Source organism: Ruditapes philippinarum, unplaced genomic scaffold (assembly GCF_026571515.1).
Source record: "Ruditapes philippinarum isolate M1 unplaced genomic scaffold, ASM2657151v2 ctg9378_1_1_1_1, whole genome shotgun sequence".
In the NCBI taxonomy this organism is placed as follows: Eukaryota; Metazoa; Mollusca; class Bivalvia; order Venerida; family Veneridae; genus Ruditapes; species Ruditapes philippinarum.
The window spans coordinates 1267-73355 of NW_026862335.1; the positions used below are offsets into that span (position 1 = coordinate 1267).

At 32.7% G+C, this 72089-nt stretch overlaps 1 long non-coding RNA gene across 1 annotated transcript; it reads left to right on the forward strand.

Moving 5' to 3' along the window:
• The first annotated feature begins 2974 nt into the window (after positions 1-2974).
• On the forward strand, positions 2975-31211 carry LOC132718712 (uncharacterized). The gene is made up of 3 exons (XR_009624135.1): positions 2975-3115; positions 3396-3472; positions 31109-31211. It is a non-coding gene; the product is annotated as an uncharacterized LOC132718712 (long non-coding RNA).
• The last annotated feature ends 40878 nt before the right edge of the window (positions 31212-72089 follow it).

A 72089-nucleotide genomic window follows, 5' to 3' on the forward strand; every position in this document is an offset into this window, starting at 1 on the left:
TTTAGCAAGATTATATTTGATTCGAAAACAGAGGGGTATGATTTCCCTATTACTGGTTTACATGACTCGGTTTGTCTGGACGGTGTAGTTAACAAACCAAGAGTATTAACATATTAAGTTTTGTAATGTATTCAATATGTAATTATTTTTCTTCCCCATTTCATCTTACAAGTAAAAACACCACATTTTTTATGCGAACAAAAGGTCAGGTTGGGTTTCGGCTGGATCGGTTCTACCTAAGAAACTCTGCAACCTAAGGATTATAGTATCGATCATAAGAGGCATAGAACGGGAAACAATAAAAAAGAATAATTCAAACAGTTCGATAGAAAGCATTTACAAACATATATTGGTTAAAAGTGGTTTAGTTATATGGACATTTATCTTTATCTATATTTGATCTAATGCACGCAATCAATATTTTTTAACTATTTCAAACATTAAAATAATTTATCTGTCATAATACATGTCGAGAAGCAATTGACTGCTAGGTAATGGATCATAGTCAACGCGTTATAAGATTCGCTTCATGTATGCATTCTTCTTCCTTAATGTATTCATGTACCCGTGTGCGCAGTTTTGATGTTAGACAGTAGGATTTTCGTTTTTTATTTCAATATCAGAAAACTTAGATAATGTACATGCTATGTATAGGTTTTACTTACAGAATATACTAATATTTTAAACCCAAAAATACATCTCATCTCGATAATGTAAAAATAAATCTATATATTGTGTGGTATGGTCTGTGTATCTAAGTTGTATTGTATTCATATGTATAGATTAGAATAGAATAAAGAAATTACAAAAAAAAATTTACTTGGACATTTTATAATATTTCTCAGATTTGTTTTAGGTATCCAAACGTATCAAACTCAAATCGAGGTAAGTACACGTAACCTAACTCAAGCGCTAGCATACTGTTAGCTTAAAATGAGTTTATGATATTAATATTATTATTATTATTATTATTATTATTCAGACAAATTACCTTTTGGCAGAAGTGGTATTAATAATTTAAATCACATATTCACATATTGTTGGTTATTCTGTGCTACTGTAATCAAACTAGAAAAGGTTTTAATGCGTTAAAATCGAGTGTAAAAGATGTTGGAAAAAAACCTTTTGAATAGTGAAAAATCATATTTTTACAATGCATTGCAGTTATATGTTTTTTCTAAAAAGCGTTCCTCGCAAACAGTACTAGGTGAGGAAATTAACATGGCAAAATTCGTTTACTGTCCAACAATGTATTTATTTTCTCGTCCTTTTAAATCACTAAATTAAGTCTATATTTCAAGGATTTATCACTAATATACAGTATCAATGTTATCATGGATGTATAAATATATACTGCAAAAACGTTGTTGAATGTTGGTAAACATCCGTATCATCTTACGAATCTTAAAGTTTACTAAAGGTTATATACAAACCCGTCTCACAATTTATTAGGTATTCTCAAATATGCCAAAATATTTTAAAGCGGAGATAGAACTTTGCAATTTTAGATGAAATTTTGTATCAAAGTAATTTCTTTATTATGACGTTTGATATCGTGATGATGTACACCTCATTTAATTCAAACATTTAAATATAAAATAAGGTTGGGATACAAGTGGGAAGGATAGGGGAAGAAGGAATATCTTATTTATCAGGAAGATAGAGAAGTACAAGTAATATATAAAATGATTGTGATTTAGATAATACGTTTAATAAATTGAGTATTTTTTCAAGTAGAAAAAATATGAAAAGTAAAACTGGAGTCAGTTACAAATTTGCCAGGTATGAAAGAAAGAGACTTAAAAGAATATCTGAAAATCGGTAACAATTTTCATGTACTTGCGGTATCTAAACTCATAAGGATATGTATGAGTTAATACTTAACTTAAATAACAACTATCAGTATCTATAGTGTGGCAATTTTGACCTGAGACATTTGATTTGTCAATGACCTTTTGTCGCTTATTATCGGACCCGGTAATAAATTGTATATATTTTACAGTATAGCATAATGTGTAACATGTCTAATTCATGTATAACTTAAATTTAATATCACAACAATTGCCATAATAGCCTAAGTGACAATTATTAAAGACTTTCAGTTTCAATCTGAATATATAATAGGTTTGAAACTAAGAATGATTTCAAAGTTATAAGATTTAAAGAAACACACAGGGAAAAAGTCAAATGATTTTTTTTTCCAATAATGTTGATTTTAATTAAAAGGTAATAGTGAAACAATTAAAATGATAGTTTATTAAGGATTCAAGTTTGTATCTTCATGATAGCAATGCTATCCTGTTTGCCATCAGGCCAACTGGTCGTAATATTGCAAATGAAAGTATCGAGAACTTTACTATCACTAATAGTAATTGGTAAATCGTAAAGAATTACGTAAACCAATCAAAACCTCCCGAAGATAAATCAGTGCCAGGTCAATATTGCCAGACAATACAAACTTTTTGTTTGCATGTTTATACCGTATTCGTACCTTGGAGACTTTGATGTCATTATCTGAAGATTAACGGTAAGGGTTGAAAGTTGCGATGTACAGTAAGTGACCACATGTGCAGTTTGTCAACAGGTGGCATTATTTTTATTATTCAATGCTTTTAAATTGGTCAATACACTCTAAGAATTCAAGCCTATGAGAACAATAAATCAAAGGACTATGCTAATGAGACTAATTGTGTGAAAGACTGTAAACTAATTGAATAGATAACATAAGACTACCATAAAGTATTTCTTACAATTGTTTTAAAATGAAATGTTTAATATTCTTTATTTTAGATGATAAAGATATTTGACACTGTGTATCTTGTGATTCTTCAGGAAAATAAATAAAAAATATCATGCACCCAAAATAAAAAAAGACCCATCTAAGGGTCACTTTAAGTAAGCTTACGCAGGCCTACTGTTTAAATTTGTATCCTTTCAACTTCCTTCAAACATTATGAGCTGTACAGATAATAGTAATAAAACGAAAAACGGTTATTACATTACAATATTGCACACATACATCTATATATTTTTAGTTATGCTCTGATTAGTATGTGTCGATCGGCAATAGGGTCGTGCTGATTTAACTGGATACTCTCGTCTAGTATATTCAAAGGTAAATTTTGTGTTATTTTCAATTTTAGACTTACTTTTCTAATTGATTTCGGGTGCCAGTTGATTTAAAGTTAATGACGGTCGTTATCAAATCTCCTAAAAGTCCTAATTGTTTTTGTTTTATTACTCGTGAAGTACATTAGAAAGCACTTTGAATATTTTAGCTTGAATTGGGGAAAATTGAAAGTAATGATAAGTATATTTTTAAGATATATATACGTGGATGTTTGTCTGCTTAATGTCGAAATAAGTTAACATGGACGTTTGCTTGTATTTTCCAGTACCGTTTCCGAACTGGCTCAATCAAACTTAGCCTACAACATTTTTTCAATTTTGTTGTTTTGGACGTTCTTACAAGGTAATATTTTTCACTTTTTGAACATGATAAATATGCTGTTAAATAAACAATGAATTCATGTCTAAATGCTATAAAGTGTTTCCATTTTTGTCACATTGCTGTAAATACATAGAATCGACATTTCCAACGGTATACCTTGATCCTTTATTAAAATACAAGATATTTACTTGCCCAAAGAGTATTCTGAATGATATGCGATGCAGACAGTTCATTTTTTTGATGTTCTTAATACAACTAGTCCTATAAGACACACTTATATGTTTATGCAAAACTCACTTTACGCTTTTTTACGTAGTTTAATCTTAGATAACATCAAAAGCTGTTGTTTAAACCAATTAATTGTGATATAAATTAAAGCTTACAGTTAGTTGGAAATTGAGTACCGCTCAAGCCGGTGCTAGGGGCGTGAGGGATGTTACAGTTTATCATAATCCCTCATGGACAGCCTCAATCAAACTGGTATGTAATGTCATGTAATTTTGTTGTGATTTATGCTTTCGAGGGGTTACACGATTCCAGATTTTTTTACGCCCGTTTAAACCCCCCCCCCCTGACGGGCGGACAATCGGGCAGCGTCAAATTTTGTCCGGAGCATATCTCATACATGTACTGAAACTTCATAGAAATGTTCACCACTATGAAAACCTGTTTCATCGCGTATGAGCTAGGTCTCTAGGTTAATGGTCAAGCTCACACTTAGAGGTCATTGAAAAACGCAAAACTTCTACATGCGTAAAGGGATTGCAATATAACTTTGCAAAAATGATCACCATTGTAGGCAAAGTGTTGTATGCAATATTGAGGTCCCTGTGGACAAGGTCAATGTCACACATAGGGTTCAAACATCAGATAAAAATATTAAAATGTGTATTCTGACCATTTAGCCATCATTCATTGAGAGATTGAAACATAAATTGTCATTTTTCATGACTGCGTGTGTTAAACGTGTAATTAAGGTTAATATGTGCAATGTCAGGGTCACTTAAGATGATAAAATATAGGAATTTTAATTAAACTTTTATAGAAATGTTTACAATATGTGAAGCAGTGGTGTGTGTGCATGGACAAAGTGTCTAGGTTAAAGGTTAAGGTCTGACTTAGAGATCATTGAAAAATGCTTGCTCGGAGCAAAACGTCTACATTCATCAGGGGATTTAATGTAACTTGGCATAAATGTTCACCATTGTGAGACTAACTATTGCACGTATAATTCAAGTATTGCACGCATAATGCTACCAATGTCAATGTCACATAGGTCAAAGATTCCATAAAACAGAAGATGTATACAGGGATCATTTAGTCATCATTTATTGAGGGATTGTAACACAAATGATAAATTATTATTACTACAAGTGTGACATATGTAATTTCAAGTTTGTTATTTGTATGGTCAAGGTCACTAGCGAGAATTAAATATTCAGATATTGTCAGGATATTGCCCAGAGCATATCTCCTATATGCATATCTATAATACCCACATCTCTGTCAAAAGCTTTTGTGACGGACGTATTTTGCGACAATGTTGCCCCTAGTGTTTGTACGTGAAAGTCACATCTTACTTAATGTTCTCCTTTTTAATGATTTTGTTTGACATTAACATATTTGAAAAAACGGTTGCTAATGTTTGATATCCTTTCTTGTTTTCACAAGCGAAAAGGAACTACACATAATTCACTTTGATTCGTTATCTTTTAAAGACCTAAACTGAATTAGAGGTTTTACATGTATAAGTCTAAATAATGGACTTACAACATGTACGAAGAACACAAAAAGCAAATTTTAAAGACAACGAAAGGACAGTTAAAGTAGACATATGAAATGAAAACACCAGTAAAGGAACACTTCCCTTTAATGAAGGAATTAAGAGCTGCATTAAAAGTTGGCATATCAGAAATTGAAAACAGGATGGGTTAACAAAACTCTTTTTTTTAAATCACGGTCTTTCAATTGTTATGCAATTAGTATATGTGTACGGATATGAATAATGATTAACCGTAACTAAATAATAATTAAAAAATAATCTTTTTTTGTAACGGGCACTAAAAAGGAACTGTTAAAATTGACAACATAAGAACATCATATCCCTAAATGGGCATCTGTTTGCAAACCTAGAAAAAAAACGTATTGTTTAATATGTGTTATGGACATTTTTCTGAAACTTAAACTTTGCTATAAGAGGGCTCTTTTCCAGAAATGATTCTTTTTGATAATTGTTTAAGAAACAAATAATAGAATTGTGGGAATAATCACACGAACAGTTATTTTGTCTGCACAAATTGTTTTTGATATCTTTGGAATGTAACCCTACCACTTTAAACACATATTTTTACTATTTCTTTATTTAAAAGCCTTATTCAAAAATATCCCTTGAATCTAACACAATGAGGGATCGTTTCAAAGTTTGCATTTTTTTAAAAAGTATATCAATTGATTTGCAAATACTAAAATACTTGTCACCTTGTCATATTTATTTTATTGGACTTTGAAAATATCTGGTACCATATTTGCTATCAAATTTGGCATTTAGTCAATAAATATCTACAATAATTATATAATTAAAATCAAACATTTTCTTCTTTCCCATGAAGGATCTTAGAAATACATAAATAATGTTAAGGTATTAGCACCCTAATGCATTACCTCCGCTTTGAAGAGTATTCAAATAGGCTAGAATTACTGTTTAACTACATTGAAAATGAGGGTCATGGTTCAATCCCCAGAAGGGTCAACTTTTTTTTTCTTTCCTTTTTTCTTTTAACATTATTTATGTATCTCTCATGTCCCATATGGAAAGAAAAAAGTGTTTAATTTTGAATTTTTAATTTATATAGGTATTTATTGGCTAAGTTATGCTAAATCTAGTACATAAATATGGTACCTGATATTTTCAAAGTGTAATATAATCAAAACTAGACGGTAAAAGTATTTCATATTTTACAAGATCAACCAATATACTTTTTTAAAAAATTTAGCGAAAACTTTGAAAACAGGCACTCATTTGGGTAATTTAAGAATTTTTTGCAATTAGGCTACCTAAGTAGAAAAATGGTCAGACAATGGTGGTAAAATGGGTGGGGTAGGGTAACATTTTTATTACAGATTTCATAAATTTTTAAGTAGAAAACCATAACTTTTGCTTATGTGGATTGTAAGCTGAATGGTACTATTTGTTTCTTACCAAACATGTTCATGGGAAAACATTTTTCATTAGAATGTTATTGCAGATTATTTAAAGGTTTCCTCAAATTTCTAAAAAGGGGCCCTCATAACATCCTAGCTTGAGTTCAGAAAAGTGGCCATAACTTGATTTTCGTACGGTAAACTTTGTTTAAAAGTTTGCATACAGGTGTACTTTAAGGTATACATCTGACCTATGATGTCAATTCTTTAGTTCTGATCGTGCCCATTAGGGTCCTAATACCTTAAATAGAAATAAAAAGAGGGAAAAAAAAAGTTGCATTTCTGGGATTTGAACCCATGCCCCTCAGTTTCAATGCACTTTACAGTAAGCCTTGCCTATTTGAATAATTTTTCGAAAAGCGGAGATTTGCATTAAGGGTATAAAGATTTACTACCTTAATATCCTGTGCTGTTTCGTCAATTAAATCATATCTATTTCTGTACCGGAGCCGCAACTGATAAACTTATTTACAATTTTGTATATCTTATTATATAGATTTCCCCGATTAACCACTTAATTCTATTTAATATCATGTCCTGTTTCGTGCCCGAACTTGACATATCGTTGTTTATTGAAAACTGGAAACCTTTAGGCAAATGAATAACTCAAATATTTCTTTATTGATGACAAAATTAGTAACTAACATTGCATATTTTTTTTCATTTAAATTTGTAAAAGGGCCAGAATATTCGATAAGGCCATCTCTTAAAATAAAAAAGATGATGACATTAAATCAATACGTGAATAATACGTTTCAGATTAAGCATGTTATAATAATTTTGAGAAAGCAAAACGCGACTTGACTGGTCGATATTTTTTTCTGTCCGTCAAATGGTATATTACACATTTTAAAATAGTTCTTTGCATGCATATTTCACTTAAAATTATTTTTGGACATCAAAAATATAAATAGTTTTTTTTGTTAATAATCAGTGTTTGAAGTATCGGTAAGAAATCTGCTTTTTAACAAAAATAACTTCTTGTCGAACTTTATTGGATAAAAAATTGAATCATTTTTCAGAAATAAAGTTGATTTCTTCGTTTCATTTTGATTAATTTATGTTGAAAAGCTACATGCAGCCAATAATTTAAGTTTATTGATTACAGTTACAAGTGAGATTTTCCTAACTCTGCATACTAGACGATATAACTATTTCAGAGTATCGATCTAAGTGATATAAATTTATATATATTTATTTTCCATTCAGACGAAAATACAAATAAAAGACTTCACCGTAACCACTCCATTTACACAAGGTTATCTACTAAATGAGATCAGTTTTAAACCCTTTTTAAACAGTTTGCATTTTGTAGGGACAAGTAATGATAAGCTATATTAAATCTTTAAACAACCTTTTAGAGACTGATAACATGCGATCGCTTAAGACACATATTTGTCATTTCTCTTGTTTAGATATTGTTAAATGTCCGCTTTTTCTCTTTAGAATTGGACTAAATCATGTAAATAAAGGTTAACGTCCGGCACAAGTTAACAGTTTCATCTTTTCCTGTCGTATTAAAAGTGTGAAATACATTTGTCTCCACTTCCGGTATATATTACCTTTTGAATTATGGATTGATATAATTAAATAATAGAAGAAGCTGCGGTAAGTATATATAGTTGGAAATTTTCGAAAGTTGTAGAATGTAAAGCAGAAGAAGTAGTTTACGCTGTAGCTAAAAAATGTATACTTAACATAAGAATATTATGTATTCTATGAACATACAAATATGTTGTTTTTTGCATACTATTTCTAAAGTATACCCGGTACGAAACCTTGGAATAACAGATCAAATTTACTACAGATGATCCAAAAATTCTTGAAATAACGTATTATATTAAACCGTATGAACAAATATAATTTAACAAAAACTATATTACAAGCGTTGTTCGATATGTAAATGTCTATTAAACTACATCCCGATATCCCTTTGCACAATGTCGTGAAATTTTACCCTTGAAAAGATTTATTCAATACTTTTTTAATGAAATACACACGAGCCTTGAGAAAATATTCAAGAAATGAAAACTGAATACTAATAATTTAAATTAAATTAAATTTAAAATACTGACTTGCACAGAGTCCGTCAAATATGATTTTAAATCCGACAGACGCATGACTGTAACAGTGAAATTTGAAAGTGATGGCAGATATACGATTTTTCATATTGCTTAAGCTGTTGGATTTATCGCTATAGTTTTATTCAAATAAGACATCATGAAATATAATCAGACTTTAAAAACGAATTACGGGTATTCTCAATCATCCCTCGCCTCTTGCAAACTTATCTAAAATATATTTATTACTCGGTCATTATCAAACAAGTATATAAAGATCATTTAATTTTTTTTTTCTTGAAAACTTATAATACACGTTGCACTTTTATTACCGACAAAGTAAAAAAAGATTGCAATCTCGATTAATTCCGGTCATGCTCTCTATTTTTTGTTTGTTTCCTTTCTTCAAGAATGGCTGACGCCCCCGCGTGACAACAAGACAAAAAAGCCACACGTACTGTTACAATCACTGTTGAGAAAAGTCTATAAAAAGTTACCGACATATAGTAAATATCTAGACCGCTTTTACAGCTGCCACACATCACTTTACATCTGCTGTTGTTAAGTGTAAACTCTTGACGAAGTGTGACCCCTCGGAAGCATTAATCACAACCAAATTACATGAAAATTGCCGACTTAGTTAGATTGAATCTGGACAAAAGCATAATAAAAAGAGCAACACCCGAAAGACCCTAGCACCGGGTGAAGCGGTACTTGATTTTCAAAACTGAAAATACTAGACAAATATTACAAGACTGAAAGAAGTACGGACAAAATTTTAACAGTTTCCATACAGCACTTGACGCCGGTACCTGCTGTTGTGAAGTCTAAATATTTGGACAAAGTGTTATCCTTTGAAGCATATCTCAGCATAAACATGAAAATTGAAGACGCGGTAATGATTTGGGTCTGTATATGAGGGATTATGAAAAAAACAATCGGTACTAAATTTTGCACTCTAAAAAGAGTTGAAATCAATGATCTTGAAGGCAAGAAGAACAATAACAACACTAAATGAAGTACGGACAACTTGTAAAAGCTGTCACATAGTACTTTGACACCTATTGTTGTAAACTGTAAAATTCTAGACAAAATGTGATCCATCAAAAAAAAAAAAAAAAAAAAAAAAACACAAGAAAATTGAAGACTCGGTTTGAGTCTTTACATGAACACAAAATACCAAATTTATAGCTGTTAAGCCTGCTAGAGAGTAAAACTATTAGAACATTTCAACGCAGAATTGTAACCCTGAAAAAATGTTAAAAGAGTTTATGTTAATTTTTGCAATATATACAGTTTTAAGATAACGTTACCCTTCAATCAGTCTAACATGACTGGCACAAAGTTAACATGTACAATTTGCGTACCAGAATCGCTCCTGATAAGACTTTGATTTTGTTAAAAACAATAAGTACCATCTTCGATATCCGTTTTTGTTTTTCATTTCAATTATTCTCGTACGTTTCGTTACTTGACTACAAAACAAGTTTGCCCAGTTACATTTGAGATGTTTTTAAGCAAAAAAACATGGAAACTTCTGATAAAACCTCTACTGGTAAATTGAAGTTATTTTGTTCAAGAACAATAAAATATGATAACGAATCTACCTATCTATGCAACTAGATTTGTATTTTGTTTAAGTATGCCACTTGTTCGTAAAAAAAAGACTTTTTCTAAAATTCTAATGAACGATATTACTGCTAGATAACGTTATCACAATGTCAATAAAGACCACGATGATTTTAACATTAATAACAAAGTTGTCAAACAGCATGTAGTGTTTACTTTATTTAAAAAGCAAATCTGTAAAAATCGGAAATATTTTCGGATTTTATTTTAAGATCAAAGTTCGAATGATAAAGGTAATATTTCGTCAATTTATATAATTAAAATTATAAACAGACTGATTTTCTTCCTTTAGGTATGCTGTTTCAGAAATATACTTTGTTTTCAATTTCAAGAAGTTCTGTTTAAGAACTATATTTCAACTAAAAACTAATGCAGGAAAGAAAAGTAACATTAAAAGAAGTACATTTTAATCATCCTTTGTAACCAAGGGACGCCTGTTACGTCAACTTCATTTGCAGTTCTTGGAAATGATTTTGTCACAAATAATTGATGCGATGAAATCATATTACTGTGAAAATCGTGTTCGTCCTTAAATTGAAAATAACAGGAAAGGAACTCATGCTATGTTAACGGTATCGACGTAGAGCATTTAGAGATAAAAAAATTATTTTTTACAGGACATACGTGTTTGTTTTCTTTAATAGAGAGAACAAACACGTATGATACTAGGGACCTTGTATGTAGGTTAAACGTGTTTCAACAAAACTGTAACAAAGTATTGTCAATAGCCCATTTTCAACAATACTTAGAATTTAGCTTGTGTTTTTCTTTCTTCTACACTTGAACATCATTGGGTAAAGGCATTATGTCATTGGCTTGTAAAAATAATGGGCGAAACTTTGTTCAGGCCGTTTTCTTCACGGCTGATGAATGTAAAGTTAATGGAATATGCGCTCGTGGGTTCTGGTGATACCTTTCATTAGTTAATTTTGCCAAAAGCAAGGTTTAAAGGAAAGATGTTAAAGCTTCTTGAAAAATATAAATCACCATTTTATCGAAGTTTATACAGCCATGATTATTGTATTTGCCACAAGAGTAAAGGTGCGCTTTCAGAAACTCATGCCGGCTCGCCACGGCGAGCCGGTATTACGTTAGGATTTTACTGAGAAACAACCTAAAACTCCGAAGCCATCCAAAAATTTAATCGAAGCTTGGCTTCCAGCTTTCTACAAAATTTATCTATCAGGGCTAGGATCCAAAATTATTTAGCCAATCCAATTTAATCTTACATAGCGTCAAAAAACCTTCAATTTTCACGCCATTTTTAAAAATCAGCAAGTATTGTTTTGAGCGCAAAGATATAATGATGATAAAATTGTTTGTCTTTATGAATTCTTTTCAAAAAATCATATTTACACTGACTTTTGATTTAGCGATTTCACCAGTTTTCTCTATAGTAAGTTTTCGTTTGGTTAATTAACATAAGTGTACATCTGGTTCTGTGCATTTTTTATTTTTCCTTTTTTCCGGTCATTTTATTCTTTCCGGTATTCAGTGTATGTATTTACTGGCCGGGATCCGGGACGCCCGGGATCCGGGATCGTATAAGATATTGAGGAAAAACCTAATGAATTATATTTGTGTTGATTGTTGTCGTAATGAAAGGCCATTAAACGTTATTTTTTTATTGTATATAATGAACGTTAAATTAATTTAACTTAGGATATAGATATATTTAGAGCTATTTATTAACAAACTTGAAATGCGGAAATCACAATACTTATAATTATATGCCTAATTAATTTGAAAAATCAAAGACTATATTCTTGAATTGGTCAAATCCCGGGATCCCTATATGTTTTAATACGATCCCAGCTTTTCTGAAAACTATAAACTTGAACTGGCCAATCCGTGAGATCTATTACATTTTAATACGATCCGGCTTTTCTGAAAACTATATTCTTGAAACTGGTCAATTCCCGGGATCCCTATATGTTTTAATAGGATCCCGGCTTATCTGAAAAACATTTTCTTAGACTGGTCAATTTCCGGGATCCCTATATTTTTTAATAGGATCCCGGCTTTTCTGGCTGAATTGATTGACAACTTGTGTTTACTTTAGGACTTGTGCCTCTCATTCCAATACTAAATAACATATTACAACTTAATTTTGTATAAAGAGACATCTTTATGAAATCTACATATCTAAAATTTTGTGGTCAAGGTCAACAGGCCATATGGTAAATGTGCATAGACATAGGGCTGTTGTTATGTATGCAACATATTACATGTATATAGTTGTTTGTATCTGACCAGTTGGTTTTTCCAATATTATCATTGTTCTATTTTTAGAACATAAACTACATGTATGTACTAGAAGGTTCTTAACTGTTGTAGAAAACTCATGCATTATATTTAGATAGAAACTTCTGGAATGATCTTTATTGTTGAAGTTGCTAGATTATGATTACTTGAGAACATAATAGACCTTTCTGGAAACTTCTTAGTTAATATATAAGGAGACATTTCATTAATCTTATCTTTAAGTCATCAGTTACCTTTTAAGTCATCAGTGATCTTTAAGTCATCAGTTACCTTTTTAGTCATCAGTAATATTTTAAGTCATCAATATATTTGGAGTATTATTCAACTTGGAAATTAAGTGATTTATTGGAGCTTGGATTATTAATTATTCTTGTGGATTTTATTGTGGGAATTTAAAGTGTTCTAAAGTGTTCTTGGATTTAACTTGGATTTAACTGTGCTATTCAAAAAGGATCATTCCAGGATCAGACTAGACATTTGTAATTTTTATTTGGACTTCAGGTATTTGTAAAGATAATTTGTTATTTTATTTTTCTTTAATAATTTTTCTGTAATAAATTTGTTATTGTTACAAGTTTGTTGCTGGCTTTTCTTTCTCGTTACGCCTGGCTCGTAACAGAAATTGGGGGCTCGTCCGGGATTTGAATATTTCTTTTTGGCTACATTATTGGAAATTATTACCGTTTACTTTACATTTTATTATTACCGTATTTACTCATCTGAGTTGATATCATAGTTGTTCTATTAAGTGTACCTTTCATTTTGAAATTTTTGAAACACATCACTTTCTGAGTTTAAAACCAGCAGCAAGCAGTCATGTCTTTTAATTTAGAAAAGTTTGTAGCTGAACCTTCCCAGGAGGTATTAGATTTGGCTAAGAAAACTGATTTGCTCGATCTTGCAAAAAATTATAATTTATTAGAAATTAAATCTTCAATGCGTAAACAAGAAATTAAAAAACTTCTGATTCATTATTTTGTGGATGAAGATATTTTTGGACAAGATGCACTTTCTCAAATTGTTGAAACAAACCCAGAAATAAAGATAGAAGAGCTTGAACTTCAATTTAAATTTGAACTAGAAAAAATGCAATTAGAAAAAGAAAGGGAAGAAAGGCAGTTACAGATAGAAAAAGAAAGGGAAGAAAGACAGTTAGAAAAAGAAAGGGAAGAAAGGCTGTTAGAAAAAGAAAGGGAAGAAAAAGAAAGGGAAAGGCAGTTTGAAAAAGAAAGAGAAGAGAGAGAATTTCAGTTAAGAATGAGAGAATTAGAAATCAAAGAGAAAGCAAATCAGTTTGAACATAGAATAAATCCAAAATTTGATGTCACTAAAAATATTAGGCTTGTTCCACCTTTCCAAGAAAAAGAAGTTGATAAGTATTTTCTTCATTTTGAAAAGGTTGCTGAAAATTTAAAATGGCCAATAGAGCACTGGACATTACTTTTACAGAGCAGTTTAATTGGTAAAGCTCGTGAAATCTATACACAACTTTCTGTTGAACAAAGCTCTAATTATGATAATGTAAAAGAATTAATTCTGAAAGGTTACGAGTTAGTACCAGAGGCCTACAGGCAAAAATTCAGAAATTCTAAGAAAGAAATTGGTCAAACCCATGTCGAATTTGCAAGAGAAAAAGAACAACTTTTTGATCGGTGGTGTCTATCTAAGAAAATAAATAAAAATCATGAAAAGCTCAGACAGCTCATGTTAGTTGAAGAGTTTAAACGTTGTATTCACTCTGATGTTAAATCTTTCTTAGATGAAAAACAGGTAGAAACTTTAGAAGAAGCTGCCCGTCTAGCTGATGATTATTCTTTAACCCACAAAGTCTCATTTATTAATAAAGGGAAGTCCACACCCTCACATTTTAATTCCAAGTTCAGTTCTGGTAATATATCTGGCTTATCTAGTCAGTCAAATACTCCCAAACCAAAGTCATCTGATGAACATAAAGGTCATAGTCCCTTATCTCGTCCTACATGCAATTATTGCAAGAAAACTGGACATCTTATTTCTGATTGCTTTACCTTACAAAGGAGGCAACAACATCGTGATGAGGCCAAACCCACAGGTCTTACCACTTCAAGGTCTGAACCTCAGTCTTGTATTGATAACAATGCAATTTTAAAGGTCAAAGAACCCAAGTCTGATTCTATAATGGAGATTTATGAACCATTCCTTTCGGAAGGTTCCGTGTCACTTATCGGTGATACTTGCCCACCTACTCCTATTACAATTTTAAGAGACACAGGAGCTTCTCAATCTCTTATTTTAGCAGATACACTGCCTTTTTCTGAGAAGACTTCTTCTGGATCTAGTGTCCTTATTCAGGGTGTAGAGTGTGGTTTTTCTAATGTCCCTCTCCATAATATTCATTTGTCCTCAGATTTGGTAACTGGGCCGGTGGCTGTAGGTATAAGATCTTTCTTACCCTTTAAAGGTGTTCATTTATTGCTAGGTAATGACTTAGCTGGAGATAAGGTAGTGGTTAATCCACTTGTAACTGACACTCCTTGTGTGGATCAGATACCTGACCCCATTGAGCAGGAAATTCCTGACCTTTATCCTTCGTGTGCAGTTACTCGAGCTATGGCTAAGAAGGCCATTCAAGAAGATAATTATTGTTCAGATATTGACTTAGCTGATACTTTTATAGGTCAGTCTTTTGATAATGAAATAAATTTTTCTCTTACTCCTACTCTGCCTGAAACTCAGACAGATTTTCAATATCTGATTTTTCTACACCAAGATCTAAAGATCAAGGTCATGATACGCTGTCAATGTCACAGCTTATCCAGGAACAACAAAATGATCCTGAGATTTCTGTCCTTTTTCAAAAGGCTTTTAGTGAAGATGAAGCTTTACAAGTCCCTGTTTGTTATTATGAAAAGAATGGGATTTTAATGAGAAAATGGCGACCGCCCGATGTCCCTGCTGAAGAGGAGTGGACTGTTAATCACCAAATTGTGGTCCCTAAATCATATCGCCAGGAAATATTAAGCTTGGCTCATGAAACACCCATGGCAGGTCATTTAGGTGTTAATAAAACCTACCATAAAATTCTCAATCATTTTTATTGGCCTGGCCTTTAAGCAGATGTATCTAGGTACTGTAAATCATGTCATACTTGTCAGATGGTTGGCAAACCTAATCAGACAATACCTAAAGCTCATTTACAGCCTATTCCTGCATTTGATGAACCTTTTAGTAGAGTTATTATTGACTGTGTAGGTCCATTACCAAAAACTAAATCAGGTTCTCAGTACTTATTAACTATTATGTGTGCTTCTACGCGCTTCCCTGAAGCTATTCCTTTAAGGAATATTAAAGCCAAAACTATTGTCAAGGCTCTTGTGAAGTTTTTCACATTTGTTGAATTACCTAAGTCAGTACAGTCTGATCAAGGGTCAAACTTTATGTCTGGTATTTTCCAGCAGGTCATGCACGAGTTAGGAATTACTCAATATAGGTCTTCAGCCTATCATCCTGAAAGTCAAGGTGCATTAGAAAGATTTCACCAGACTCTGAAAAATATGATAAGGTCATATTGTTTTGACACTGAGAAAGACTGGGATGAAGGCATCCATTTATTGTTATTTGCTGTAAGAGAATCTGTTCAGGAATCTCTTGGCTTCAGCCCTTTTGAATTAGTATTTGGTCACACTGTATGAGGACCCTTAAAACTTCTAAAAGAGAAATTCCTGTCTGAAGATGACATATCTTTAAATTTGCTTCAATATGTATCAGATTTTCGAAATAGGTTGACTAATGCATGTGAGTTAGCTAGGCTTAATTTAAAATCAACACAAAATAAAATGAAATCAAGGTATGATGAGAATGCTCAGGAAAGAAGTTTTAACCCTGGTGATAGAGTACTTGCTCTTTTACCTATACCTGGAAAACCATTGCAGGCAAGATACTTTGGTCCTTATACTATTGAAAAGAAAGTCAGTGACCTTAATTATATTATTAATACTCCTGGGAGGCGAAAGCAAAAGCAAATGTGTCATATAAATATGTTAAAAGAATATTTTGACAGAGATAGCAAAATTAGTAAACCTATATCTTTTGTAAACTCTGTTCCACAAAATCAATGTTCAATTGAATCTAATAGTTGTGAAAATTTTGAAAAGTCTGATCCTGGTTCAGCAAAGCTTGAAAACTCTGATATTCTGAAAAATCTGGATGAAAAACTTGATCACTTAGAACCGTCAAAACGAGATGAACTGAAACAGCTTATTTATGAATATGAACATTTATTTCCCGATATTCACACACGGACTGATAAAATACATCATGACGTCATTCTTGAAAACTCTGAACCAATAAAACAACATCCATATAGAACGAATCCTATAAAACAAAAGTACCTAAGACAAGAAGTTCAGTATTTATTGGATAATGACTTTATTGAACCAAGTCAAAGCAGTTACAGCTCTCCATGTATTCTTGTACCGAAATCAAATGGAACATATAGAATGTGTACAGATTATCGTAAAGTGAACTCTGTAACAAAAACTGATTCATTTCCTATACCAAGAATTGATGACTGTATTGACAAAATTGGAAAAGCAAAGTATGTAACAAAGTTTGATCTTCTAAAAGGATTCTGGCAAGTTCCACTTACTGATAGAGCTAAAGAAATATCAGCCTTTGTAACACCAGACGGCTTATATCAATATAAAGTCATGCCCTTTGGTATGAAAAACTCACCAGCAACTTTTCAGAGACTTATAAACATGGTAATATCTGGTCTACACGGATGTGACGCATACATTGATGACGCAATCATCTATTCTGATGAATGGGAGGAACATCTCAAAACAATAAGAGCATTCTTCAACCGACTTAGTGATGCTAAATTGACTGTTAATCTTGCAAAAAGTGAATTTTGTCATGCAATTTTAACATTTTTAGGACATGTAGTGGGACAGGGTAAAGTAAAACCAATAGAAGCTAAGGTCAAAGCTATCTCTGAATTTCCTGTGCCAACTTGTAAAAGACAACTGATGCGATTTCTTGGTATGGCAGGGTATTATCGTAAATTTTGTAATAATTTTTCGGTTATTGCAGAACCATTGACAAATTTGTTAAAGAAAAGAAACAAATTCATTTGGAATGACAAGTGTCAAATGGCATTTGACAGCCTGAAAGCCATACTTAAGAGTGCACCAGTTCTCTTGGCACCAGATTTTAATAAAAACTTTAAGTTAGCTGTAGATGCTAGTGACATAGGTGCTGGAAGTGTATTGATCCAAGAAGACAACAATGGTGTTGACCATCCTGTTTGTTACTTTTCTAAAAAGTTTAATGAACATCAGAAAAATTACTCTACTATAGAGAAAGAGTGCCTTGCTCTTATTCTTGCTATTCAGCATTTTGAAGTTTATCTAACTTCTTCAAAGTTGCCTGTTGTTGTCTTTAGTGATCACAATCCCCTCACTTTCTTGCATAAACTTAAAAACAAAAATCAAAGGTTGTTGAGGTGGAGCTTATTTTTGCAAGAATATAGTCTTGACATTAGACACATTAAAGGGAAAGATAATTTGATCCCTGATGCACTTTCACGTGTCTAAAACTGTTATTTGCAGTATTTTAAATTAAACATGTATATGATATGATTGATTTTTTTTGTTGTTGTTTACTATTGTTTGTAATACACATATATATGAATGAATGTATAAAATTGTTTAACATTTCTCCTATGTTATTTGTAAGTTACATTGTTTGGATTTATGTAAAAGAAATATTCATTTCATTCATATTTCTTTTTCTTGAAGAGGGGAAGTGTTATGTATGCAACATATTACATGTATATAGTTGTTTGTATCTGACCAGTTGGTTTTTCCAATATTATCATTGTTCTATTTTTAGAACATAAACTACATGTATGTACTAGAAGGTTCTTAACTGTTGTAGAAAACTCATGCATTATATTTAGATAGAAACTTCTGGAATGATCTTTATTGTTGAAGTTGCTAGATTATGATTACTTGAGAACATAATAGACCTTTCTGGAAACTTCTTAGTTAATATATAAGGAGACATTCTTCATTAATCTTATCTTTAAGTCATCAGTTACCTTTTAAGTCATCAGTGATCTTAAAGTCATCAGTTACCTTTTTAGTCATCAGTAATCTTTTAAGTCATCAATATATTTGGAGTATTATTCAACTTGGAAATTAAGTGATTTATTGGAGCTTGGATTATTAATTATTCTTGTGGATTTTATTGTGGGAATTTAAAGTGTTCTAAAGTGTTCTTGGATTTAACTTGGATTTAACTGTGCTATTCAAAAAGGATCATTCCAGGATCAGACTAGACATTTGTAATTTTTATTTGGACTTCAGGTATTTGTAAAGATAATTTGTTATTTTATTTTTCTTTAATAATTTTTCTGTAATAAATTTGTTATTGTTACAAGTTTGTTGCTGGCTTTTCTTTCTCGTTACGCCTGGCTCGTAACACTGTTTACATGCATCTTCATATATACTCATACTCATCTTGGTTAAACTGAGAGAACTTTATATGTCACTTTCAGTCAATGAGTTTAAGATTTTGAATTTACCGGCCCGAATTCCAGTTTTGAATTTATTCTACTAAATAATTAACAAAATTTTCTTAAATTTACACTGGCCTGAACTTATTTACACTGGCCATCGGGCGCCGGGCCAGTGTTGACTGCACTTTTATTTTGATGTTCGCTGAAGTCTCTTCAGGTAACAGAACTGTCATTTTTACATTTAAACACACCCCTTGAAAAAAATTACGAAGCGAGTCGCTACTAGCTTTTTTAAAAGCTAACCTTGTTATAGTCTACGGTCAAGATTTTTTCCTGTGATAGATTAAAGCAGTTTCTGTACTTAATATCATGAAAAGTATTTCAATATGAACTGCAACCCGGCCTGTCAGTCTACCTAGCAGTTCGTGAATCTCAAAATATCTTATTTAAAACTGAATAACAATTAATAAGATAACTTACAGACATTTTATATGCCTGTTTATAATAAATCGGTGCAACAATAAATTGAAATTGTGGAATTCAATACAAATTCAAATGTGTTCGCACATTTAATTTATCGTACAATTATAACTATCAAACTGACGAAACAACTATCAGTTTCAAACACTAAACATCATCATTCATCTAAAAAGTGCATACATTTCTTCGATCGTTACCGCCGTATTATATTCAACAATATCGGTCGACGCGGAGCTATTGAACTATTTCAAAATATACATTTAGATGATTATATCTATTACATGTAATATTGACAAATGAAAGTACTCTGATTTATCAAAATTTATGTCTGTAAGAGAAATGTATCTGACGTCAGATTTTTGACCTCAAAATACATATGGCTGAAAAGAAAAGTCAAAATGGATGCACTTACCTCATATGCTACAAATCTTGATAAAAAAGTAATAGTTTCTATTTTAATCTGTTGAGTTCTACACAATTATTATGGTGTCTGTGTAAATAAGATTAAGCAGTTCCAGAACATCCGTCCAAATGTATCATCTTTTGTTGTTGCAAGAGATTGAAGAGAATTAAAAATCGTTTTTTTTTGTATTGATAAATGTATATGCATTGACTTTGATCTGTAATTTATCTCAAATAAGGACAATGAACAATGAAAAGATATATAAGAATTGAGATCTGTTATAGTGAATAAAGAATACTTTCAAAAATATCTCGTCAGTATAGTACAAATTCTAACAATGATAAATATATATTTTTTATTTGCCCATTTATAATAAATTACAATTTACGCTCCCTCTATAAATTGAAATTGTGATATTCAAAACAATTTCAATTCAAATGTGTTCGCATGTTTTATTTATCGTACAATACTATCTACTAAACATCAGTTTCAAGCAGAAGACAAGTAGACCAAACGTCATCATTCATCTGAAAAGTGCATACATTCTTTTGAAAAAGAATAATATCATTAATCAAAAAGAAATAAAGATTGGAAAACTCGATTGTAACGGTCTCCTTTATCACCAGGTTATCTATAATCATTTGTTTACCGTGTAGATTTCATAATGACATCGATGTGTTACGCTGTTTTATATTGATAGATAAAACAATCTCATTTTTCTTTGTGTCGACTTCATACTCCATATCCATATGCATCTTCATCAGCTATAAAAAGTACCTTTACCAAAAGTCTAAGCGCGATCAACTAATTACGTAACGATCAAATTCCAAAGCCTTTTGGAAACTGTTAAAATCTAGAAATAGTAATATAAATGAACTCTCTTCATTTATGGATACGGGAGCTTGGTTTGATTAATTTCATGAGTTATTATTTAAAAGTAACCAACCTAATATATATGAAAATAATTGGGACTTTAGAGTTAATACTGATGAGGACAATTTGTATTTAAATTCTGAAATTTCCCCTGATGAAGTCATCAAAAGTATAAATAAATTGAAATGTGGAAAATCACAGGGAAGTGATGACATCGGAGCAGAATTCTATAAAAAAGAAACTTTGTCATTAATCGCACTTGTCCTTTGTAAATTATTTAATAAGATATTTAGTACTGGGGTTTTCCAGACATTTGGAGGGATAGTATAATAGTACCCGTGTACAAGTATGGGCCTAGGATGACCCTTCTAATTATAGAGGAATTTCCTTAATCAATGTAAGATATTTTCTAATATTATATATGATAGGTTATATAATTGGACTGAGAAATTTGATAAAATAGAAGAATCCAAAGCCGGATTTCGAGCCGGTTACTCTACAATTGATAATGTTTTTAAATTACAAAGTATGGTACAGAAATATATTATTAAACCGGGCGGGCGATTTTATGTTCTTTATGTAGATTTTAAAAAAGCATTTGATGGACTTAAACATGTTAATTTATTCAATAATATAAACAGATGTGGCGTTAGGGGGAATTTATTTCGTGTTCTTTTATCAAAGTACTAAAAACTGCGTGGATGTGTACAAGTAAGTACTACCAAAACTACAGAATATTTTAAATGTAACATAGGTACAAGACAAGGGGACGTAACAAGTACAATTATGTTTAACCTGTATATAAATGAGTTATCTCCCTTTCTGCGTAATAAGGGACATCGCGGTATATTCATTACGGATTAAATTCCCGATATTATATGCATTCTTCTCGTTGATGATGTTACAAATTGCGCCGATACTGCGATCGAACTTCAGTCTCAATTAAATTCAATTTCAGAATTTTGTAATAATACCGGTATGACTATAAATGAGAATAAAACTGAGATTATTGTATTTAGAAATGGGGGACCGCTCAGATCATATGAACATGGTTATAAAACGGCAGTTCAGTAAATGTCACATCAACGTACAAATATATGATTCTTTTATTTACACCTAAATTATCTTGGACAAAAGCAAAAACTAAACTTGCTGCTCAAGCTAGGAAATCTATTTATGCTATTAAATCATATCAAAGAAATTTTGGAAAGTTTTTACACTCTGATCAATTTAAATTATTTGACTCTATGGTAAAACCTAAACTTACCTATGGTGCCGAAATTTATGGAAGCGAAATCTCTGAAATTCTTGAACAAGTTTAAATACAATATTGTAAAGATTTTCTAGGTGTAAATTATTCTGTTAATGATAATGTTGCACTGGGAGAATGTGGAAGGATGCCTTTATGTATTGATCATCATGTAAAAATTATCAAATATTGGTGTAAACTTCTTTGTATGCCAGAACATAGATATCCTAGAAATTGTTATTTGATGTTAACTAGACAAGATAATTTTGAAAGAAAAATTGGGCTACTTCAGTAAAAAACTTATTGTATACTTATGGGTTTGGCTTTGTATGGCTAAGTCAAGAAATTGGGGATATCAATCTATTTATTTGTCAATTTAAACAAAGGATTATTGATTGTAAAACACAAAATTGGATGGAAGAAATTCAGAATTCACCCCGATGTGACACCTATAAATTTTTCAAATCTATGTTAAATCCTGAAAAGTATTTATCTATTGATATGCCGTTTTATGTAAAAAGATCATTATCGATATTTAGATGTTCTAGTCATAGAGTATATATAGAAACTGGACGACATTTGGGTATACCAAGATATGGGCGAATTTGCACTGTTTGCAAAATTATAACAATTCGTTCATCGAAGATGAATTTCATGTATTTTTTATTTGTCATAGATTTTCCCAACAAAGACAACGTTATATATCTCCATGGTACAGTCATGATTACACATTCCATATTTTTTGTAATTTGATTAAAACTAAACATGAAGAAAACATTAAGAATATTGCTTTTTTGTTCCTGAAATTATGAAAATTGTTGATAACTAATATCAATACGAAAACATGTTATATATAACAATGTATATTTTAGACAAAGCTAAATATGTATATCTGTTTTCATTATATTGTGTATTTTGGGCCGGAGGCCTTTATTTAGTAAATAAAATGTTGTTGTTGTTGTTCTTGCACTTCATTCATTGAACAACACGGTAAGTGAGTAGAAATGTTTTCTTTCAATTAATTTTAACAAGAAATATTCTTCATCAATAACGAATCATGAAATTTTTAATTTTATCTATTTACAAATAAAATGATTTCAAATAAATTGCACACATGTAATAATTTGATTTTGATAATAATGTTTTCATTAAAGTAAAATGATTCATAACAAACGTCTAGCTTTTCAATTAATAATCTCATGCATTCGAATACATTTAATATGTGTGTACGTGCGCGCGTGCGTGCGTGCGCGCGCGCTCGTGTGTGTGTGTGTGTGTGTGTGTGCGTGTTTGCGTGTGTGTGTGTGTGGTAAATGTGGGTCTACCCGCCGGGAAAGGCACAAAAAGCAGTTCACTGTCGAGTACGGACCCGGACATGTCACTAGTCATGCCCTTAAAGGTTTGCATGCAATTTTTACTGTATGAATGTATGAATTTTGAGCCTAGAGTAGGTCTCTATACGGTGGTCAAGGAGAATCTAAATGTATATTAACAATAATACTCGGGCATTAATATGCATGGGCACATCCATTTTACATAGGGTCAATAAGTTTTGTCATTCTCTTATACTTTATTCACTAAATATTCATAAAAAGTATCTTAAACGACAAGAAAACGTTTTCATTCAAATAATGAGCGTTTCCATAACTTAACAAAAAGTTATAATGATTGTTTATAATTTGAATTATTTAAAGTCTCAAATTAAACGAAACTAAATCTATAAGTTTGTAGATATGTTCTTATTTGTACATCAGTGGTGTTTTATAAAATAATTATGATTATCAGACAAAGTTTAATCATAATTCTCCCTTCGCGCGAGTAGAAAGAACTCACTGATACGTGACTTTTTTGGAAATAAAGTGTTGGCCTAGAAGAAAATTTGGTCAGCTGAATTTGTTTAACAGGAATGTTTCTTTCTATATCAAATATATACATTCGTTATACATTGTTAAGATTTTTAAGAGTTCACTATCTGTTTTGTATCCCATGTTGTAGAACTGCTTTCAGTCAGTAGTAAGTCCGAAGTTGTTATGAATAATAGCCGAGTTGTTCCGATTGGTAAACATACGCACAGGTTAATGGGTAAATAAATGGGCAGGGGACCTAAAATGAACAATTTTGTATTTCAGTGTGGCCAGAAACACAATTCCAAATATTTGAAAATCTGCTTAACAGGCAGATAACCAGTTACACAACAGTATTCAATGATATATGATATAGATTGAAGAAAATAATAGTTTGCATGCATTGCTCCTTAGAAAATCACAGACAAGACGTCAAAAGACAAATTTATAAAGCGGACAACATATCCTTTGGGTGATTATACAATATTCAAGTAGGAATACTGGAACCACCCATGTTTAAATAAAGCGAAATAGAAGACACGTAAAGTACCAAATAACATGTATACACAACGATAATGTCGTTCTGAACGATCGATATTTAAGGATCGAAAATATAACATCATTGATTAAATGTACGGGGAGAGTTTTTACAGCCGCATCACGGCACAAATAACACTGATGTGACATTAAAATAGAGAAAAAAAACACAGAATCCCTGCGAGATTGAAAATGTTGCAGAATCGGTTTGATTGAGCCTTTTCATGGACGGTACTGAAAAGTGCTAGTTACCGCCAACGCCCTGAAACTTCTCGGGGTTTGCCTTCATTTGATATTTTAAGAACCAGTCAAAGTTAAACTATATTTTTCTAGTGTGCTTACTAAGTCTGTTATACAATTGCTTGAGTAAGAAAGAGTATAATCATCTGCATGATTATAAAATTGACTTCTATTTATGAAAAGGAATATGTCATTTATGAAAATATAAAACAAAATCGGTCCAAGTATTGAGCCTTGCAGCACGCCTTTAATTATATTTTGATAATCAATTCATATATATTTCCTATTGTTACACATTGCTGTGGATAACTTTAATTAAGATTTAGCGACTGTTCAGACATACCAAAACATTTCGTTTTAAGTTACAATAAATCATGCGGCAAGCAGTCAAAGGCTTTTGAGAGATCCATTAAAATAGCTGCTAAATACCGGATTTTATCCACGAAATACTTCCAGTCTTCAACAATTTTTAAAATAGCAGTTTTGCATCTAAAAGCATTAAAAAGGGATTAAAACTGTTATCATAATGTGACATTAATTGTTCATAAATGGCTCTCTCAAAAACTTCAGACATTACAGGTAAAAGACTCTCTGTCTGTAATTGCTCTTACTTGCCTAAAATACTATTTTCCTTATGAATGGGTACAACTTGAGCTTTCTTCCTAATATCTTGAAATAATAATTTACTTCTTAACATTTATTTATTATATCTGTTAGTGGTTGGATAATAACAGGAGAGATATTTTTTTAACATTTTATCTGAAATACTGTCATAGACTTCAACCATTTTGGTACTCATCTCCTATTTGTTTTGTTCTTTTGTTTTGTTTTTATTTCGGACAAAATAAACAGAAACAGTTTTAAAAACTAACACATCAGAAATATTAGTTGTTTCCATGGTTTTACTTGCACTTACATGACTAACATTACAAAGTATATTGCTATCTCCTATACTTTTGATATAAAATTCATTCAAAACATTACACATGTCTTCTTGATCAGATAAAAGAACATCATTTTCACATACTTAATTATTAGTTCAAAGTGTTTTGGTGGCAAGTAGTGTCATTGTTTATTAAAAAAGACAGTATCATTTTAAAAAAAAATCAGACTGTTAACATCATTTAGAGCATCTACCCAAAAAAGTGATATTTAATGTTTAACTAGGTTACGTGATTGTCTATAATTTCCCCAGTTAATAGTATTTCTATTTCTTAGGTACTTATTGATTAAACAACCTTTTCTTTTTATATAATTGTAGATTTCCTCAAAGTAGAGTTCATGTCATGGCCAGGCTGTAGTGACTTTTTTCTTTGTTTAATTGGGGCATGTCTGTCAAAAGTTTTGTCAGTAACGATGAAAATGTTTCGGGAATTTTGTCTAAATTTTCTTCTGTATTAATTTTATAAAAGATAGATCTGAACTTCTAAAATTATTTAAAAAGTCATCTTTATTAAAATTCCTAAAACTTCCAGCTTTATAAGTTGGTATAGTCAAATTCAAAGTAAACCAAAATGGAATATTGGCAGTCACTTATGCCTCAGTTGATATTCATAATATCAGAACATTCGTTTTGCATATTGATAAGTATAACATCTAGTAAACTAAGGGCATGATTTGCATGTTAACATGTAAGTGATTTTATCATGTTTGTTAAAAATCAAAACAGTCACAAAAGTTCAGTTATGTTTGTACATTTATCTTTGTTTGCACAGTCATAGTTCAAATCCTCAGGAAATTGTAATTGTGGACGATACAACCCGAAAATTAGCCATTTAGATTTTTCAATACAAATTGATTCTATGAACTTGAATTCCAGCTGTTCCGTCACCTGTTAGGTCAGATCTGAGATAGGCAGCAATACCACCTCCATATGCATTTCTGTCCGCCCTCCACAAATGGTAGTTATCAATCTGAAATTGGGCATCAACAAAACTATCATGAAGTTTTGTTTCGGAAATAATAGAAGATCAACAGAGTTTTTCAGCAATAGCTGTTTTATGTGCTTAGACTATTAATGTTCAAATAAGCAGAGAACTTGTTCGGTTGTGCACTAGGAATTTTATTAAGTCCATTAAAAATGTCGTTTCTATTTGAGTTGGTACTGAGGTTCTCATCATATTCTGAGAAGATAGATAAACCAGATGAGTTGCTGTAGATACTAGTATCCAAAGAAAATGGTTCTCTGAAGTTAAAATTTTCATAATGGCTACAAGCCCTATGAACTGGGCTGTTTGCAACATAAAGACAAACAGAATTTCTAAAGAAAGTCCAACACGACAAAATTGTAAATGTTGCAGGCTCGGTTTGACTGAGCCTGTTAATAGACGTTACTATATAATACAAGTTACCGCCCATGCTCCCTGGCACCGGCTTATGCAGAATTAATCATTTAAACACAAAAATGGTGAAATTTTGAATTTAGAAACATCCGCAGATGTGTTCAAGTCTAATTTATTCTTTGGGGAGATGTTATCTCACTTATTGTGTATCCATTTTTAGCAGTCCTCACATTCTAGAGCTCGATGATTACTTGCGACTGGTCGGCTGCATATACCACAAGGGTAGTTTGTGGGACCCGGTTGAGAGCAATATACCCAGCAATTTGAAGTAGATACAGTTTTTAGCATTCATTTGGTTAAGTTTGATAGGTCATGACTGAGCACGACGTGTGTGTTTGAGATGGAAATATATGATACACTGAGTGTTTATAATGTCCAAATTGGGGGCAATTTTTGAACCATTTATTATCCTTAAGTTTGTTAGACTATTCAGTTGAGGACCATCGTCTATTTTCGGATAGTTACCTTTGTACCAATTGTTAGTAATTTCATGTGTTTTACATGGACAAAGCTGATTTTTTTTAATTTAAAATATTCAGAGGACTGCTGTCATGGCGGCCGCCATAATGAGTAGGCGGTGTCAAAATTTGTTTAATTGAACGTCTGATGACTACACCTTCCGCATGGTAAAGATCAAGCGTTTGTAGAGTCTGACTCAAGTGAAAATTTTCCAAATGCACGTAATACGGTTTAAAACTTAATGTTTTAAACTAAACGTTTCATTTTTCGTTTATTAAAAGTTCTCCAAGTAAAAATTTATGTTGAATATTCCCTTTGTTTGTAGAAATTTATCTGTTTTTTTGGGCGATTTGACCTTTCCGCCCTGCGCATGATATCTGCCAATTTTAAAATACTACAAGTACAAGCATTTCAAAACTACTAGGTCTTGCCGTTCAGCCGGGTATTTAAAAAAAATTGCATCAAATAAACTCCTTCCTTCTGTTTATGTCTTGAAGAGAAATGTTCCGAATACTATCTACCCCGCATGAACCTACGAAAATAAAACAAGAAAATATTTTGATTTGAAAAAATGGCGTTTTAAAGGCCTGTTGGAGTCTTTGTTATCATGTGTTTCTGGTTGTCATAGATAAGGCTGTGAAGGGTTAGAAATTGCTAATCAAAAAATAATATAAGGGATTATCCCTTTCAATATGTGTCGATTATTTTTCAGGAATGGACACTTTTATTGCAATAGGTCTCCATTATTTGTAAAACCTATAGCATACTTGTGTACAATACTTGTCCAATCACCTGTGGTAAAGAAATAAAGACATAAAACTGAAATACAATATTTTCAAGAACTTCTACCATCATCTGATTATTTCCAGTCTGTAAATATACATGTTCCGAAAAAGACATTAATCGGCAAGAAATACAAAATTAATATAGTAATTCATTCATGAAAAACGCGAGGCATTTTTGTTTCGACATATGTTTCGTAAATTGTTGTCGAATAATAAGTGTTTTTCGTCAGGAATCCATTTTCAAGAGTTATGAACATTGTAATGCTGACAACTAAAATTGATTATGGATTTCGAACATACTTAATTATGATGTGTTTCATTTACATATTTCATTTGCTTTCCCAGATAACTCCACAAATGGAACAATGATTATGTTTTAATAATGAGACGGATAATTAAAAGTTTAAAAAAATCTGGATCATTATAATATAAGTGTAAGTGTATTTATGACCTAGACATCCTCCACCCCCCACCCCACAACAAAAGAAATCTAATGAAACATGCTTTTAAATTTATCATCTCTAACAAAATGGAATGTTATTAACTGTTTTTGATTTCAATACGTAATAGATCGAGTTAAATACTTTTATTAGCGTAATTACATAAAAATGCATTGTGCCGTAATTGTAGAAATATCTCCGATATAACTTAAATTATTTTATAAATGGTAAAGAAAAAAAAGTATAAAAATCTCGTTTTGTCGAGAAAATGTCCATTTATCCGGCATATAATCTTCAATGCATCAAAATTACATGTACTTTTAAATATTTTATTTTTTACATTTTTTATTCGTTACATACTCAAGTAATATTAAAATATATAGAGTGTTAAAAAAGGACATTTTACCGCTTTTACGCTTAATGCGTTACCCCAAAAGAATTTCCGTTGCGTCGTATTTAAATCATACCCGATGAATTGTAGGTAACTTTTGTACATGTCTGGGAAAACCAAATTCCATATTTGCATAAAAGGCTCATGTGAGAAAAAATAATTTTTTGCGTACTTGTTAAAGGGTTGGTTATATTGTAATATTGTAATTTATTGTCATTTTAGTTATAATATTGTGATTTGTGTACAAATTTGTTTACATTTTTTGACACCAAATTGTCTGTCGGACAATCAAATGAGAAAAATAAGCATGATTTGTTTTAAATAAATAAAGATATCCCGAAATTCCTTTCATAGAATTTGCTATATTTTAGATATTTAAGGTATAAGGTATAAAATATAAATAAATATTTATTTTGATGTAATATGATGTAAAAAATAACATTCTTTTAATAGGGGCCCTCATTTTATTCTTCACTCGACAAAACAAAGAAAACAATCAGTAAGTATTCCGAAATAAATGAAGCAAGGAACATTTCTTTCATATTTTTTTTCTATTTTCTATTTATATCTTTTAACCTTCTTTAAATGTATCATTTAAAACTTCTTCATCTGCTTGTCTGCCTTTACAATCAAGTTGCAACGCACTTTGGCATCTGCCACTAGTGATTGGGGTGACGGGGCCGGAATTATTACCAATGCTGTAAAACTTATGTTAAAAAGAATCCCGTGTCTGACATTGTCAAAACAACTCTCCTATTACTGTATAAGTGGATATTGATGCGTCACATTTTTTTTGCAAATGTCAAAAAGTGGAATTTTTTGAGTGCGGAAATATTTGCAAAAATATGTTCTTTTTTTAAAATTATTACTCAACTGTTTTTGTGATATTATTTATTAAGCAGATACATGTTAAGAACACGACATTATTGTAATCGTTCTATTTAGGTGTTTAATACTTGAACTTTTTAATAATAATATGGTTTGGGAGAAGTACTATAGGTATAAATAGTTTAGGTTTGAAAAAGGATCTTATCAAAAACATTTCTTGGGTTCATAATTAGTTTGAAAATAATTATATTTGTAATAATGAAAATACCTATTGGTGTTATTACAACAGACAGTACATTATATTGAATTAAAACATTTGTGATTTTAAAGACGTAAGATACTTAAACAAACAAAGCAGTGAGAAACAATAAGTCTTATAATTGACAGTCAAACATTATTGGATGCAGTAAGATGCTGGTAGAAAAGGATTTTGCATAAAATGAAATAATTTTGTGCGCGATATAATATATTTGCGAATAATATTATTGTTGCAAAAATCGGCTAATATTTCACATTCGAAAAATAACCACTTCTAGTGTATTCTTACAAGTTCTCCTTGACCATTTAGAAAAAATGTATTGTTTATTGTTTTCTCATTATTTCTTCAGTAACCGAAATTTAAATAATAAAATCGAATACTATTTAAATATGTTCTTTGTAAAGAGTAACTATCAGTGATTATCTGCCTTGGAAGCGTATTACGATGCGCACAAAAACTACCGAAAACATCTTTAAAGATGTCTTGCTGTGAGCAAAAAAAGAAACAACAAAACCAAAAACAACAAAAAAAAAAACATAAACAAAAACGAATAAAACAAAAATAACATCACTTTGCTAATTTAAAAGTGTGTGTTATGACTTTTATGAAACAAGTGACATTTACCGTATTATGCAGACTTGCAACCCTATGAGTTATTCTTCTTTTCTAGATTGAAAAAGCATCGTTCAGCCCACTGCTTTGAAAGGTAGAAATGAACTTGTTTTTAATTATGTTAAATTTATTGATTGTATTTTCATTACATGTCTGCTTACTCTTACTTCTTTATAATAATGTTGATGTAGTATTTAGTGCCTAATTATATGAAAAGATTGTATGACACAAATTATTTTGCATTGTTTATCCATTTAGGAAATAACCCTGTAACGTTGAAAAAGGCTGCTTTTTGTTTGACAACGGGAAGAAAAAAACACGTTTATTCTAAAGCTTTGAAAACATGCCAGTTGATATTTACAACAAAAACTTTCAAAAACTGGGTTAAAGGGGTGTGTTTGGCTCAGCACCACAAAGATCTGTTTTGTGTCAATATATTATAGACCAGCTCGATAAGGACTTGAAAGACATTCCGGTCTCAGAACTAAAGCAATTTTTCACATGTCTATGTTCAAATAAAATTTTCCAATTAAAAAAGCGCAAGAAAAATTCCGAGAAGATGGGGAATGCAAGCATGAGAAATGCAAAATACTTATTGGAACGTTTTTGTTCACAACCATACAGAGTTTGGCGTTTTAAAGTTCAGAGATGGTTGGCAAATCTTCATGGTGAAAGAGGAATTGACAATCCTGATTAGAAATTTGTTGTAGTGAGGTCGGTGATGGTATAATGGGGAAGTGTGTTTAAATTTAGCGCATGTTTCTTCAGAAAAAAGAGAAGCTGTAAGTTGAACTACAACAAGTATAGAATGTAGTATTGATATATTCTCCATGGCTAACAAAGTATTAGAAATTGTAAAGTACTTTTCTCCAGATGGTCAATGCTGAACCTTGTGAAAGGGTAAGGCCGCAATCGTTTTTCTTATGCATTTGCATTTCTCATTTCTCATAGGGGCTTATTTCTGAACCATGCATCTTGTAACTGAGCACTATGTTCAAATTTTGTTCAATTCATATGGCTGCTTATTTATTAGTGAAAATTGTAATGAAAATTTAAACACAAAAAGATGCACACTTCGCTGCTCTATAAAGTGGAAATCGTCAAAACTGTCTTTTTAAAAGCGGTCTTTGATTCGCGTTTACTGTTTTTATTTTATCTTTTAAATATATTAATAGACAATTATATTATTTAGGATGAACTAGGTCCGCTTGGACAAGTAATCCCAATGAAAAAAACTGGATAACACGTTATAGATCAGACTGGGTAATGTATTTCAGTTCAATATTTTAAAATACGGCTGACGTAGCTAAAATATTTGTGTATGCTAAACAAACTATTCTTTCCAATTCGTAGTACTTCCTTTAAGGGTCAATAGTGTTCATAAGTATATTTGTTGCAATTTATCTTAAAATGAAGAAAATGCTTTTATGGGTACTTTATTCTAAATAATTTTTACTCCAAAGTCTTAGTTAGCTCTTATAATTTCCTCACAATTAGAAAGTGTCAATACGCGTCTTTGAGCCTCATAAAACAAATCATACCCGCTGAATAGTTTTATAACTGGGAGAATTTCAATTAGACACGCAAAAACGATACAAGGTAAAACAAACCAACAGCATTGGGAAACTTAAGGGTTAAACAACACTTGCAAATGTATATTCGGTAGTTCAAAACTCCTGATAGATAATAGTTTTTGTTGTTTAAAATTGGCGAGTCCATACATTCTTTGACAAGTCACAAAATATCTTGCCCATTTTTTTAATACCCTTGAGACTTTATAAACAATCTTCTCAAAGCTTTTAAAAGTATGGAAATATGATTTAGATGACATTATGCTGGTTTGGGAATGAGGTCATCAATGGGATATACGCTATTTCATGAACGGACGAACACAGAACCTTTCAAATAAAAGACAAAAGATCAACACATTGCAGCTAATGTATTCTAAAAATAGTCAGAAACGGTCAAGCATCACCATCCGTGGATGAGTATAGATATAAAGAATAGACTAATCAGAAAATGCAATCGCGAAACCGATACAAAGACATTTAAAAAGCGGGGGGCAGGTAGGAAGGATCAATCAATATCAGTTCTATACTTAGAACGCAAAGCGCAGGCAGGGTAAAAAAAAAATATTTTTTACTTCAAACGCATGTAATTGTGCAGCCTTAATCTTGGAAAATGACGAAATGTATCAACTAAGATTTTTGAAATTTAAAAACATTTAATGTCAACATCGGACAAGAAAATTGGTATTACAAGTAGAAGAATGGCAAAATATGATACACTACTACCATCTAATGATTAGAGGCCAAAGTATAGTATCCATCACAGGGAGAATATCAGAACTTTAAAATTATTACATTGCAAAAAGGCACTCCTAATATATGATACACAAATCTCAAAGAAGTTCTTTAATCAAATATTGAGTAAATCCATCTCTCATCTTTCATTACTAGATAAGCTCAACGGTTAGGCTAATTTCAATGGAAACTAGCAAAACGTCTTTTGATCTTAAGAAGAATGGATCTCACTAGTTATAGGGAACGATTTTTCTCTGCAAAGGAGCATGCAACAAAAGTGGGCTTGACTTATTAATAGAACAGAAAGCTTGTTTTCAATTTTTGTGACAGGCAGGAAACAAATTGTGGCGCATCTGATTTATAAAGAAATCTCAAACAGACAATCAGAACTAATTGAAATCGAAAGATAGTCCGTTGTTACTGGTTATTGGTGGTATTCTGAAGGCATTTGAACGTGTCCGGCGTGCCGTTTGTATCATCATAACTTGTAAATATACTGGCTTGTCTGGTGTTTTCTATATGGTTGTCAGGGATTATGTTCTTGACGCTATCAGCATGTTGTTGCTTTCTGGGTATCCCAGTGTTCAAAGTGGATTTATTTTTGTCTTCAATTGGTTGTGTACTTCAATAACATTTGTCAAGGAATATTAGTCTTTCATTTACGACTCCTTGCTGGGTAGACCTTTTTGCTATCATAATTGAATAGCCTTCAAACTGCTTTATATTTGAATTCTGAACTTTCAAATGTTTCACCCCAATTTTTGCAAAAGACTAGCTTGGGCGATTTTAACTTTACTTACAAAATGTGTTCCCTCTTATTTCTTGGACAGGTGAATAAAGGATTTACGGATCTTTGTTCCTGATGCTCGTGGGAGAATAAACATTAAAGTAAAATATTAGAAGAGAATATATATTCATATTTGTTTGTGGACGGGAATATGCCATGGATATCATATACACTGTCATCATTGGAACATTGAAATTCGATGAATGCTTGGGACGCTTGTTTTTCTTACGCACAGTAACTAAAAATTAATTCGAAGCTGTCGTAGTATCTCTGTTGTTATAACCTTGTGTCTACCCTGACTTTATGCATTACAACATCTTTATTTTTGGCACGGCTTTCATGTTGTATATATGGGAGATTGCCTTGAGTTTTTCAAATCATCCTGCATTCACGTTTTTAGAGAAGTTACTCAAAGGCTATTATTTTGTGTTAATAAACGGGCGGTTTTAGAGGATGCAGGCCAGATTTAAAGTATTTCGATGTGCGCTATCAAGGACTCATTGGCATCCATTTACCTGGGGGCAGAAGAAAGGCTATTTACATTTAAAATGGGGTAAAACAAACCCCCCTCCCAAATTTTTAAACAATGATTTTAACCTTAAAGTACATGTAAACATAGCGTCTTGAAAAGGTTTTTGATTTCTAAACCATTAGTCTATTTTTGCGAGATTTTGCACGTGCATGTTTAAAGGGTTTTTTAATATTACATGACTTTAGGTTTTGAAATACTGGGTTGTAAACTGGTTGAGTTTCATTTGGGTGATTTCTGAGAGGAGGAGTTAATAAAAAGTACGATGGATTATTAGTAATATCTGGTAAAACAGTGGGGATCGCGCGGGATGCAGTAAATCAGCAAAATTACGTTAAAATTTCAGTTCTTGTTTGATTTGTTTCTGTTAATGCGCGTTCAAAAATGAAAAGATTCTTGTTTAGTTAATTAGAATGCCTTTCTAATTCGGGTCAAATAAGACTATACGAGGTGTAATGAAATGGAGGAAGGGTAAAGTAAATGTCTGGAATTATCTTCGGGTCTGGGCGGGCAATTTCCGCTAGCCCTTTGACAACAGAAAATAGGACATACTAAGTCTAGTTGGAAATGCACAAACACGCTGAAGGGAAGGAGTGACATATCGAGCCTTAATGTGTTATATGTGTTTTGCATCTTGAAAGAAAAGTTAAGGAAAGGGTTCGCCCATTGGACCCCGCATTAAATTTGCTAAAACCGACCAGAAAAGGAAAGGGGTTAAAATGTTTCGGCCTTATAAACGAGGTTGAAAGATCGTGACCCTAGAAACACCTAACATAAATTATCACAGGAGGTGAAACGTGCTTTTATTTGAAAACCCCACCTTATACTCATAAACAGAATGTGGGTATGTAAAAACATCGTTCACACCGTTGTTGCTCGGCGTTGCAGGAGCGTTTAAAGACTTTTGATCGCTTAATTCTGACAGTGAGGGAAAATAGGAACGTGTAGCGGTGTGTGAGAGTGGAGTGAAAGTTTCTGCCGTTGCCACTTTATACCCATCGTACTTGAGCCTATGCATTTTTTATATTGTTCAGGGGCTTTAAGTATACGTTCTTTTTCATTTTCGCTTTTTTTAATAACGCAAAGACTACAATCAACGCGAGTCTGCAATTTTCATGTTTTTATTTTCCACTTGGTTTAATGTCCGAAAAATTTAACTTTTTCCAGTTTTGGGAGACTGTATACTGGCTGCAACAACTAGCGGAGGTAATGATCGAGTAACTCTCTCTAAATGTTGTTCTCAATTCAGATATTGACTTATGAATTTTTCTCGTTCATACTATTATTAATAGCAATGGTGTATTAACTGTTGTTCATTTATTTATTGTGCATCTGGATGATTGGGAATCATCGATCATAAACATTCTGATGGGATCTTTCGAAAGACTGTGTTGTTAGTAGAAATGCGTTGCTTTTTAAATAGAAACGATTTCATGTTATTGGAATGTTACTTCGGAAAAACTTAGGGGTTGTGTGACTATAATAATATAGTGATTATAAGCACTTGTCCAATTTTTTAAATTCGGCTATTTTTTCTACATTTTTCCAATCAAAAAAGATCCTAAACCATGCCTCAAACTAATTCATGATTTAATTTTTGCGTATTTTTTGGAATAGTATAAAATGCACAAAATGTTTCGTAGATTACAAGGTAATAAGCATTGACGGGATAGCTTCGTTAAATAACATTGAAGAAATATTGGGTTTTCTAAGTGTATCACAATATTAAATATAATCATCTTTTCGTAAATATGTTCGTATTGTCTGTGCTGCAATGAGAAAGACTTTGCATTTGTATTTTTTTAACATGTTCACTGTTTGAAAGGCAGAGAAAAGCCTATTGCAAGTATCAATTCAATTGCAGTAACAACCATTTTTCTCTTGTCTTAACAAACTTACTATTAACACGATTTGTCTTTGGGATACGTTAACACTATATTCACAACAACTAGGGACGATTTTTAACGGGTCACACATCCCATATACCAGAGAAACAACTGAAAGCTCCTCATATATTTTAAGCGATTGTATTGCCGGTACAAATAGGAAATTGAACGATCTTGTCTGTTCTGTTCAGTCCGAGATTAATATTGGATATATCAAGTGGCTAGAGGGACAAGAGTACATAACTTTCTTTTGATTTCATTAAATCAGTTAGCTTTTTATGTGGTATTTTTCTACTGTGGCTAAAAAAAACAAGAAAAACAAATAGGTAGGCTAGCATAAGTCATGATTTGGGGCAACTATAGTTTTCAATTTTTATTAGTGTATTGCCATTTGGCATTTTAAAATTGTAATGGTTAATCCTAAACCTGCAATTTTGTGGAATACTCATTATTATCATAACGTTATGTTTTCATACTATGTTAATAATTTTCAACGCTGCTTGTTTAAAAAGAATATTTATTTTATTTTTTTCCGCTTTTAGTGGATTCATTTATTTATTGATTTTTTTCCATCATCTTGAAGGTGGACGCCTTTACATGTGTCCTTTTTAACTTTTTTGATTGAGAAAGGGGGACACTTGGTTGTCGAGGGTCAAATCATTGGTGTAAAAATATTTTAAAATAGTTTTACGTCAAAAGCATTTATTTGGATCTGTAGTTTTGTAGTCAAATGATTTCGATCAATAAACTAAAAAAACTTAGGCCTAGGAATTTCAAACTTGGTATTGGGATTGTTTATGCGATCAGCAGATGACCCTTTGATATAAAGGATCAAGGACCAAAGGTCATGTGAACATTGATTTTGCAGGATAACAGTTTCCGATGTAAGCTTGACAACGCAAAGGATGTTGGACCCTCAAATTCCGTTTGTGCATTATCATGGGAAGTAAATGGACCCCCATTTATTGTATGGACAAGCATAGGTCAAAGACATAGGATTATCGGGTAAAAATAGTTCCGATGAGTTACTTTGACAAGGGGACCTGGCCTCAACGAACAAACATTCGGTAAAAGGTGCATTTTTGTCAGGTAAACAGAGACTTCTATTATTTAAGGTGTAATCGGTCAAAGAGGTCAAAGGTCATATTGACCCTTGTATAAATTGTTTTTCAGTCAATGGCAAGACAACCATGGTCCTCTGGCACTCAAGCTGCACAGGATGGCATCTTTGGGTTTTGGGAACCAATAGATGAAACCTATTGAATTTTCAGTGGAGGTCCAAATTTAATTCATTTAAACGTTGCAGGTGAAGAATTAATTAAATCAATACTGCTTAACCCATAGGCTGTTTAACCGTAAAACTTTGTTAGCCGAATTTTGAACTTGTCAAAAGATGACCCTAATTGCATTTTTTGAGTTGATGGGTCAGTGGTCAATATTTACCTTCTGATGAGAAATGTAATTGGGATCAAACCGGTTGAGCAACTCATTGAAGTGCGGCTAGTCTTGGCCAGTCAATGATCCCTCAATAATATTTGTGTCAAGGAGACAAAGGGTTAGATATTTTAAAACTTTAAACGGAGAAACAGTTTATTGACAAAAATTTTGATAACACCATGTTTTGCCTCAAAGCTGCATAGGTGGCACTAAGTCTTGGCCAGTACAGTGACCCCTATTTAAAATTGGGGTCAGGTATCAAAAGTTAAGTTACATGTTTATTGTTGACAAAAATGTTTTTCCTAGCATTACTGGAATATCTATTTAGACCCTTGGCTTTCAACAAACTGTCACAAATTTGCTTTGGTTTTGTTCAGAAGATGAATCTCATTTGGGTTTTTAAGTTCAAGGGGGTCCGAAAGGTCAAGATCAATTGACGCCTTTTAGGCAAAAAAAAAGTTTCTGATCAATATTTCAACAAGGCATTGACCCTTTACTTGCAGCCTCCAGGTCTTTTGGTCTTGCCATGTAAATTAACCCGTATTGATTTAAGAGGCATTGGGACTTTGGTACGGTAAAAAAAAATTTTACGAAAATATCAATCAATTGCTTGGTGGATAAATTTTATTACGCTAAATGCGCTCTGGATAAATATTTCAGAGGTAAAATGATATACAACTATTCCTTATAGATGGGACGAGCAAGTCATTTAATTGGATGGCCTACAATGATGCTTAAACATATGTAGACTATAATAACTTAAGTAGAATTTGCTGTTTTTATGTAATAAATATTGGGCTTCACAAAACTTTAACGTTACAGTTGGACGCAGCTGACTTGTCAGGGCAAGTTAGTTAACCCTTATTGATTTCTATTGTACTATGTCAAACGTCAGTCAGACAATTACCTGGCACATGGCTGATAGGGGGCATACATGTTTTACAAACATATTTGCTAAAATCTGATGTCTTTAGTTTTGTAATAAGACATGCCTAGGAGATCCCTAATATTTTTAGGTGCAAATTAGGGTCATATTGGACACAGGTTAAGACATCAATAGTCATAATAGAATTCAAAATTTGCAATTTTACGTGTTACCTTAATATCTTAAAAATTGCGATTTTTTTTATATTTGGTTGGAATATAGAAATTGAAAAATTTTTCTTCCTTTGGAGAATGAAGTGTTAGGGGTCTGTTTTGTCAAAGTGACAGTGGCTAAGAAATAGATTTTACAAATTTTTCCCATACAACATTCTAGTAATTGACAGATTTTTTTTTATATTTTTGGTAAGGAAAAACTTTAATTTTCAACTTTAAATTGAAGTAAGGGGTAAAGTTGGGTCAGGTAAACAGAGGTATAAGATTGATTTATACACATTTGCCAAAAGCCTTTATTCAATGACTATTGTTTTTCACATATTTTGGTGGGGAGATAACTTGCTGGGAGTAATTCGTGCCCTTGAGATTGAGTTGGTACAAATTTAAGATTTAGGCCACAGTGCTAAAATTAGATTTTTAACACTTTTGCCAATATAGCTTCTTTAATTCAGTAAACAAATGTGTTAATATTAAGGTAAGACGAATAGATTACTTGTATAATGATTTTTTCCTTAGTTTAAGGGTAAGTTATAACTTAATTATAAAACACACAAAATACTGGACCAACTTGGTCAAATGGCTAAACCTTTTTAGCTCACCTGAGCTAGCTCATGAAAATCTGAAAGTTTTTGGATGATTTATCTAGGTCAATGTTATGAATATGGTAAAAAACTAGGTGCATACTGCCTAATATGGATAATCCTTGTTAAAACATGCTAGTGGATTCAGCATTACTGAACATCAGCGCTATCATGAAACTTGGTCAGAAATGCTTTGTCTAGGTAAGTTGGTTGAGTTTGATGGGGTAGTGAGCGATCTTTTGAGCATCAATGGCTTCTTGTTCATTAAGAAAGTTACAGGACAATTGGGCACGCGGCACATTATAATGTTTAAAAGCATGTCTTCTGTTGCTTTTGTTTCTCTTAATAACCTGCGCACTTTTCTTTTTAGTTAATTTTACGCCATTAAAGACATATCCCGATATTCTCTGTTATTGCATTTTTTTCTATTCATTGAGATACTATTGTGTAACTTGAAGATTCGATAAATATTGACATCTAAGAAGTGGGCAAGCATACAATATATGTTGGTTTATGATTAATGTATTATTTTCAATTGAACAAAAAAGGCTTTGTAAACAATATACCTTTTATTTTCTGTTCATCTTACATTTGGTTTTTTAATTTTAAATCCATTCATTGTCTTTTATATGATGGCTTATTACTAGCATTGGGCTTCAAACACTTAGTTGTTAAATTGGATTTCTAGAATAACATCATCAGAAGATTGCAGTATGTTTAGAGGATTTAATGTATAATTAAATAGATGTATACAAAATAACACCGATAATGCGATGCTTCTCACTAGTGGCTTTGAATATATTTATTAAATTAGAGATGGAGGTGGGAACTTCAGAAGGTGACAATTTTACATAAAGAAGTTACGAAGAATCGTATTGAAGTGATTATTAGAGATTATTGTATAGGTGTAGTAATTATTTAACGATGGAGGTAGAGCAATAATCAGTCTTAATATTACACAATTGTTATTTTATTATTTTAGGACCAGGGGTGTCGTTTGACACGTTATTACAAAGTGCGAATACTTTTTTTAAGCGAGGTGAATCTTCGCTACACGGACTAATGCAGATTTATTTAGTGTAAACAAACACGTAAGGTGAGTAGCATTTTATTAAAGATTTTTACTATGGCTCAATCAGTTGAGTAAAATATTTTTTATCATAAGAAATTTATTGAAATCTTTCAAATTCTTATTTCAAATTTGTCAAATTTGAATTAACAACTATTGATAAACTGTGTTTTCGGAAAGCTACATTTTCCTATTAAATTGGGCAGGTAATTATGGTCTTTTTCTTAAGATGGAATCTGCAAGTTTTTTTTTATGACATGTTATTCACTATTCATAGTTGTGACGCACTCTACAGTGTGTAGTGGTTTTAAAGCAAGACATATCTACTTTTGTTAGACCAGTTCACAGAACATATTTATTGGTATTATGTGATCAAGAGACTGTAGCATTATAAATATTTTTCTGGATATCTTAATTTGAGCTATAGTATATCTCTTTAATTATTCTGGAACTAGAAATGCTTGATGGTAACTAATGGTGTCGCATATATATTATATTGAACGATCCCAGGACGCAGCGAACACAAGACATAATCTACTTTCGTTTTCAAAATTCACAGAGGCTTTAACACGTGTGTAGTGGAATCAAACGTGACCTTTACGGTTTACGCCACGACGCGTCTCACCAGGCCAACAATATGCGGCGGCCCCCCTATAAATTCCTCGCTTCAACATGTTGTTTTTTTCAGGTAATTTTCTTTCATTATATATTCTTACAACCCTTTTTTACTTAGACAGCGCCGAGGGGATAGACCTGTTGACAGCCTAACGAAGGAATAAAGAATTGTTGTCGCCTATACCGATTATTTTCCATCCAAACGTGTTATATTCACTAGTAACATTCATAGCTTTTTACAACACATGAACAAAACTAAAATAAAAAAAAAAATAAAAAAAAAAAAAAATAAAAAAAAATAAAAAGAAAATCAAAAGACAAAAAAAAAAGATAATTAACTAAAAATCTAATAAGAAGAAAATATTTCAATGTTGGAAAAAAAAATTAATATATTATAAGAGAAAAAAAAAAAAAAGTAACACTACAGACAGAATGCAGGTGAAAGATAAAAATAAATAACCAAGAATGCTGAAGTGTCATAGAATGTAGAAATGAGCAGAGGTGAATTCCATTTCGACACGATAAATATACGAATTGACTTAAATAAGAGAGTCAGAGGCTCCGCGACGCTAGTTTCGTGAGAGTCGCACTTCGACCATTGTGCAGTGCTTGTTGTTGCGACGAGATTTGAGTACCCGCCCTGTGGAGGGGACCTGGCTGAGAGCCTTAATACGTACGCGAATTCCTGTTTACGTAGATAGATGCACCTCCAAGGTCTCGATCTTCTATAATGGCCGTTGGAGTTGATGTCTATGCAAGATCATTTGGTCGTAAATGCGCCAATTATATATCATGCTGGGTTGACATGTGGATAATAGATAAGTTAACTCAATTGTGGCGCACATGAGGTTCTTAATAGTGTGGCCGTTGACGGTGCTGATATTTTGCGTCGTGTTGGTTAGACAGTTAGGCCACTCGTCATCTATAGCCGTGCAAAATTTGTATTTTTTATGAAACTTTGATTAAAAACGTACGTCGAATTAGCAAAGAGTAAATGTTCATAGAATTTTATTTATCTTGAAAATGTAAATATTAGGCCGCATGTTAAAATGTTGACTGGTCATTTTCTATCTCATTACATCGAGAGAAAAAATGATTTGGGTATATCCCACGCAAAACTTTATTGACACGTCTTTTGCTCCAAACTTTTATTGTTTGATAACTCCCATCGCCAATATTTTATGTGCAGGTAATATCTATGCAGGTTATAGATAGATATTAATGAAAAAAAATCATGATTGATGCATTTTAGCATCAAACTTTCATAGAATTTTGAATAATATTAAAAAATACCGCCAATGTGAGGGTCCTTGATAGAATTTAACGGAACCAGCGAGCCGCCCGGTATGGCACACTCAACGTTGAACAATGTTGTAGTATGGTCAGATTTCACAACGTTGAAAAATAACATTGGAGTTTTATGTTCGAATTTGAAAAAGTGTTAAATAACGTTGAAGGTTCAATAACAACGTTGGCAAGCACTACGTGTGAAGTTTCAACGTGTGCAATTTTCAAACATACTTCTAATTGCCTAATATAAAAGCAAAGTACTCCGGTAACAGAGGTTTAACCACAATAAAAATCAAGACACATTATTATAACTTCAGCCTATTTTATTTCAAGAAATACAAAGTTCAAGTGGTAGCTTAAAGATGTCAACTCAAACCAAATCGACGGATTTTAAGAAAGTCCTTCATTCTTCGTTTTTTGTTTAACAATTAAGCTAACAATTACTGGTTCCAATCTATTCCAACTTAGTACTTCTTCTAAGAGCTCTTTTCTGGCTAAATGTCTTAAGTGGTTTTCCTGATATGATGGTGTTTGAATACTTCTACTGCTTCTGCAATAAAATAAGAAGTTACTAGTAAAAAATGACTTGGTAAATCTCAAAATTATATATATAATTAATCAACTTAGTGATTTGTTTTATCTTAAAATGCTTATCTCTAAGATTCACATAATAAAAAAGCATAGAAATTAAGATACAACTGAACTTTCATATTGACAGTAAATTATGTACAAAAAAGAACACAAACTTTTTAAAAAGAAGCTATTTAAGTCTGACCTATAATTGGTAAGAAAAACTGCTCCCATCAGTTACGTCAGCATTTTCCCAAGAACAGTCCTTTCCATGTTAAATTTATGGTATACAAGCTACAGCTGTAATACTCTAAACTTCAGCCAGGACCATGATCTAGAATATAAAATAGACTTATTATTCGCTATAAATTCACGGCAATTAAACTTAAAATTTAACACTCATCTTTATTATTTAATCTCAAACAGTTTAATCAATATTTGTTTTGATAATGCAATGAATATAATATATTTTTCAAACTAATTCACACTTAATATTACTATCACTAACATATAAAAATAATACAGCTAAATTGACGAATCGTCTTGGGGCGTAAATTATATGGGGCGAACAACACTTCATCTGCTTATAGGTTACAATAATTCAAAAAGGCATGGCTTATAAAATCATAAATTGCCAGGGACATCAATAACTTCGCGTAAGGCCTACCAAACCCAAATAATTCAATTAGGTCGCGTTTTGATACAAAAGTCTTAAATATAAGAAGGAGGTTTTGTATTTCTGTTTTTATTAAACTTAAAATTTTATGGGTACAGCCATGGGTAGTCCATTTGCCCCAGCTTATGCATCTTTGTTCATGGGTAAACTTGAACAAGACTTTTTACAGACACGCCAACTTAAACCTACCCTATGGTTACGGTTCCTGGACGACATATTCATGATCTGGGATCATTCTTTGGATGAATTAAATGATTTTGTCCAGGCCTTTAATGGATTACATAGCTCAATTAAATTCACTTATGACATTTCACTGGATCATGTTTCATTTCTGGATGTCAATGTTACTAAAGACAACAGGAATAATATTTGTACCAATGTCCATGTTAAAAATACCAACATCCACCAATACCTGGATTACTCGTCCAATCATCCCAAAACTTGTAAAAATGGTATTCCATACAGTCAGGCTAAGCGCTATCGTCGTATTGTATCGGACGATGACCAGTTTGCTAAGTCACTGGACAGTCTCCGTGAATTTTTCATTTCTAGAGGTTACCCTGATAAGGTTATTGATGACGCATTCGGTAAAGTACGTGATGTATCTCAAGATGAAGCCCTTGTATACAACAGTAACTCCTCTGATGAAAAGATTGTACCTTTTATTATTGAATATAGTCCGTCTCTTCCCCATATTGGCAGTATCGTAAAAAAAATACTGGGATTTATTTAAGCTATCGCAAAATGCGTCAGTCCAACATTTGCACGAATACAGACCCGTGTTAGCCTATCAGCGTGGTAAAAATCTCAAAGATTTCTTAGTCAGGTCTACATATCCCAAAAATTCCCTGGCCCTGTAAACGCCCATTCTAGCAAATGCTCCAGGCCTAGATGTTCACATTGTACTAGGATAGTAGAAACTGATAAATTTGAAAGTTTTTCTAATTCTTCTATATATCGCCTTAAATTTAATACAGATTGTACATCCAATAATGTTATTTATTTAATATCTTGTAAAAAATGCAACATGCAATATGTTGGCCAAACTAAACAACAAGTGTCCAAAAGAATGAATAGTCACAGATTTGACATAAAGAATTTCAGTGACCCTGTGTATGCCAGTGGTGTTGCAACACATTTCAACACTACAGACCACAGTGTAGAAGACTTCAGCTTTTTACCTATTGACATTGTTGACAATGACATGGACAGACTCGTCCGTGAAACATCTTGGATTCACAGACTTGATACTGTGTTTCCTTCTGGCATGAACACCAGTGTATTGTTCAAATTGTAAATTTTAGTTGGCAATTATAAGTATATAGCAACTGTTTTAAAACTTTCTCCATGCATTTTTAATGTTTTGTCTTATTATTATTTTACACTTTTCTTCATTATTTTTACTTATTTATATCATTTTTTTCATAAAAAATTCATTATTGTATGCAAATTGTCTATTCTTGTACTTTTTGCTGTTTTTATTACCTCCCTTTATTTTTGAAAAAATAATTTTCCCCCTTCTATTTTATGATTTTATTTTACAAATTAGTTTTACAAATTCTCTTATTCATTTATTCTTTTTATTTATTATTATTATTATTGGTGGTGTTATTTATTATTATTATTATTTGTGTTATTGATGATGATGATGATGATTATATGTAATGGATAATGTTGTTGTTATTATATTATTATTATTATCTTTTTTATTATTCTAGATAACTTGCTGGCTAATTAAAGTAATGCTTTCTCGCTAATTCCCAGTGAATGTGTATAATTATATAAAATTATATGATATATTTTGACATATAGGTATGTTGGGTTTTATCATTTTTCTCTGCTTTATATTGTAGAAATATAGTTCTATTATTAATACCGCTGTATCTTTTTGATCCATATCTATTTGTTAATTACTTTACATTCACGTTTTTGCGCAATTTTGTCACGTTGACGTTGGCGTCCTAACGGACGTGACGTCATATATTTTGTACGTTATTCTGATGAAGACAACAGTCGAAACTAGTAAAGATTTTTTTTTAAAAATATGTGTTGTTTTGGTGTATTTTAACTGTTTTTATTAGTAAAATTACAGTTGTCATTTTCATATTTTGCAGATATGGAAGGTTCCATCTCGAATATTGTTTGTGATAAATGTGGGAAACATTTCATTCACGGATAGGTCTCAAATATGGACACATGAACAGTCTACACGACACAGGACCTTATAAATGTTGTGGTAAAACATTTTATAGCCCAGGAAATCGGAAACGTTACGGGTTTTACTGTTGATATTAAGGTAGAACACCCCTAATGGGCACTATAAGGAACTGTAAAATTGACAACATAGGACAGTTATATGTCTTAAATGTCACCTGTATGCAAAATCTAAACAAAATTTACCTTGTGGTTTACGAGTTATGGACATTTTTCTGAACTAAAACTTTGCCATTAGAAGGGCTTTTTTCAGAAATGAGGAAACTCTAAATAATCTATAATATCATCATCCTGAAAAATGTTTTCCTATTGCTGGTTGTTAAGAAACAAATAATGACATTTAGGTAACAAATTAAACAAGCAAAATGATTGTTTTTAAACAAAATGTTTTTAATATGTATAAAAATGTAACCCTACCCCACCCACTTTTAACACTTATTTGACCATTTCCCTTTGTAAAAAGCCTTATTTAGAATATCCCTAAAATGTTCCACAATGAGGGGCTGTTTTTAAAGTTTGCCTAAATTTTCTTTAATGTATATTGGTTGGTCTTGCAAAATATAAAATACTTTTACCGTGTAGTTTTTATTTTATTTAACTTTGAAAATATCTGGTATCATATTTGCTATTAAATTTGGCATTATTTAGTAAATAAATACCTACAATAATTATATAATTAAAATGAAACACTTTTTTCTTCCATTATTGATCTGAGAGATTGATAAATAATGTTAAAAAGAAAGAAAAAAAGTTGCCCCTTCTGGGGTTTGAACCCACGCCCCTCAGTTTCAATACACTTTACAGTTTGATTCTAGCCTATTTGAATACTCTTCAATGTGGAGATAATGCATTAGGGGTGTACTACCTTAAAGCAGCACGCCTCCAGATTCATGTTAAATTTCATGAAAATTTTGATAACGTATTTGACAGTAAAATATTGTGAGGTGAACAAATAAAGTTATTTACATATTGCAATCGGCATTTACAATCCATGCAAATAACCAAAAAGAGTTAAAAATGTGCAAAAAAGCCCTTACTGCGTTAGTAACGCAGTAAAATATGGGGATAAAATACTGCAAAATCAATCTTAAATCGCAAATAACATGTAAACTTTAACATTGATTTTGATTGTTTTTACCTTATTGAAATATAAGTACATTTTTCTCAATTTTCATTTTCTTGAAAAATTTTGGCTCATCTGGAGGCGTGCAGCTTTAAGATGACATTCAAACATAAGTCCTCTAGATTTTATTACCTAGTTTGTAAAATAAAAGACCCATTCTAATATTCTTTAGGTTGTTTTCTTTTATGCTTTAGATTAAAAAAAAACAACATAATAATGTTAAATACAGACACTAATTTGAAAAAAGTTGGTTACATAAAAGACTAAGTGATAAAATGACTTGAATGTCTTTAAAATCTTAATATAACGAATAACAGTAAAATGCCATACCTGTCACGTTTCGATTTGCCACAACATTTACAAGGTCCTGAGCCGAGTAGCCAGTTTATGTGGTCATTAAGACAAATGTTTTCCAACATTATCCACAAACAATATCCGAGCTGGAACCGTCCATATCTGCAAATTATGAAAAATGACAACTGTAATTGTGCTTAAACTGAAATCGACCTCCTTCTTATATTTGAGACTTTTATTTTAATTTCTGCGATTAATTCATCTATATCGAAACTCCATTTAATATATTCACGTGAGTATGTATACTGCTATCCATAGGGGCTTTATTCTATCCAGGACCTTTTGGCGGTATTTTTAATATTATTCAAAATTCTTTGAACGTTTAAGGCTATATGCATCAATCATGATTTTGTTCAATCAATATCTAGGCTATAACCTGCATATATATTTCTTGCCCATAAAATATTGCGTGGGAGTTATCAACAATAAAAGTTTGCGTGGGAGTTACCCAAATCATTTTTCTCTCATGTATTAGAATAGAAAATGACCAGTCAACATTTAACATGCCTAATATTTACATTTTCAAATAAAGAAATTCTATGAACATTTTCTCTTTGCTAACTCGACGTAGTTTAATCAAATTCATAAAAAATACAAATTTTGTGTGAATGTTACCCGAAATATAATTGTTCACATTGAAAATTTCTGTTGAATTTTTGAGTGTTTGTAAAAGCTATGAGCACAGGGGTGGAAAATAATGTATAGGCGGCAACAATTCTTTATTTCGCGTAGGCTGCAACAGGTCTCGTATGTAAGTAAAAAGGATATAATAAAGAATTACCTGAAAAACACATGTGAAGCGAGGTTTTTAGGCCGCCATATTGTCTGTACGCGTAACCGTAAAAGTCACGTGATTCCCTGCCGTGCTTAACTTCATAATTAAAAGTGTTATTGAAAGTTAACTAACAGCAACTGATTTCTTGTCGGTGAATAAAAATCGCTTAAAGCATTAATATAGTTATTTTCGTTTTCTTCTTTGATCTATACGGGTAATCATAAGTGAGATGCATAGCAAGTACCTTTGTGCTACGATATACATATTTAAGTGTACGCTGGGTTTCGGTGCGATAAAATAACTGTACACTGTTAAAAGTTCGATATTATTTCATTATCACATCTGTTGTGCATGATTATACTAAGAGATCTACCATATATATATCAGACCGTTTCAGGATTTCTGGAAAAAAATATCTTCTTCTTTCCTTAAGGATTGACTTACTTCAAATAAAAGTTTCGTATCACCATCTAATAATGTTACTATTTGAACTTAAATTTTAAAAATAAAAAAATCTTCCTGTGATAATTAGAATTTGAAAAAAGTAACCTTTACTCTAAGATCTTAGATAACAACATTTCTTGTCATCTCTCAATTTTTAACAACGTTTATAGCGACTGTATCTTCATTCCAAAAAATTGTCGCCCTCTTCAACAAGAGTCTTGTTTTTGTACTGTATCTTGTGAGTGATTTGTTTTTCCTTTTGATCATGGAATTTGTGTTAAGTTTTTTTCTGTAGTCTTATTTATTACTGAAGAATCTATGCGATTTAATTTTGTAGTTTATTTTCCACTTCAAATATGATAAATAAGATCAACAATGAACGCAACCCCTTACGACCCAGTAACAAGAATCAGTGGCAAAGAGCGAGCCAAAGCGGACCCCCCCCCCCCCCAAAAAAAAAAAAAAAATAAATAAAAAACAAACAGGACAGGGCAGTTTATCTATGATATGTCTGACATTTGATTTTGCTCTTGATATTGATTAGACAATGCTGTATTCCTAGAAATTATTTCGCGCTTATTAGGTTAGCGCTTTTCGCGTTGAATACATTTTCGCGAATTTTTGTATCTGCGAAAAAGTTTCATGTAACAAACCCGCGAACATTTGTAGCTTAGATTATCATCATGTCATTATAAGAAGTACTGTGAAAATTAATTCATAACTTTCACATATTCTTAACTGATACTGTCTTGTCTTGCTATACAGAGTGAACAAATATACAGAGATCTAATTGGGATGTCATTAATATATATTCTCTTTACCCCTTTACCTCAGCGACTTAATATTTGCAAAAGTCAAGGTCACTATGATTTACTATAAAACGCCATCCTTAGGAGAACGCGAAATATTGTTTCCGCGAAAGTATTTTAGGAATACAGTATATTAATCGTAACTGACTTTCAGCTTTCTTTACGTATCTTAAATGTCTATCTTTTTACACATCATTACATTTAACTCATCTTTTTTTTCTTTTCAGTGTCTAAAGATGCCACGATATAAGAAGAAAACTCATTTGAGACTTTATGGAGCCTTCCATGTTCTGCCTTTTGCCCTGTCCTGTTTTTGTTTGGGGTCCGCCTGGTCTCCTTGCCACTGGTTCTTGTTGCATGGTCGTGTTGGGGTTGCGTTCATTGAACGCCGCTTTTCCCTGTTGATCTTGTTTATCATATTTTATAAAAACTGTAATTGTAAAAGAAAACATGTTACATCGTCATCACCATTCAAAGCCAAGAAACGTATCTGTAAATATAATTTACCTGATAAAAGTCTCCAAATATTTGCTCTCTCCAAACAAAAAGGAATGAAAGGAATAAACAAAACGAATATTATCGTTGCTATTGGTTATTTGATAGAATTCCAAGTTTCTGTGCAATAACTTTTCTATTTTTAATATTTAACCTTTGTGAGAAAAGAATATTTAAATTAACTATATCATAGTATATTACATTAATTGACACTGTTGTTTTAATTGACACTGTGATATTTCATCAATATTGAATAAGAAAATACTGTAATGAGGAAGTCTCCGTCGCTCAGAAAAACACACCAAAATTTGTGCCTACAGTTGGTTTATCGGACCAAATATTAGGCGAACAGTAAGAAAACTGGAACTATTGTATATATTTTCGGATAGATATGGAAAACTACTCTTGTATATCGTTTTGTTATCAAAAATAAACATGTTGGGACTTAAACTAATCGTAATCGAATATATCGTTTTAAAACTACTGATACATTATTCGTTTGCATGTGCATATCAGGATATATTTTCAGCTACAAATACCTCAATAACTTCCTAAACAGTATAAAATTTTGTTGTTTTTTGACGATCATGCATAATTATAAGTTCTGATAAGCATGCACAATGCTATTCATCAAGAAATACAAGAAATTACAATAGACAACAAATATTTGGAAAAATACATACTCATACCCATCTTTGTTTTCGTCGGCAATTAGTCCGTATCGCATGGTTTCATCTCACTTAAAGGAATATCGCAGCGCTATACGTTCGACCCCCTGCTTACAGAGTTTCCAAATGTGGTAGGAGTTATTGATGGAACAAAGATAAGAATAAAAGGACCCAGTAAGAATGAAGCAGACTTTGTCAACAGAAAAAGTTATCATTCTATAAATGTACAGGTAAAATAACCAATCAAAATGAAGTGTGTCATGCACCATTCTTTTCTATTCTTTAAATAATTTATACTAACAGCTGATAAACAAATTTCTTTAAAGAAAAATTAGTGAACAAATCTTAATCCTTAATTTAAATCCTCAACTGTAGATATAAATACATGAAATTGTATATAACTTATTATTAGGAAACAGCTGTAACAGTTGATAAATGTATGTCCAGGTTTACATATATCTATTTCAGATGGTGTGTTATGCAAGGTCCAGAGTACCAAATGTTGGCCAGGGAGACAGCCGAATTTTTAGGGAATCAGAATTGTGTAGAAAGTTTTACAATGGTAAAGTATTTATTTGTTTTCTAAAGTAACAATGGTAGCTTTCTATTTTTAAGCATGTCAGCCTTCATAGGTGGTTGTTATGATATTATTACAAAATGCTTGATGAATGTAACATACGAGGGGTTATCCAACAAGAGGGCCATGATGGCCCTGAGGTCGCTCACCTGTATATAGGCCCCCCCCCGAGCGGGCCCAGTTTAAACCCCAAGGCTTTTATTTGAACAAACATGGTAGACACTCGCATTAGAAGATGTTTCATGCTACATATCTTAGCTCTAGCTCTTTGGGTTCTTTAAAGAAGATTTTTTAAAGTTTTTACTATATGCATATAGGGAAAATCAATGACCCCCTGGGGTGGGGCCAATTTTGACCCAGGGGCTTTTATTTAAACAAACATGGTAGACACTCACTAGAAGATGATTCATTCCAAATATCTAAGCTCTAGCTCTTTGGGTTTTTAAAAGAAGATATTTAAAGTTTTTTCCTTCGGTTGCCATGGCAACCAGAGTTCTGCATGGAATTAAATTCTTTGAACAATTTTTAAAGGTGACCACCAAAGGAACATTCCTGTGAATTGGCTCAGTGGTATATGAGGAGGTGTCATTTAAAGTAACAGTTTACGGACGGACGACGGACGGACGTAAAGCGATCACAAAAGCTCACCCTGTCACTTTGTGACAGGTGAGTTAAAAATTCGTGGGCTTTTTAAATATATCTTGAACGTCAACGTGTATTATGATGAAATTTTATCAGCATACTTTGTAGAATATCATCAACACATTTTAAAAGGAAAATATTACTGCGCCAATAAATAATGATTTTATATTGCTTTTAAATAAGCACATACACGGCACACGGTAGAAAAACGTAGATAGTCATCGTATATTTTTTGCTAAAAAACTAATATTTAACGTAGACAAGAGCGATCAGTGATCACATGTGTTGCCTCATGATGGCCAAATTCATGTTTGGACATTTGTGACAGACGGACAGTGCACAACTAGACTTGGTACTGATCATTCCTGTAAAGTTTGGATGAAATTGCACCAGTAGTTTATGAGGAGTAGTCCGGACAAGCTTTTGTGTATCTGGAAACACACAGAAAAAAACACCTTTAAATCAAAGGGCCATAACTCGGCCAAAAATCATTCAACCGGAAAAACGTGCAATATGCGCAAGGACTTGAGCTACAGATCAATCCTGTAAAGTTTCATTGAAATTGCATTAGTGGTATAAGAGAAGTAGTTCGGACAAACTTTAAAAATAAAAATTATTAAAGGGCTATAACTCTGACAAAAATCATTGAACCGGAAAATGTGTTTATGTAAAATTAAATATTGTTGTAATATTTGAAGCTATTAACATGATTTTTTTTGTGTTTATTTGTTTTTAATTCTTCTAAGCAGTGTAAGATTTTCAAATCAATATCTCAAATACATTTTTCACAACAAAGAAAGTGATAACCCCTCGTAAGTATATGAAATAAAATAAACGATAAAATAACGAATTCTTATAATTTAAGGAGAAATTGATGGACTTCTTCTTGGAGACTCGGGATACCCTTGCAAACAGTATTGAATGACACCGTATATGAATCCTCAAACTGCTGCTCAAGAAAGGTATTGTTAAATCAATTGTTAAATCAACTATAATATGAATGACAATATACAATCATATGATTATGATAAACTTACCTTAAAAACCTTTATATCAAATACATGTTCTTCAAAGTTAATTCTTTAATTAATATTTTAAATATCCTAATCAGTTTCAAAGTAGAGAAGAAATAATATTCGAGACATTATATTAAATTATTGTTTAAAAAGACTATTTGGTTGTCTTTTGTCAATTACATAGATTCAATTCATCATTTACAAAAAACAAGGGCTACAATATAGCAGACATTTGGAGTTATGAAGAGGCGTTTCCCTTGTTTAAGTTATGAACTGAGGGTGAAAACTGTCCACACACCACATGTCATCGTTTCTTGTGTTATTCTACATAATTTCGGGATGGAGAGTGGCGACACTTTTAAAATTCTGGAAACAAAGTGATCCCTCGGAAGCATTAGAAGACTTGTTAGTTTGTCTTTTGAATCTCCAGAAAATATTGATATACAAACTGACCAAGCTGGAGCCAGGTATAGGTATGAATTTGCATCTTCATACCTTGCATGAATTTTGATAGTATATTTGCTCTCCTTTTATAGCTAATATGCCTATAAGTATTAAAAACCTTGACAAGTATGATTTTTGGGCAATGATAATCAATAAATCTCTTAAATGTACTGAAAATCCCGTAAGTACATGTACCATAAAATATCAATGATGACCACACCTGTGAAGTTATATGATGTTTTATCACATAAACCGCGGCACAGGAGTGTAATAAAGCCATTTAATAACAAGCAATTATCATAGTATTGCAAGCAATCCATAAGTCCCCTACCGGTTATAACCCCAGCAACATTCTGATGGGCCATTGGCCATTCAATTTTACCAGTGAATGAATGACATGAATGAACTTAAATCTTTTGAGTTCTAAAATATGATAAACAAGATCTTTTACCAGTGAATGAATGACATGAATGAACTTAAATCTTTTGAGTTCTAAAATATGATAAACAAGATCAACAAGGAAAGGCGGCGTTCAATGAACTAAGTTTGTCTATATCACAGTAATGCGTAGTTTCCCTACCTAGTAAGGAAATTATGTTTATACAACCTTGTCATATTATTACGATGTGGAATTTTAAAGTAAATCCTGTAAGGAATGAAGAAGTTGGAGTAAAAAAATACCAATTTCTCGAAAAAAAAATCTAAGTTCAAAGGGGACATAATTCTGGAAAAAGTCTTGCTGAAGTATTTAACCTTCTCAAAAATGTTGAGTGATAATAAGAAATATATATATGAATGATGAAGTAGATACATTTTTTTTTTCATAAAAATTCTAAGTTCAAGGGAGGTAATACTGATAATTTTTGTGCTAGAGTTGTAAACCTTGTCACATATGACGTGGTTGATGACCGGAATCTTATATTTTAAGTTTGAAGTAAACACCTTGAGAAATCAAGAACTTATCGTGAAAGCTGAAAAATTTAAATCAGAAATCTTGAAATTCAGGCTATTTGTTGCCATAGCAACCAGAATTTTCAACATAAGAAGAAAAGAAAAAGACGTGCATAATCTCCAGACTGCCATCTACCCATATTTCAAGTTTCATAAAAATATTTTCAGTACTTCTCGAGTTATCACTGGATTCAGTTTAGGTGTATAATTTGCCATATTTTCAGAGGGCACACGCATTTTTTTACTTGGGGACCATATGCCGCTTTTCATTGAATGGCACTACCGTGTCACATTGAAGGTTCCATGATAACCGCCATATGAACACATCTGCGAATGTTTCAAAATTCTAAATTTTACCAGTTCATGTTAAATGTTGAATTCTGCTTAAGCCGGTGCTAGGGGGCGTGGACGGTAACTTGCACTTTCCAGTACCGTCCATGAACAGGCTCAGAATTTTGCCGTGTTGGGCTTTCTTTAGGGATTCTGTATTTATCTATTTTGCCATAACAACCAGAATTATCAACATAGGAAGAAAAGAAAAAGATGTGCATAATCTCCAGACTGCCATCTACCCATATTTCAAGTTTCATAAAAATATTTTCAGTACTTTTTGAGTTATCACTGGATCCAGTTTATGTGTTAATGTGTTAAATTTGTCATATTTTCAGACTAGCAACCATAATTTCAACAAAGGAAGAAATGAAAAAGACGTGCATAATCTCCATACTGCCATCTATTCATATATCAAGTTTCATAAAAATATTTTCAGTACTTTTTGCGTTATCACGGGAACCAGTTTTGTGGACGGACAGACTGACAGACAGACAGACAGATGGACGGTAAACCTAATAAAGATAAAAACAGAATCCCTAAAGAAAGCCCAATACGGCAAAATTGAAAATGTTGCAGGCTCGGTTTGATTGAGCCTGTTCATGGACGGTACTGGAAAGTGCCAGTTACCGTCCACGCCCCCTAGCACCGGCTTAAGCAGAATTCAACATTTAAACATGAAATAGTAAAATTTTGAATTTAGAAACATCCGCAGATGTGTTCATACGGCGGTTATCATGGAACCTTCAATGTGACACTTCCGTGCCATTCCATGAAAAGCGGCGTATGGTCCCCAAGTAATAACAAGAGCACCGCTAGGCGGAGCATTATATGCCCGAAAGTGGTTTTTTTTTAGTAAAGATGAAGCATTTGTAAGACATGGGACTAAAATAAAGTATTACCTCCTTCAAATAACAATCCTCCTTTGCAGTTTCAATATTGTGGTCCAAATGGAACTTTTAAGTTATGTCCCAGAAACTGTTTTCAATTCTAAGGTAAAAGTGACCTTGACCTTTGACCTTGTGACCCCAAAATCATGAGGGGTCTTTAACCCAATATGGACAATCATACTATGAAGTTTAAACACAGTAGGCCAAATGATACTTAAGTTATATTCCGAAAACTGTTTTCAGTTTTAAGGTAATAGTGGCCTTGACCTTGTGACCCAAAATCAATAGGGGTCTTCTACCCAATATGGACAATCATCCTATGAAGTTTGAATATTGTGGGCTAAATGGAACTAAAGTTATGCTCAAGAAACTGTTTTCAATTTCTAAAGTAATAGTGACCTTGACCTTTCACCTTGTGACCCCAAAATCAATAGGGGTCTTCTACCCAATATGGACAATAATCCTATGAAGTTTGAACACTGTGGCCAAATAGAACTTAAGTTATGCTCCGGAAACTGTTTTCAGTTCTAAGGTAATAGTGACCTTGACCTTGTGAACCCAAAATCAATAGGGGTCTTCTACCCAATATCGTCAATCATCCTATGAAGTTTTGAACACTGTGTGCCCAAATGGAACTTAAGTTATGCTCCGGAAACTGTTTTCAGTTTTAAGGTCATAGTGACCTTGACCTTTGACCTGTGACCCTAAAATCTAAAGGGGTCTTCTACCAAATATGGACAATCATCCTATGAAGTTTGAACACTGTAGGACAAATGGAACTTAAGTTATGCTCCGGAAACTGTTTTCAGTTTTAAGGTCATAGTGACCTTGACCTTTGACCTTGTGACCCCAAAATCAATAGGGGTCTTCTACCAAATATGGACAATCATCCTATGATGTTTGAACACTGTGGGCCAAATGGAACTTAAGTTATGCTCCGGAAACTGTTTTCAGTTTTAAGGTCATAGTGACCTTGACCTTTGACCTTATGACCCCAAAATCAAATAGGGGTCTTCTACCCAATATGGACAATCATCCTATGAAGTTTGAATATTGTGGGCCAAATGGAACTTAAGTTATGCTCCGGAAACCAAATTGCTAACGTTTTCAGTTTTAAGGTCATAGTGACCTTGACCTTTGACCTTATGACCCCAAAATCAATAGAGGTCTTCTACTCAATATGGACAATCATCCTATGAAGTTTGAATATTGTGGGCCAAATGGAACTTAAGTTATGCTCCGGAAACCAAATTGCTAACGGACGGACGGACAGACAGACGGACGGACGCCAGGGGGTATAACATAATATGTCCGAAATTCTTTCGGGCATATAAAAAGCGTGTGCCCTAAACGAGAAAACAATGGGCGGAACTAAATAAAATGGAATTTTGAAAGGGGATCAGAGGTTATGAAGCCTGCGTATCACAGATAAGACGTCAAAAGACAAATTTAAAAAGCAGGCAACATATCCCAAGGGTGATTCATCATTATTCAAGCAGGAATATTGGAACCACCCAACTAGAAAATGCCAAAAAGTTGAAACTAAAAATACCACAAGCACAACAATAATGTCGTGCTGAACGATCTTCAAGGATCGAAAATATAACATCATTGATTAAATGTACGGGGAGACTTTTTACAGCCTCCAAATCTAAAGTCCCCTCCGGTTAAACCGGTAGGGGACTAAAAACGATATTAAACTAGACGATATTACACTAGTGTAATAAATTCTGGAAACGAAGTGATCCCTCGGAAGCATTAATCACAACAAAATAACATAAGAATTGCAGACTCGGTTTGAAATAACATAAGAATTGCAGACTCGGTTTGATTGAGTCTGTACATGAGGGATAATGAATAAGTGCAACATTCCTCACGCTTCCTAGCACCGGCTTGAGCGGTACTCAATTCTCAACACTTTACCGTGTTGGCATCAATGATCCCGAAGGACCAGAAAATATAACAACACTGAAGTGAAGTACGGGGCAACTTTTTACGGCTGCCATACGGTACTTGACACCTGCTGTTGTGAAGTACAAAATTCTGGAAACAAAGTGATCCCTCGGAAGCATTAATCACTACAAAATAACATAAGAATTGCAGACTTGGTTTGATTGAGTCTGTACACGAGGGATAATGAATAAGTGCAACATCCCTCACGCCCCCTAGCACCGGCTTGAGCGGTACTCAATTCTCAACACTTTAGTGTTTCATGGAGTTTCACGGAAGTGTCACATTGAAGGTTCCATGATAACCGCCGTATGAACACATCTGCGGATGTTTCTAAATTCTAAATTTTACCATTTCATGTTTAAATGTTGAATTCTGCTTAAGCCGGTGCTAGGGGGCGTGGACGGTAACTTGCACTTTCCAGTACCGTCCATGAACGACCAACAATTGATATTGGAAAACGTTCAGGATAAAATTATAAATCTGCTTAAAATATAAAAAGACTGCCCCACTCTTTTTATAAACTGAAATCTAATAGATATTTACAGAAAATTTATTTGGATCTGTGCATTATTTATGTGTCCCCTACCGGTTTACCAGGAGACTTTAGGTTTACCCTCCGTCCGTCTGTTTGTCTGTCCGTCCGTCCGTCCACAAAACTGGATCCCGCTATAACTTGAAAAGTACTGAAAATATTTTTATGAAACTTGATATATGGATAGATGGCAGTCTGGAGGTTATGCACGTCTTTTTCTTTTCTTCCTATGTTGAAAATTCTGGTTGCTATGGCAACAAATAGACTGAAAATATGGCAAATTTTACAAATAAACTGGATCCAGTGTTAACGCAAAATGTAATAGAAATATTTTTATGAAACTTACTGGATCCAGTGTTAACGCAAAAAGTAATAGAAATATTTTTATGAAACTTGTAATATGGGTAGATGGCAGTCTGGAGATTATGCACGTTTTTTTTTCGTTTCTTCCTATGTTGAAAATTCTGGTTGCTAAGGCAACAAATAGTCTGAAAATATGGCAAACACATAAACTGAATCCAGTGATAACTCAAAAAGTACTGGAAATATTTTTATGAAACTTGACATATGGGTAGATGGCAGTCTGATTATTATGCATGTTATATCTTTTCTTCCTATTTTGAAAAAATATTGGTTGGCTTGGCAACAAATAGGCTTAAAACATGGCAAATATAACAATAATTGTGATTAGTCTAAAAGAGCTACATTTTTATGAAATTGCATCTTTAATTCAAGAGTTATCTCCTCTTTAAGAATTTTGCTTTTAAAACTGTTATATTTTAATAACAGTGATGTTTCAAAAATTAACTTTAGAGTGTCCTTCAGTCCGTCTATCTGTCTGTCTGTTCATAAAAGCTGTTTTTAAAGAACTTTTCCATCAAATTTACTTAAGATAGAGAAAAAATGAAACATTAGTGAATGGCCAATGGCCCTTCAAAATGTTGATTGGGTTCTAACCGGTAGGGGACTTATGGATTGCTTGCAATACTATGATAATTGCTTGTTGTTTATGGGAAGTAAAGTATCAAATCACCTGTTCACTAACTATATACCCTTGGATGGGCATAAAGTACATTAATTATATGCCCTAAAATTGCTTATAATTTGTTATACCCCTGGCGTCTTTCCGTCCATCCGTCGTGGCATTTTTACTTACAAGATAACAACATGATGATTGTGCTTTGGAAACAGCAACCTGTAATATAATAATGAAGGTTCTTCAGTTATTAATGATTTTTTGAATGAATGTAATACTTTGTCTTACAAATGCTTCATCTTTACTAAAAAACACTTTCGGGCATTATAATGCCAACCGCCTAGCGGTGCTCTTGTTTCTGTGTGTTTCATAGTAAACGTGATATACCAGAGATATTTTTAAAGGGTTTTATGCAAGTTTTGAAAAAAATTCAAAAAAAATAATATTTAATATATAACATAATCAACTAACTAGTCTATGACGACCAATTGCAGCTTAACCTTAACTGGTATTTTTTTTTGTTTGTTCAGATTCGAGCATCAAATATGATAAACAAGATCAACAAGGAAAGGCGGCGTTCAATGAACGCAACCCCCATATGACCAAGCAACAAGAACCCAATGGCAAGGAGCCCAGGCGAACCCCAAACATAAAAAGGACAGGGCAAAGACACGTTAATCATTAAATGATAAATAATCAATATTCTGGAAACAAAGTCTTACATAATTTCATATTTTACATAAAATAACATTTTATTAATAAAAGAGAATGTAAACAGTCTTCGATCAAATAAAACATATTTGTAAGTAGATCTGTAGGTTAACAGTTACTTATAAAATATTATGCAAAAGAAAACAATGCCAGTAATTATCAGACTAACGGAATAAAACTTCGGTGTTGGAATTTAGTGTTGTGCGGTGATCCAGTATTCATGTCAGTAGGACTTTTTTCCTCCATATATTTCCACAAATTTACAGTAGAAACACATCCATCGTAATATATATTTTTTAAGAAGAAAATGTAAGCAAATAGAGAAAGGTGAATCAAAACGGCAAAATTAAAAATGTTGCAGGTTCGGTTTGATTGAGTAACACATAAATGCCACTGAACTCGCATATTACTTGTCCTTAGAATTTGTCGTTAAAATAGTAATTTTTCAAAGACATGTGCCAACAAAGCAGATTTCAACCGTATGCGTTTGGTAACATTATTTGTGTTATTTGAATACTAAAATGCGATAATATTTTCTAACTACTATTGCGAATATATTAAAGTTAACAATGTTATACAACGTTTGTATATTGTACAACAACTCGCTGATTAGCATAAAATAGATAAATACAGAATCCCTAAAGAAAGCCCAACACGACAAAATTGAAAATGTTGCAGGCTCGGTTTGATTGAGCCTGTTCATGGACGGTACTGGAAAGTGCAAGTTACCGTCCACGCCCCCTAGCACCGGCTTAAGCAGAATTCAACATTGAAACATGAAATAGTAAAATTTTGAATTTAGAAACATCCGCAGATGTGTTCATACGGCGGTTATCATGGAACCTTCAATGTGACACTTCCGTGCCATTCCATGAAAAGCGGCGTATGGTCCCCAAGTAATAAAAAGCGTGTGCCCTAAAATAGATAAATACAGAATCCCTAAAGAAAGCCCAACACGACAAAATTGAAAATGTTGGACATACAGACGGTAAATTGTGCAGGAAACGCTTATTGGGAATTGATTATCAGACAAGTGGACAAATATTTGTCTGAAAGTGTGTCCCAAGTGGACCATGAAACAACTAACAGAAGGAAATCCTTTGCTAATGAGATATTAAATCTCACTGTACAGCTGCAATTTTTGAATTGGACGTTGTGGTTAAGAAAGAAATGGAAGTATTATTCCCGTGATATTTGAATGAACACGTAATATTACCTTAGAGCTAAATAAAACAAAAAACACCAAAAAAGGTATGACAATTTACGCCCGAATTACATTTTGTTTGAGTAATTAAACCTAATCCCTTCAATTAAGGAAGAGACCCAATCACAAAACTTGTTTTATCTTAATTACCTGTGTGTTACTATTAGAACCTCCAAGGTAGATTATTCAATCTTTTTATTTGTTTTTCTTTGTTTTACTTATCAGCTACAAATTATTTCCTAAATTTTCAACCATTTATTAGTTTTTCTTTGAATTCCTTATCAGTTACAAATTTATTTACCATTTTTTAGTGATTAACCTGTCCGTGCTCTGTCTTGTGCCCTGTCCTGTTTTTGTTTGGGGTCCGCCTGGGCTCCTTGCCAACTGGTTCTTGTTGATGGGTCCGTAAGGGGGTTGCGTTCATGAAAGCCGCCTTTCCTTGTTGATCTTGTTTATCATATTTTTAACCCTATAGGGTGCATGATTCAATTTTTTTAATAAAAGGTCTTCTACCAGGCAGTGCTATATGCCACATAGAGGCATATTAGTCAGCCACAAATTCTAAGATGTATTTTTTTATAAAAAGAAGTGCCTCATATTGAAACGCCATTTTTTACCTTAGTGTCCTTGATTGATTTAACTTGTAAAATCTGACAATTAAAGCTACCTGCCAAATATCTATACCGTGTTATATCAAGTAACGCCGGAATGAGAAAATCACGCACGATTTGTACAATAAGTAACGCAGAATTGTGCAATAAATGCTGGATACCTAAACAGGATTTCAAACATATAGTAAGTAAACTGGTCCAATATGTTTTTATTCAATCAAACTGAAAAAAGGAATAGCTTCCTACGTCTGCAAAGACATTACTCTATATTCCTATTCAATATTATTCCAACGAAATTACTTACTTTTCAAGAATCATTTGTGAAAACAGGTGGCTATGTCTGCCCCATGCTCTGCTTGTGCCCTGTCCCTGTTTTTGTTTGGGGTCCTGGGCTTCCTTGCCACTGGCTCTTGTTGCTGATCGGGTGGGGGGTTGCGTCATTGAACGCCGCTTTCCCTTGTTGATCTTGTTTATCATATTTTGACCACTGTTTTGAGCGTGACTTTGCGAATTATTTATTATTTAATGATTTGCGTGTCGTTGCCCTGTCCTTTTTGTGTTTGGGGTCCGCCTGGGCTCCTTGCCGTTGGTTCTTGTTGCTGGGTCATATGGGGGTTGCGTTCATTGAACGCCGCCTTTCCTTGTTGATCTTGTTTTTCATATTTTGGTATTTTGTTGACCCTAATACGTACATCAATGCATATTATACGGTATAAGATAGTCAAGTGACATTCACTAAACTTTTGGTGACATAGAAAATTGTAAATAAGCTGCTAAAATCTGATTTGAGCTACATGAATAGTGCTTCGTGGTAACGCCGGAAAATGTGATTTTGTTTAAAATATGGTACTGAATTATTACACAGGTTTGCTGACCAGTAAATAGATAAATACAGAGTCCCTAAAAGAAGGCCAACACGGCAAAATTGAAAATGTTGCAGGCTCGGTTTGATTGAGCCTGTTCATGGACGGTACTGGAAAGTGCAAGTTACCGTCCACGCCCCCTAGCACCGGCTTAAGCATGCCTCTAGGTCTTTACGCGACATAGGTGAAATCGTGCAATTATTACTACGTCAAGAACAATTACTCTAACAAAACGGAATTAATCCATACGCAAAACCCCAACTGCATAACTTTCAATGGTGATCAATAATTCTGTTATTTTTGTTGATTTTTAGCTAATGCATTTTTAGAGATACACCTGAAACAAGATTTTGGAACGGTTTTTACTTAGTCAAGGGCATTTACTCTACAAATTCTAAATTAATATTAAAGGGAACCCCTAGGTCCATGAACAGGCTCAATCAAACCGAGCCTGCAACATTTTCAATTTTGCTGTGTTGGGCTTTCTTTAGGGATTCTATATTTATCTATTTTATGATCACATCCGTGTTATTTGTGCCGTGTGGCGGCTGTAAAAAGTCTCCCCGTACATTTAATCAATGATGTTATATTTTCGATCCTTGAAGATCGTTCAGCACGACATTATTGTTGTGCTTGTGGTATTTTTAGTTTCAACTTTTCGGCATTTTCTAGTTGGGTGGTTCCAATATTCCTACTTGAATAATGTTGAATCACCCTTAGGATATGTTGCCTGCTTTTTAAATTTGTCTTTTGACGTCTTATCTGTGATACGCAGGCTTCATAACCTCTGATCCCCTTTCTAAATTCCATTTTATTTAGTTCCGCCCATTGTTTTCTCGTTTAGGGCACACGCTTTTTATTACTTGGGGACAATACGCCGCTTTTCATGGAATGGCACGTAAGTGTCACATTGAAGGTTCCATGATAACCGCCGTATAACATCTGCGGATGTTTCTAAATTCAAAATTTTACTATTTCACGTTTAAATGTTGAATTCTGCTTAAGCCGGTGCTAGGGGGCGTGGACGGTAACTTGCACTTTCCAGTACCGTCCATGAACAGGCTCAATCAAACCGAGCCTGCAACATTTTCAATTTTGCTGTGTTGGGCTTTCTTTAGGGATTCTATATTTATCTATTCTATTGAATAACACATGCAGACAAACATTTCTGGAAGGTGTCATGAACATACGTCAAATAATTTTTTGGCTACGTGTACCAAGACTAGTGATGATTTAAAGCTTTCTTACAGTTATGCAAGGTTTCGGTGTTTTGAAGATCATTATCTTTGCTATTGTGATAAACATAAATTCCATCTTAATTTACAATGCTTATCATAATTCATTTTATAGAGTTCTAGAGCTAATGATTTCGTCTTGTATCATTTTTTTGCAATGATTTATGTTTTATATCAATAACACAGATTGGCATAATTATCGAAATCAAAATTGCAACCAATTTTCATTAAAGCATGCATTGTAAAATAGAGAAATCCCTAAAGAAAGCCGAACACGGAAAAATTGTAAACCATCAAATCATATCTCATTGCTATTTATTCTCATTGACCTATTATTTTTTTTTAATTTATTAAGATAATTATTCTGATACTGTACAAAATAAAAATGATTTTGACAAATAGTGTTTTGAAGACACCAGGCACTCCCCTTTAATCCCTAATTAAATTGGTTGAAAAGAAAATCTACCATCAAATGTCGGAAGTTGAAACCTAATGACATACTTTATTAACCAGGTTAATTATTCATTCCTGAAATAATGCATTGATAAATTATTAAACATATTGTTTTTCTATTATTTTTGTTATGAAATAATTTCATCATGTTCTAAAAGGTCTTCAATGCGTTTTAAGCACTTTAAATATGTATCTGTTCGACCTTCGAATTCAATTAACAATAAATATGGACAAAATATATGATTATTGTTAAAGCTGCACGCCTCCAGATGAGCAAAAATATTTCGATAAAATCAAACTTGAGAAAAATGTACTAACATTTTAGGAAAGGTAAAAAAAATTCAAATTACTAGTAAAAAATTTACATGTTATGTGCGATTAATGACCGAATTTTTCAGTATTTATAACTATGTTTTCTACTGCGTTACTAACACAGTAAGGGCTATTTTTGCATATTTTGACCTCTTTATAGTAGTTTACATAGGTTATAAGTGCTATTGATAATAAGTAAATTGCATTCTTTTGGTAACTTTACAATATTATACTGTAAAATACAGTTTTAAATTTTGATGAAAATAAGCATAAATCTGGAGGTGTGCTGCTTTAAGAATACGATTTTCCGTACATGATATACTCTGATGTTCTGCAATATATTTGATTGCTTTGAAAAATCAATAGCATGTCATTGCAAATTCAGGTTTTGTTTAAGAAAATATTTTCTTGAATAGGATGAACCAAATTTAAACAATTCATAAATATGCACCACGACCGAATTTTTTTTATGATCTTTTAATTTACTGTTTTACCCATCAATATGACCCGTTATAAAAATAGATAAATACAGAATCCCTAAAGAAAGCCCAACACGGCAAAATTGAAAATGTTGCAGGCTCGGTTTGATTGAGCCTGTTCATGGACGGTACTGGAAAGTGCAAGTTACCGTCCACGCCCCCTAGCACCGGCTTAAGCAGAATTCAACATTTAAACATGAAATAGTAATATTTTGAATTTAGAAACATCCGCAGATGTGTTCATACGGCGGTTATTATGGAACCTTCAATGTGACACTTCCGTGCCATTCCATGAAAAGCGGCGTATGGTCCCCAAGTAATAAAAAGCGTGTGCCCTAAACGAGAAAACAATGGGCGGAACTAAATAAAATGGAATTTTGAAAGGAGATCAGAGGTTATGAAGCCTGCGTATCACAGATAAGACGTCAAAATACAAATTTAAAAAGCAGACAACATATCCTAAGGGTGATTAAACATTATTCAAGTAGGAATATTGGAACCACCCAACTAGAAAATGCCGAAAAGTTGAAACTAAAAATACCACAAGCACAACAATAATGCCGTGCCGAACGATCTTCAAGGGTCGAAAATATAACATCATTGATTAAATGTACGGGGAGATTTTTTACAGCCGCCACACGGCACAAATAACACTGATGTGATCATATAATAGATAAATACAGAATCCCTAAAGAAAGCCCAACACGGCAAAATTGAAAATGTTGCAGGCTCGGTTTGACTGAGCCTGTTCATGGACGGTACTGGAAAGTGCAAGTTACCGTCCACGCCCCCTAGCACCAGCTTAAGCAGAATTCAACATTAAAACATGAAATAGTAAAATTTTGAATTTAGAAACAGCCGCAGATGTGTTCATACGGCGGTTATCATGGAACCTTCAATGTGACACTTCCGTGCCATTCCATGAAAAGCGGCGTATGGTCCCCAAGTAATAAAAAGCGTGTGCCCTAAACGAGAAAACAATGGGCGGAACTAAATAAAATGGAATTTTGAAAGGAGATCAGAGGTTATGAAGCCTGCGTATCAATATAACAATTATAACAATTCCATGTAATTATTTTTTACTCCATATTTAACATTTGATATGTTTTGTATGTTTCTTGTGTTTACTCATTATACAAATGTACTTGGTAATGTTTGTTTTCATACTTTTTTTATAAAATTATTCTCACAGTTTTTTTGGGAAAGGTATTTTCACAAATTTGTGTTTCTGGGGTTGTCATTTTTACAATTTATACAAACAAATGTTATAAATGCCTCATTTTAATTAAATGTATTACATTTTATAGAAAGAACAAAGTAGTTATCTGAAAACAAATTTGTTCATATGACGTTTCGTCCATATATCGAAACAATCAACTTTTGTGAAGTTTTCGTAATGGAAGTAAGCGAAATAACATAGCATCTTTTGTCTTGATCAATGACTCAATTTAAAACCTGGTTTAACATCGCACTTGGATAGTCGTCATATTGTGACTTTCCAACTCATAGCATGGAGAAAGACCTCCGTTGCCACTCTGTACATCCTTTAAAGGCACCTTAGTAGAACCACCGACGTTCCATAAGCTAGCTTGAAAGCTTTCTCACATGAAGAAGGCTGGCGTGGCTCGAACCCACAGCAGTGAAAGGCAAGAACTTTTTATTGTGGCTCGTATATGTACAGACTAAATCAAACCGAGATGCAATTTTCATGTACATGTACATGTAATTTTGTTGTGATTAATGCTTCCGTGGTATCACTTTGTTTCCAGATTGTAACATGATATTCTAAAATGTGTTGAAATTTAATCTAATTAAAAAACAGGCGACGAAGTTGCATGTTCGATGTGCTTGTTTGATCATGTAATTTTAGAGAGAGAAAAAACAACTAGATAACGATTTCCTGAGTTAAATATAACTAAATATAATGAACATAATCAATCATTATTAGAGTGCTTTAAGACAAAAAAACGAGAAAATAGGATTAATGATCCATGTTAAATATAATGTCGGGTTTGATTAAGTATTTGTTTGAAGTATGACAAAACATGCCAACAAGTACTCCTTGTTTATTTTTGTAGATGCAATTTATAAAGTGGCTGATTGGATAAGCAAACAGCTATTTTAAGTTGCTTTTACTATGTACTGCGTTTTTAGCTCACCTGTCACAAAGTGACAGGGTGACCTTTTGTGATCGCTTTTCGTCCGCCGTCCGTCCGTCCGTATACTTTTACTTTAAATGACATCTCCTCATAAACCACTAAGCCAATTTCATCCAAACTTCACAGGAATGTTCCTTTGGTGGTCACCTTTAAAAATTGTTCAAAGAATTTAATTCCATGCAGAACTCTGGTTGCCATGGCAACCGAAAGTAAAAACTTTAAATATCTTCTTTAAATAACCCTAAGAGCTAAAGCTTAGATATTTGGTATGAAACATCTTCTAGTGAGTGTCTACCAAGTTTGTTCAAATAAAAGCCCTGGGGTCAAAATTGGCCCAGCCCCAGGGGATCATTGATTTTCCCTATATGCACATAGTAAAAACTTAAAAAATCTTCTTTTAAAGAACTCAAAGTGCTAAGATATTAAGCATGAAACATGTTGTAATGGATGTCTACCAAGTTTGTTCAAATAAAAGCCCTGGGGTCAAAATTGGCCCCGCCCCAGGGGGTCATTGATTTTCCTTATATGTGTATAGCAAAAACTTAAAACTCTTCTGTGAAAAAACCGAAATAGCTTGAGTTTACATATTAAGCATGAAACATCTTCTAGTTACTGTCTACAAATTTTGTTCAAATAAAAGCACTGGGGTCAAAACTGGCATCGCCCTAGTGGTGTCATTGTTTTTAACTATATGTGTATAGTAAAACCTTTAAAAATCTTCTTTGAAAAAACCCAATGACCTCAGAGCTTAGATGTTTAGCATGAAACATCTTCTTATAAGTGTTTACCATGTTTGTTCAAATAAAAGCCCTTGGACTAAAAATGGCCCTGCCGGGGGGGGGGGCTATATACAGGTGTGCGACCTAAGGGCCATCATGGCCCTCTTGTTGTATTTTCACATCGTTAACAGTTATCACGCACCTTAAATAATATCATACAAACTTCCATGGCATTGGCTGTATATTAGAATTTATTTATTAAATTTATATAAAATAAAACAAGCATATTTGCATGTTGATGTCGTTTATATTCAATGTTCTTATTTACGTTACTGAACTTAATATACTGGTTGCAAAATAAGACCAAAAACACTGTCCTTTGATGAACCCAGCATTACAATTTAGAAACAGGAACACGACTATGACACATGATGTATAGAAGCCATTTATCTAATGTCATTCGATTAACGAAGAATAATGTCTTCAGTAATTTTGAATGGTGATGCCCAAGTGAGGAAATAATAAGCAAATGAGATAACGATGAGGCAATTAAAAAAAACGTTGTTTTTTATTCTTTTACGGCAATTTTCTCATATAATACTAAATATGTTGTCTTAGCATGCTTTAAAATGTCGGAACATTCAACAACATGTGCTTGGTATGATTATGTCAATTTTAAATGGATTAATGGTTCCATGAACGAATACGTATATTGAAGCATGAATCTTTTATTCATTTATATTGAATGCTTAATATATGAATTATTTTAATAATATCTTATATACATTGTTAGTAACAGTCTTTTCTAGGTCAAATGCTGATTTCCAGAGAATGATGCATTTAAGTCCACAAAGTTACTCGAAAGCCAGTGTCAAAGCAATCATGTACACACTATAGAATGTATCTATAAAAGACATTGTTTACATAACAATGGGTTAGAAAATCGCATTAATATTTTACCATTTCATTTATAATGTTAAATTCTGTCTAAGTCTGTGCTTGGGGTGTGTAATTTTTCGCACTGTCTAGTGCCGTCCATGAACTGGTTCAAACCGTGCAACATTTAAATTTTGCCATTTTAGGCGCTCTTTATGGATTCTCTTTTCTTTCCTATTTTAGATAACCTTACCTAAATGCAGTCAAATTGGCAACCTATAATGCGTACAGTTTCTTACTTCCTATATTCAAAAGTTTAACTATAATGCATTTGGAAAAACATAAATTTCTTAAGGATTTTGTTATGCATGGTTCGTAAGAATGGATGAATAATCGGTACAATGGAATAAATGCTTAACAAACATAATACAGCACTGAGGGCCTTATAGGTCACTTTTCTTTTTTGTCGGACTGCCAATGCCATCGTGAATATTATACTATCCTCAGTCCCTCTAACACTTATGTTCATAAACACTTGTGTAAATAAAGAAGAAACATATTTACGAATGTATAAAATTTCAAAGTAGCAGACTCAGTTTAAGTGTGTTCCATCTCTAGTTAAAATGAAAAGGCAATGCATGCTACTGACTTTTATATTCTTGGTTATATTTACAGAGAAATTATAAATTGTAAACACGTATACAGTAATTTGACATGGGTATATATTGTGCGATTGTTCAACAATACAGAATGATGTGTATTTTTGTTTAATAAGATTCCAACTACTATAACAAATTTATTACTACTGTAGTATGAGGTTTTTCTATATTTTACTATGATTTCCTATTTTGAGTAGTTAGTTATGGCATCCATGTCGTGACTTTCCCATGTGTCCTGTCCGGTTTTGTGTCCAGCTTATGTCGTTGCCGGTGGTAATGTGTTCCTGGGTTGTGTTGGGGAATGCGTTCATTGCATGCCGCTCTTGTTTTTCATATGCACTTAATCTTCTGTTTTGACATTTTTCCATAATTGTAACAGAAACGGTACAATTACGTAAAGATAATTGATATTGTACTCCTAAGACTTAATAAAAATGTTTTCACGATGAAGAAAAACAAATGTTGTTTTGTCGTGTTAATGTGTTTTTAAAAATATGTATATAAGATTAAAATTCAAAACATTTTATTTTCTGTAGTATTATAACTGGCAAAATGTTATTCAGGTATCATTAAATTGACTACCAAACTTAGCTGTCAACATATCTTGACACAAGATGAACCTTAATGTCTTAACCGATGCTATCAGTATGGAAATCTTGATATTATTAAACCACGGGGGAAACCATTCTCCTATCGCTAAAATTGGTTTTTGGAATCATTGTAAGAATGCAGTCTAGAGATTTTTCTAACAGTTCGTCTTCTGATCAGAATACATTTAATGCAAAAAAGGATGGGAAAGGTATTATGATAGACAATGTTATTATCATGCTGATAGTAATTCAACATTGAAATTAACAAAGTATAACTTGATATTCAAGATGAAGGGACCAACTGATAACAAAACATTAGCGATATTAACTTATTATGCCGCAATAATTTCACGGATAAGAAGGAACTTTATTTAGACTGGCTGATAAATAATATATATCGCTATATAATAAATCGCTTTTGTATAAGAACAGTAGCCATGTGCAGGCTAAGAGTTATCTGTACGTCTCTAAGAGTCTGTATCTTAAGTGTACGTCTTTAAAAGCGTCGTTCTGATATTGCTTTTTTATAGCACGCCTCATTGAAGCGTCAGTCTCACTAGCTGTATCTTAAAGTGTACGGGTCTGATATTGCTATTTTTATAGCACGTCAAGCCGAAGTGTCAATCTGATTGGCTGTATCTTTAAGTGAATGTCTTTCAAATGGTCGGTCTGATATTGCTGTTTCGTTATTGTGCGTCTCGAATAAAGCGTCGATCTAATAATATGTTATTGCTTTTTATGTGTTTGTTTTTTTAGCTCTTAGCTCACCAGAGCCGAGCAATAAGTATCAAAGGGGGATGCTCCGGCGTCCGTCGTCATGCGTCAACAATCGTCTTCTTCTCTGAAACTACTAAGCAGATTTACTTCAAATTTGGTCTGTAGCATCCTTGTGACAGTTACACTTGAATTTGCTCATGTCATTCCAATTGGCCCCTTTTAGAGGTCAGCAGAGCTAAAAATAGAAAATTCTTTAAACATCTTCTTCTACAGAACTAATGGATGGATGATCACCAAACTTTGTCTGTAGCATTCTTGTGTAGTCTTTTATCAAGTTTGTTCATATTAATTTGATTGGCCCCTTTTAGGGGTCTCTAGGGTTAAAATAGAAAAAACCTTTAAACATCTTCTTCTACAGAACTAATGGATGGATGATCACCAAACTTTGTCAGGTAGTCTTTTATCAAGTTTGCTCATATGAATTTGATTGGCCCCTTTGAAGGGGCCGCTAATGCTAAAAATAGAAAAAAACCTTTAAACGTCTATTTCTACAGAACTAATTGATGGATGATCACCAAACTTTGTCTGTAGCATTCTTAGGTAGTCTTTTATCAAGTTTGCTCATAGTATTTTGATTGGCCCCTTTTAAGGGGCTCTAGGACTAAAAATAGAAAAAAAAACTTTAAACATCTTCTACTTCAGAACCAATTGATGGATGATCACCAAACTTTGTCTGTAGCATTTTTTTTTTGTACTCTTTTATCAAGTTTGCTTATATTAATTTGATTAGCCCCTTTTAGGGGCCACTAAAGCTAAAAATAGAAAAAACCTTCGAACATCATTTCCTACTGAAATAATTGATAGATGATCACCAAACTTTGTAGCATTCGTACGTAGTCTTTTATCAAGTTTGCGCATACTAATTTGATAAGCCCCGTTTAAGCTAAAGCTTTATTACCCCAGGTCATTGCATTTCTTCAAATTATTATTTAAACATATTCTTTGCTCAAATTTAATATTAGAATATATTGACATTCCAACACTGAAAAACAGTTGTGTCTGGTGAGCGACTCAGGACCCTCATGGCCCTCTTGTTTGTTTGTTTGTGTTTTTCTTTGTTTTTTTTTTCTTGTCTTTTTTGTATGTCTCATGGAAACGAAGCATCAGTTTTATGTAGTCGTCTCAATAGAATTGGCGCTTTATTAATACATTTCAAGTTTTGCACTTAACACATTTCAAGTTGTGCACTTATCACATAATTTGACAGTTGACAAATTTATCTTGTTTATTTTTGAAAGTCGTTATTAGAAAAAGTACATTTTACACGCGCCATACAAACTATATGCAAATATAAATATTTATCGAAAATATATAAATTGCTTTTTTCTTACGGCTTTCCAGATAAGTAGTTACAGCAAGTCAGCACTTTAAACACATTAAAGAACTTATAAACATAAAAGCAGTGTTAACAAACTAAATATTGTTTGAATTACTTCTAATGCAATCCATGAATAAGTTAATATAACCTGCCGAACTTTATATATCTGTTATGAATTTCGCCACAGTCTTTGGATTCTTTCATGCACGGTATGGCTTTTTACGACGTCGCAAATGGAC